Below are 72,089 nucleotides of genomic sequence, written 5' to 3' on the forward strand. Positions count from 1 at the left end.
TGAGAAGTTATGAAGACTTCTGGTTTGCTCGTCTCAGAGGGAGATATACCTTGGAAGAAAAGCCCTTTGTGGATGAATTGGAAGAAGTAAGACTTGTTGTTGCAATGGAAGCTAACCCTTGCAGGAAAATTGTGGTCTGGAGACCTCAATATCCTGTTCTGCTCGGAGACTTCAAGACTCTCTTTGACTTTCTGAGGGAAAACCCTTCTAAGAAAGACCCAAGCTTGGTCATTCCAGAAGTTGTTGACCCACCAGAAGTTGAAGGTCCTTTTGCCCCTAGGAATCTAGCTGCCATTCTTCAGGCACTTGAGAATGGAGATTCTGAGATTCCGGCTGCAGAATATGAAGATGCTTCTATGCAAGAAGCAGATGTAGAAGATCATGTTGCTGAAACAGTTCCTGTTGAGGAAAACCCTGCAAATGATCTATCAATGGAAGCTACAGATCACAATGCCATCCCTGTGGATAGAAGCTGTGAAGCTTCTTCTGATGAACCTTCCCGTCTTGCAAGGACTCTGGAAGTTATTCAGAAGAACCAGGATGAGCAAAGCTCAGTCAATGCTGAGTTTAGAGCTTTCATGGAGAGGCAGAATGAGCACAACAATGTGGTTCAAGATATGCTGGCCAAGATCTTGTCGAAGCTAGGGTCATCTTAGATTGAGTCTTAGTTGTTTTGTTTTCTCTGTTTTTAGCTTTGCTGCATCTGTTTTGTGCATCTTCTCTTGCTTATCCTCTTGTACTTCTGTACTTATGTCTTCTTGAGCCTAAATGAAAGTTATCTTTTTCTTACATCTATTTCCTTTTGTTTTTCATCTGAATCTTTTATGTTTTTGATGTTATGACAAAAAGGGGGAGAAAATGTGATAAATGATCTGATTAATATTATCAGTTACCGGGTAAAAAGGCCCCGCATTGCTAACAGAACTTGCAAAGTTTTATGCTTTAAGTTTTGTTGACTTGCAGGAATTGAAGATCCTCTTTAAAGCTCAACATGAGAAGCAAAATCATGAGGAGAAGCAATTCTAAAGAATCAAGCTCTTGGATTCTTGAAGCAAGCTGAGTGCTATGAAGCTTCAGAATCAGAAGCAAGAAGGAAGAATGTTCAGATATTCTGATGATAGAATATGCTCTGAAACATTATGTTTATTTGTTCTGATACATATTATGTGGCTCTGATACATATTATGTGTTCTGACTCATTCATGCTGACTTTTGTCGTTTAGCTTTGTTCTGTAACATTTCAGGATGTAGAGATGCTCTGATGATGCACTGGTACATTCAACAATGTTCTGATACAATCTAGCATGAAGTGATGTAAGAAGAAATTCAAGCTCTGAAGCTGTCCTGATGGAAGCAAGAATCAGAAGCTGTGAATGTTCTGAAGATCAAAGAAATTCAAGTTCTGAAGCTGTCTGATGGAAGCAAGAATCAGAAGCTGTGAATGTTCTGAAGATCAAAGAAATTCAAGTTCTGAAGCTGTCCGATGGAAGCAGGAATCAGAAGCTGTGAATGTTCTGAAGATCAAAGAAATTCAAGTTCTGAAGCTGTCCGATGGAAGCAAGAATCAGAAGTCATGAATGTTCTGAAGATCAAGCATATGTGAACGTCTCTACTGAAATACTCAGGGAAGTATTTTATTATTAAAATTCTTCTAGTATTTATTTCAGGGGGAGATTATCTATCTCAGGGGGAGATTATAAATCTCAGGGGGAGACATATTCACATGCTTATGCTTTAGCTGTGTAATTGTCTTTAGCCGTCTGCTCTTTCTGATCGCAAATTCATATCATTTATATATGTTTTTGTCATCATCAAAAAGGGGGAGATTGTTAGAACAAGATTTGTTCTGATCAATATTCTTAGTTTTGATGATAACAAGGATATGAATTTTGGATGAGATAATGTGGTACTCTAATACACTGCAATTTCCCTTTCAGGAAATATATAAAGAGTATGCACAAATCAGCGCTCAGAAGCTTTGACTCAGAAGATTCAGCATGCAACATCAGAACATGGTTTGGCAAGACATCAGAAGATGGTCAAAGCAGAATCAGAACATGGGTCTATGGAAGCATCAGAAGAACTTGAGATCAGAAGCAGAAGCACTGAAGTTCTCATGGTATCACGCTCAGAAGCACTTCAAGGTCAGAAGACAAGAAGATGCTCTGCACCAAGCTGTTTGACTCTAATGATATTCAAACGTTGTATACACAAACATCAGATCAGAAGCAAGTACAAGATGGCAGGCTACGCTGACTGACAAAAGGAACGTTAGAAGCTATTAAAGGCAACGTCAGTAGACACAGCGTAAACAAGGCTCGAGGTAGTTGACAAAAGAGTGAAACATTAAATGCAATGCTGTACGGAATACGCAAAGCATTAAATGCTCCCAACGGTCATCTTCTCAAGTGCCTATAAATATGAAGTTCTGATGAGAAGCAAGGTTACCGATTCTGACGAATTCTGTGAATACTAACTTGCTGAAACGCTGTTCAAATCAAAGCTCACAAACTTCATCTTCATCAAAGCTCACTACATTGTTGTTGTAATATATTAGTGAGATTAAGCTTAAACTTTAAGAGAAATATCACTGTTGTGATTATAGCTTTTCAGAAGCATTGTAATACTCTTAGAATTTGATTACATTAATTTGTAAGTAACTAGAGTGATCAAGTGTGATCAGGATACTCTAGGAAGTCTTAGCTTGTGTCTAAGCAGTTGTAACTAGAGTGATCACGTGGTGGTCAGGATACTCTAGAAAGTCTTAGCTTGTGTCTAAGCAATTGTTCCTGGAGTGATCAGGTTGTGATCAGGATACTCTAGAAGACTTAGTCGCGGGCTAAGTGGAAAACCATTGTAATCTGTTGAGATTAGTGGATTAAAACCTCAGGTGAGGTAAATCACTCCAAGGGGGTGGACTGGAGTAGTCTAGTTAACAACGAACCAGGATAAAAATAACTGTGCAATTTGTTTTTATCGTTCAAGTTTTTAGACTACACTTATTCAAACCCCCCATTTCTAAGTGTTTTTCTATCCTTCACTTTTGCCACTCGATGTATTCCCTACTGCCACCCATGGGGGTAGTGTCATTGAATTTTGATCCAATATCGTTTTGCCACTCCATAATAAAAATTGTGTAATCGGATTTCTGCTTGTTCTTCCTTCCATTTTTTAGGGTTTTCTTTCCTTATACCAATTCATTTATATACACATGTTTCTAACAGTATCCATCATTATTATTATGGTATCATGAATTATGGGATTTGTAGCATGAAATCATGATAATCAAGATTTTTTATTTAAAAGGTAAATCTACATTTAAACCTTGATTAGAATTAATTAAATAAGATTTTTATACCCCTAATTATCATTTTACATCCTTAATTATTCCTATTAACTCATTACCATATTTATCATGTAGATTTTTATTATATTAACTTTAACTTTATACAACTTTTTATTACACTTTTAGAATTTTAATTGTGTCTATTGTGGACAACTAAATGGAAAATATAAACAATCATAAATTGTAATGGAAAACACAAATAAATAAGCATCCATAGTTTTATGTGAGATTCTTATAAAAATTAATTGATCAATTGATTTAGCTAAAAAGACAAACACAACACATCAATGTATTGTCGAGACAATTAATTATTATTATATTTTAGGTTAAATTACACTCAAGGTCCTTTAAATTATTTAATTGTAACAGTTTGGTCCTTCATGTTATTTTCGTTACAACTAGGTCCTTTATGTTATTATATGTGTGCATCATTATCCTTTTTTAACCGAGAAAATGTGCTAATTGTGGATGCAATTATAATGAGGGATGTAAAAATGATGAAGTGCTTCCAAAAACACATCAACCAACATTTCTAAATGATTAAAATGAGAGAAAAAAGAGGCAGATATCACCCAAAAGGACCAAGTTGTTACAAAAAAAACTTAAAGGACTAAACTGTTACAATTAAATAACTTAAAGGACCTTGGGAGTAATTTAACCTATATTTTACAACAGCTTTTTTTACAGTTCTACAAGTGCTAGGGATGATGTTCTATTATGTGTTTATAGTATGTATTTCTATTTCTAACCTATGATTTCATTTAAATTTAAAATAAATAACATACTTCTTCAATCTGGAATAAATCTTATTCATAAATTTTGAATAAATGGTCCCCTTTCATCAATCCTAATTATTTGTTATTTTAGATATTTATATAAAATTTAATTTTAGAAATGATTTATTGAGTAAGATATGAATCTTAATAAAAAAAATTATAGTCAATAGGAATATAAACTTTTATGAAGTTTTGTAAGTTTATAAAAATAAAAAGTAAATTAATTTTAAAATTTATTCTCTCTTCTTATAAATCAATTAAATGACAAAAAAAATCACAGAAACATAGTATTACTCATAACATTATGATACAATTCTATATACTAAAAGGGTTTTTCTAACCTATGCAATATTGCATAGGATAAAGGACAATTAATACACCACTTTTTTAATTATAAATTACCATATTGATTATTATTTATGTTGATCCATTAATTGAGTGGGAGAGAGAAAATATAAAAGATTACTTTTCATAACAAAAATAATTAATATGATAATTTTTATGGAAGGAAATAATGTATTAATTGCCCTTATCCTATGCAATGTTGCATAGGTTAGAAAAACCCATTCTAAAATTGTGTGCGTTCTATTGAATTTGTTTTTACCTGTAACAAATTGTAATTTTTTTAAAATTAAAAGAATAATAAATATAAATATATATATATATATATATATATATATATATATATATATATATATATATATATATATATATATATATATATATATATATATATATATATATATGAGGGCATATCATATGAGAATGTGAGAATGAATCTGAACCATTGGATTTTAAAATAAATGGTTGAGATTATGAGTGAATCTTTTTTTTTTCTCTCCTACATTTTGAAATAAATGAGGTAGGAGAGAGAGAAAAAGATTCACCCATAATCTCTACCATTTATTTTAAAATCCAATGATTCAGATTCATTCTCACATTCTCATGTAAATATGGCATTCTCATATGATATGCCATATATATATATATATATATATATATATATATATATATATATATATATATATATATATATATATATATATATATATATATATACACTCCATCCATATACGTTTATACACTCCATCCATTCCAAAATAAACGTATATGGATGGAGTGTATATATATACACACTCCATCCATTCCAAAATAAATGTCATAATTGACACTTTTACACAAATTAAAAGCAACCGTAAATACCAATATAGTTAATTGGTTCGGTGGTGATTGAACTCCCGCAACTACAATCGGGAGTGGGCTGGACCTAGGGGTGGCAAAACGGGCCCATCCCGCGTGGAAAACCCGTTTTACCTGCACTTTTTAGCGGGGCGGTGGAGGTTTTAGTCCCGCTCCCTTTAGTGTGCCCGCCCCACCACATTTTTTGCAGGCTTTTGCAGGCATGATTTTTTCATACAATTTTACTATTTTTAGGCCTAAAAGGTTCAATGCCCGCAGACTTTCCCCGCCCGCCCTCACTTTTTTGCGGGGCGGGGTAAGGTTTTAGACCCGCACTCTCTAATATGTTCGTCCCACCCATTTTTTTGCGGGCTTTTGCGGGGCAGACCTAAACGGAGCGGACATGCCCGTTTGCCACCCCTACCCACTTGATGCCTAACCTCCGAACCAGACTATATTTACTGAAATATTTTTTTAATAATCAAGTTTTTAAAAATTAAAAAATACCAAATATATTTACTGAAATATTTTTTTAATAATCAAGTTATTAAAAAATAAAAAATACCAAATAGACTAACATTTCAAATAACTTGCGGATTTATCTGCGAATTTACCTAAGGATTTACCTGTAGACTAACATTAAATAATTTCACAAGTAAATTCACAAGTAACACTCCTTTACGAAATTTAACCGGACCATACTAGTCCCTTTGTATATATATTTTTTTAAGTTTGTCTGGACTGCGATTTTTAAATTTGTCTGGATTGCTAATTGAACCAAGAATCTTTAAGGCTTATCATATGCTTTGACCACTAGGCTAATGTACACTGGTGATAAATTATTTCCATAATTTACAGTAATATTAATCATTTTTTAATTTAAAATAAAAATAAAAAATTTATAAGATAAAATGATATTCATTTTAGAACTACATCGATTGTTCTTAATATTTTTGATGATGAATGTCTAATTTAATAATTCAGAATAATCATTTACATATTTTAAATAATTCAAAAATATATATTTAATCATTTTTAGTAATACACAAATTTAAAAATAAAATTAATAAAATATAAATTCTAAATATAATTAATCAAAGAGAAATAAATTAAATAATATTTACTTGAAATTATTTAACATACAAATGAATATTTAATTCTTTCAAACTAATAAAAATTAAATAATATAATTAATAAATTTTATTAATAATTCAATTAATTATTAAAATATTTAATTAACTCAAATTAAATAATAAATTAATTATAAAATTATTATTTAGTTAAAATAAAATACCAATAAATTAATTTAGTTGTAATTCATGTAAATATTAATTTTATTATTTTATTAATTATATTTATCATTTATATTTTATTAATTTTATTTTTAAATTTTTGTATTATTTGAAATAAATAAATTTTTATTCTGAATTATTAAGTTAAGTATCCATAATTAGAAATATTAACAACAAAAACTTATTGGTATATTTGTAAAGTAACTATCATTTAATTTGAAGGAATTTAGGTTTGTATTTTTTATTTTAAATTTAGAAATGTTTAATATTACTACTAATCACGAAAATTACGTGTCACTAATGTATATTAGTTTAGTGGTAAAGACATAGGATCAGGGGCGGATCCAGACATGACATATTAGTGTGGCTAAACAAGTATAAAAGTATAGATTAAAATAAATTTAAAATAAGAAATAATATTGTTTAATAAAGTACATTTACAATAAAAACAATAAGAGCAAGTTAAAATGCTCACTTTGTATTTAGTTTTCAATCACCCATAAATAAATGCAGCTAGACTAAGTGAGAAAATTGGAAGAAAAAAAAAAGAAGGATTATTGCATTAACAAATATGAAAGAAACGGGGCAAGCATGAAAGATGGTGAGATTTGAGAGGAAGAGAAAAAGAAAAGTAGTGTTTAAAAATTGAACTGAATCGACCGGTCAAACCTATTGAAATGGGAACCAGATAGATCACCGGTCTGATCTGATTCATGGATCGGATAAGTTATTAAAATATAAGTAAACTTTGTTTATAATTTATTCGAAACAAATTTTATTTTACAACTAAATTTATTACATAGTGTTCTTTTATTATTAAGTTTATGTTACAATTAGACTTTATTAAAAATTTAATTGGACTTGAATTTTGCACTATTTTGTTATATAAAAGACTATGCAGTTAATCGAGTTTTATTATACAGTTAGACTAGTGACTATGCAATAATGACTATGAAAGTGAACTTATTTTGTTGGATTTTGCGTTAATCCGGTTTTATTATTGTCGCGGGGAAAAATCATCGTTTTGTGGGATGAGACACCTGATGCCTTCTTTGGGCTCGAGTGCTCAAGAAAAAGATTTTTCTTTGTTTTTTTCACGACCAAACTTTTTATTGTTTCCAAAGTAGGAAAAGGAAAAAAGCTGCAATAACCTTAAAAGTGGGGGAGAGATCTTGGGTAAGAGGGTTGGTTTTACGAAGGGAAGGTATTAGCACCCAACGTATCTATAGTACTCTATAGGCTTCTTTGTTATGTTTTTTTTTCATTCTATGTTATGGTGGAGGTTCTGTTGTGAGATAGGTGGGACCTAAGGTGTTTGTTTGATTATGCTCGCAAAGATCATCGCGATCCTCTGCATACATATCCCTTAGAGGGAATCAGAGCATATGTAGCTCGGGGTCTACGGGTGCTAAGGTTTGAGTGGTTTGAGGGAGAAGTTTTGCTCGCCAAGGATACGACCTTGTGCCTACGTATTCTCAAAGGGATGTTGAGAAAGTCAGAGCAATCGTAGTTCCCACTTATGCTAGTGGAAGCAAAGGATAAGAGACAAATGTCATCTAAATGTTCGATGTATCTAATCTATATCATCACATACATCTGTTTGATTATTGTTTGAAATCTTTTCATTATAAGCCCTAGGCTGTGCCACTTATGGAGCTTAGAATGATAAAGATGTATTTTTGTTTAGCCAGCCTTGTGGCAAAAACAAATTGATTAGCCAGCCTTGTGGCAAAAACTTTCAATGAAGTCAGCCTTGTGACAAAAAGTTTTGATTAATCAGCCAGCCTTGTGGCAAAAGTTTCGACGAAGCCAGCCTTGTGGCAAAAACTTTGATTAATCAGCCAGCCTGGTGGCAAAAGGTTTGATTGATTAGCCAGCCTTGTGGCAAAAGAGAAATTTGATTGATTGATTGTTTGTGATGATATAGATGAGATACTCCTATCATAGAGATGATAAATGTCTAATCTCCTAGGGTATTTGTTTTGGATATTGGGGATGCTTATAAGAAGCCCGTGGGTCCTTGTACGAAGCCCAAGAGGAGGCTATCTGAGGGTCCTTGCATTGTAAGCCCAAGAGGAGGCTATGGGAGGGACAATCGAGGGTCCTTGCATTGTAAGCCCAAGAGGAGGCTATGGGAGGGACAAGTCGTTTGTACAAAGCCCAAGAGGAGGCATGGTATATTTGGTTTGAGCTCTTAGAGCGATTTCACCGGGAAACCATACTCTATGTCCTAACCTAAACTAAGGGAGATTCTTTGCACGAAGCCCAATAGGAGGCTATGGGGAACCTAGTGTTGTACTAAGTTGAACAAGTATATATAACACGATCACAAATATGAACAAGTACGAACAAATATGAACAAGTACATGAACAAATATGAACAAGTATGAACAAGTATGAACAGTTATATATGACAAGGTGTGTGTATACAATGGAGTTTATGAATGAAATATACCTGTAAGGATGATCCGTTTGTATACACGGGGCTCGGGACTTATACTCGGGGAGAGGCCCATTGAGTTTATTCAAAAGCTATGTAAACAAGTATTTACAAAAGGGCTCGGGACTTATACCTACATGGAGGCCCATGGTATTTTTGGGAAGATTTAAAGAAAACCTTCATTTTTAATTAGTTATTCAAGGTTAAAAATCAAATTGATCGAGGTATGTACAGAAAGGTGTATGTACAATGAAATACCTAATTTCATGTAAGGGAATGAGACTTATACCTATGTGGAGGCCCATGTTTTATTTTATAAAACATGGTTGATTGTTTTATTAACAGCGCGAGGTTTCATCGTTTGAAAACAGTTTGAAAGAAGTTTTTAAAGAAAAACTGTACAAAGAAAAAGGAATGGGACTTATACTCTCTAATATTCGAGAGGCCCAATTGTTTTAAAAATCAATTGATCAATCCAAAAAGATTTGATCAAGAGTTTTTTTGAAAAGAAAACCAAAAAGAAATGGTTTATTGTTTTGAAAAACTTTGATCGTTTGTTTTAAAACAATTTGAATTTTGACAAAAGTCAACTTAATTAAGATAAAAAAACAAATTTTATGCTTAATTAAGACCTAAGTGATTAGGGTTTGATCACAAAATATATTTACAAGTGATTAAGTTTTGAAAAATCAAATGAAAAACAATATTTAAAGTATTTAAAAAACACTTAAAAACATGTCATTTTAAACCTATTAAAAATATACCAAATAATATATATTTTTGTGATTTTTTTGAATATTCATAAAATATATGTGTTAAATAAGAAGTGTACAAAAAATGAAGTTAAAATGATAAGTTTTGATTGGTTAAATAATTAATTGAAGTTGTGTGAAAAATCAAAGAAAACAAGTGATAAAGAAGAGGTTTTGGCCCCTAAGGGTGTTGAACCCACGACCTGGAGGTTGTTTCTCAAAAAAAAAGCCAACTGAGCCACGCTTGTGGCTTGTAACATACACGCGTTCATTTAATTATATTATCAATCAATTTTTCCAGAATTTATGAACAAAAAACGCGCCAAGAACACCATCCCAACTGAAATTTGAAAATCCCCAAAACTGTGTTGTTTTGATCAAGTAAAGGGTCTATCTCACTCGGTTTTTCATGAGGAACATGATGGTGATCTCACAATTCATTTATTTTTACTCTAAGGTGATCAATTTTGTGATGAACATGAAGAACCCTAAAACTGAAATTCAATGTGAAATCGTGTATGTGCAAGTTATGATGCAATTGATTGAGGGTTAATGATCCTCATAGGTGCAGAAACAAGATGGTATATCAATATTTTGTTTATGATGCATGTATGTATGAGTTTGAAGTTCATGAGGCTTACCTTCAAAAACGACAAAACTGGAGAGTGAATTTCGAGCTAGAGGTGTTACAGATGCTTTGTAATGATCTGGATAGCTTCAATGATGATTATGGAACATGTCTGGATGCTTGGAGTAGACTGAATTCATCTGAGCATAGCCATGGGACCCGATCTGCAGTTGCTTGGAGTGAGGATGGAATTTGATGATGGAGGTGTTTCAGATTGTTGGTAAGTGTTTGGATCATTCATATGATGTATATGGATGGTGTTTAGAAGGTTAGTCTGGGCAGAATTGGCTTGGTATGGATTTTGGCATGGTAAGGTTCACTATATGCAAACATGGAGGTTGAAGAGTGATTCTGAGTTTTAGATGTTTTTGGGGTGTGTGAGTGGATGAAACACATCCCATATGATGTTTATGAGTTGTGGGAAACATCACTTTGCTCAGAACTTCAAAGGTTTGGAGGTTGGAATTTCTCCCTCTTTGAAAAACTATGAAACTTGCATTCTAAGAAAGGAAGAGAAAACCTATAATTTGTGAGGTTTTGGTGTGATTTTGAATGAAGTTTGGACCTCTATTTATAGGCCAAGGATTCTGAATGCAAAGCTTTGCAAGTTGATCAAAGAATGGTGATTTGGCATTTGGAGATAGAATGGAATCTTTACATTAAATGCAAATGGTTAAAAGTGACTTAACCATGGTTAATCTTCCAAGCTTCTTATCCTCTTCCATTCTGATCTTCAAATCAGAAAATATCTCTCAATTATTGCATTGATGCATCATTACTTGCATTATAGGTCATATAGTATTGAAACTTAGTGAAAATGGTTTGAAATTTCAAGTGAAAATGATCACTAAATGCATAATTCAAAGCCATAGCTATGCTCCATATTTTTTCATGCTCTTGGACATTTTGGAAAGCTCATGTTATGTGATTCAAAACCCTAGTTGAAAGTTTCTTCAAGACCTTTAAGGAAATGGGTGAAAAAGATCCATGAACTTTGAAGAAAGTGAGATTTTAAGTGAAATTTTCAAAAGATACCAACTTTGAAGCTCCATATCTCTTAAATGGTTGATCTTTTGGAAAATCATTTTATGTGACAAAGTTGTTCATTGGATCAAAATCTACAACTTTCATGTTGGAAGTTTTTTTCAGTTTGTAGGTGAAATTTTGAGTTATTCCCTTCCAAAGTTTGGAAAAAACCATTGAAAAACACTTAGAATTTTTCTAAGTATGGAAAGTCAAACTTTTGACTTTTTGATTCTTGATTGATTTTCTTGATTTTCCTTGATCAAATGACTTCATATATCATATATTGATGATTTGAAACTTCAAAAGTCATGGTTGACCAAAATTTCCAAAAAGTCAATGGTGATCTTGTATAGTTGACTTTTTCAGACGAATCGCGTTTCTGGAGATTTCAAATGAACCAAACTATCCTCACCAAATGAATGGTATGAATGGATCATGTTGAGTTATTAGAGGACCTTGAGCCATGGTTTAAGTTGTGGCACCATGTTCTGATTAAAAAGTCAGTTGTTCAGGTGAATTAGGTCAAAAACCCTAATTGTCGACCTGATGAAATTGATGACTGTGGATCTTGAATTGAGATACAATTTCCATTGGATATTGTCATAGGGATTATTTGAAGATGATTAAAACCTTTGAGTGATCCCCTGGAGCTTTTTAGGGTTTCTCAAATGTAATCCCTGATTTCAGTCCCTGATAGTTCAAAAACCCTAATCTGATGATTTGAAATTTCACTGTTGATCAGTCCTTGTGTAGGGGATGTCTTGAGCCAATAGATTAGGTCAAAATGATGTACTTGGGGTCTTGAGGTCATGTCCCAAGTCATTAGGTCAAATCCTGAGCAAAAATCAGGGGTGTGCTATCTTCAGTCAAAACCCTAATCTGGTTGATTCAAAGTCTCTGAGCTTGTTTGAAATGAATCTTTGAGGACCAAATGTTGATTGTTGATGAAGATGGTTCTTTTGAGATGAAGGGAGAACAAAACCCTAATTGATTGTTGCTTGTACTGATGAGTGACTTCCTGTTTAAATCCTGCTGAGTCACAAGTAACAAACACAAGCTATGCAATTTGTTAGTGATGCAAATGATGCATATGCAGATGATATGAGGTGGTGTCTTAGGTCAAAAATTGGGGTATGACAATTATGTAGTTAGACTAGTGAGTGAGTAATTCGACCAATAAACCAGTAACTCAATAGCCTCGTAGATTTGATGATTGGTCCGATTTTTAAATCATTAGATAAAGTGAGAGGAAAACATGTTAAGAGTGAGAAAGGTTAATTGGATTTGGTGATATATTTTTCCTATTTTTAATAAACCTAATTTTTATATATATATATATATATATATATATATATATATATATATATATATAAAAATTAGGTTTATTAAAAATAGGAAAAATATATCACCAAATCCAATTAACCTTTCTCACTCTTAACATGTTTTCCTCTCACTTTATCTAATGATTTAAAAATCGGACCAATCATCAAATCTACGAGGCTATTGAGTTACTGGTTTATCTGTTTTCCTATTTTTAATAAACCTAATTTATATATATATATATATATATATATATATATATATATATAGATATATATATATATATATATATATATATATATATATATATATATATATATGGGTCAAAAAAATGGTGTGCCACACCCAGCTTCACGTAAATCCGCCTCTACATAGGATATGACTTAAAGGTCATTGGTTACATTCTTTTAGGAACACATTTTAAGTTTTTTTTTTTATGTTTTTAAATATGCATTGCTTAACAAATAAATTTGAAATTAAAAATTAAAATTAATTAAGTATTTAAAAAATGAAAAATAAAAAAAAATTAACATGGCAGTACAATTACAGTTTAAATATAGAAAAAAAAAACCAATTTAAAAAATATATTGTCCGAAATACTAATATGACCCGGTTAAATTTTGTAAGGGATTAAATCGGGTTATTTTTGTTGTCGGGGATTATTTTGAGTTTTGTAATTTTTGTAAGGGACCAAAATGGGTCTTTACTCTATAATTTATTATCCTTTTCACGCTACGAATTCCATAATTCACGATACCATAATAATAATAATAATGGATACTGTTAGGAATAAGTGTATATAATTGAATTGGTATAAGAAAATAAAACCCTAAAAAATGGAAGGAAGAACAGTCAGAAATACATCAAAGAGAAATCTGATTACACAATTTTTATTATGGAGTGGCATAACGGTACTAGATCAAAATTCAATGACACTGCCTCCTTTGGTGGCAGTAAGGGGATACAATTGTTAGACATTGTTGGGATTTGTACACGGGTGAGAAACATAAGTTAAAAAGTGTGATAAATAAATCAAATTAATGTGTCTGTCTTACAACTCATTGTTGGACATCTGTGCAAAATTTGATTTATCTTTGTTTGATTGCAGATTTCATTGATCATGATTGAAAAATCCATAAAAGAATTGCGAATCACAAAGGAAAAACCATCGGCAATTTGAAAAATATTTGGAGGAATGACTAATAGGTAATGTTTTCACCATTACGCCTGATGATGCTAGTTCCAACGATGTTGCTATCATTTACTTACAAAATACAATGAATGATTGTAATTCACATCCATTGAAAGGGGGACATATGCATGTTCACAATTGTACATATATTCTAAATATTGTGGTCCAAGATGGACTAGAAAACTATCATTCTTCAATTAGTAAGATTAGGAATGCTATTAGATATGTTCATGCATCTCCGGGTCGTATGGATAGGTTTAAAACTTGCATTAAGGAAGTTGGGTTACAAGAAAAATTGATGGTTCAGTTGGATGTTTCTGCTAGGTAGAATTCCACATATATAATGCTTGAAAGTGCATTGAAGTTGTAAAAGGTATTTAAGAGATTGACCAAGAAGTGTGGTTGATTTTGTGTTGATGAAATGTGGTATTCCTAATAATGAGGATTGGCATAATGCAAAATGTTTTGTTAATTTTCCGAAAAATATTTTTTGATATCACAAAGAAGGTGTCAGGTTCTAATTTTGTAACCTCTTATCAATATTTAAATGAACACGTTAGGATATTGACTACATTGAAGGGGTGGATTGAATTAAAAAGTTCAGAAAACTTGCTTGGAATTACGGTTGAAAATATGAAAGATAAGTATGATAAATATTGGGGTGATGTTGGAAAAATGAATATGTCAATCTTTGTTGCTGTTGTGTTTGATCCTTAACATAATATGCCGTTTGTTAGGTGGGGCTTGAACATGACATATGTAAAGGATGTTGCTGAAGCTTTGTGTAGAAAAACAGAGGAGACATTATATAAAATATTTGAGAGTTATAGGTTTTTCCTTGGTAAAGGTCAAACTAAAAATCCTACACATTCCTCTCATATAGTGGAATTGGTAGAATTTATAGCACCAAAGGATGTATTTGCTTTGGAGGTTGAGATGGAAATGAATCTTAATCATAACATACAGAAAAATGAAGTGGATTTGTATCTCATGGAGAAATTGGAGAAGAAAAGCCTTGGTTTTGATATCTTGAATTAGTGGAAGGTGAGTTCCAACAGTATCTTATTCTTGGTCGAATGGCTAGAGATTTATTGGTTATACATGTGTCTAATGTAGCTTCGGAGTCCGTTTTCTCTACCAGAGGTAGAGTGCTTACGTTATAGAAGCTCTCTTACGCCGAAAACAATTGAAGCTTTAATTTGTACACAAAATTGCTATAAATCTTCCCCGATGTTAGTAGATATTGAAGAGCTTGTGAATGCGTTAGAAACTTTGGAATTAGGTAATTTACTTATAACTTGTATTTTTTTATAAGTGTTGTTATTCTTTCATATTGGTTAATATTTATTTCTGTTTTTGTAGAAATTGCTCCAATTCCATAATTAAATGAAGGTGTATTTGATATATATTCTGATTAGCTGCTGATATCCGCATTGTGAAAGAATTGTGAATACTCTTGTGGGAAACGTGATTCTGATTATCAAGTTATAGCTATTGCAGGCTAACCAGAAAATTCGTGATTTTGATTATCAATTCTGTTGAAATTTGTTGCTACTGGAACTGTTGAATATCTATGTTTTTTATGCAAATCTTTTTAATACTTATGCTTTAATCTTGCAACTCTACTGTTTTTTTGTTAAAGCTGCTGTTTTTGTTGAAATAATTCTTAAATTATAAAATGCTTTGATACTTATATTTTGTTTTTGTTTCTGTTTAATACTTATGCTATGAAATAATTATGAAATTATGAAATTATGCAGCCGGTGATAATAGTAACAATTGTTATACTTATGCTAATAATTTGGCAGCAATGTGGAATAGTAACTGTCATACCCCAAAATTTGCCCTCCTCATTTCATCGTCAATAACTCAAGGTTCAAGGGTTTTCTCAAGTCACTCTCTCCTATTCAAAATTAGGGTTTGCACTTTATCGAAAGAGTTTGAATCTCTAAATCCTAAAATTTCAAAGATTGCTCATTCAAATGCTCAGATGATCTACAGTCGACTAGTTTCACCTAAAAGTCAACTAGGGTCAAAATACAGTCAAAACTCAAGACTTTTGGTAAAAATCAAGTATTTGAGGTTATATCCATCATTTGATCAAAGGTTGATCATGATCCATTAATAAAAACTCATAAATGAACAAAGTCAAAAGGTTCAAATTAGGGTTTTTTATAGGAAAAGTCAACTCAACTTTGACTGGTCATGACTTCCACATGGAGTATCAAAAATTTCCCAACCAAAGCCTATTCTGAAGGAAATTGGATTCTCTACAACTTTGTCTCTCACAAGCCAAGCCCAGAAATGCATCATTTTTGAAGATATGGTCAAAGAGATTATAGGTCCTCCAAAAAGTCAACAAGAACACTCTTTGGGTCAAAGCTCATAACTTGAGCATGGAAGCCTCAATTAAGATGAAACCAAAAGGGTCATTCAGAGGACTCTTTAAGATTTTCGAAAAGTCCAAGAACACCTCCATATGTTAAAAATTGAAGGAGTTATGGCTTGTGCGAGTTAGGCGATTTTTGAGAAAATACACTTAAAGCAAAGTGGAGAAATTTGATATTTTGAACTTTTTGGCTTAACTTTGGATTCCAAAACATGTCCATGGGCCTTATAATGATTCTTAAAAATATTTATTTTATTTTTACAATATTTATTTTTATTTATTTGAATTTTAATTCATTTAAATATTGATAAATCATATAAAATGGGGATAATTTGTTTTAAATGGAAGATTTGATTTTTTTAATTAGCTTCAATGATTTAATATATCAAACACATAATCCAATTTGGTTCATAAGATGATTGGGGAGATTCGGTACTAATTTAGCAAGTTTTAACCAAAATTCAATGGAGAATAAATCAAATATGAATCTTGTAAATTTCTAGGATTTAGTCCAAATATGTTAACCTAATTTAGTCTCCCATATATCAGGAAGGATTGCAGACTAAAAGGGGATGGAGGATCGTGAAAAAATCAGCACCAAGAGCCATTACGGAAGCAAAAAAAATCGTAAGAAAAAGTGGTGATGCAGTCAGAATTTTAGGACGATTCAGACCAAATAAAGGATTGATATCGACTCCTGGGTGTTTCCTGAGCGAGAATCAATCTCCATAATCAACCAAAACACTCTGGAACTTATGGCCGTTTTCACATTTTTGTCTCAAATATTTTGAATTTCAATTTGTTCATAAACGCATTGTAAATCATGTTTGAGGGTATAATTGTATTCATGATCTTGTTTGCAAACTATATGGGTTGTTTAATTTGATTTTCGTTGCAGATTGAGGAATCCACCATTGTTAGGGTTCCAAGCTTTGAATTGGGATTTTCTAAACTAAGTGGAATTGGACCATGTGAAGGGTGCCATCGCATTCGGAAGGATGGTTTAAGTCGAACCATGATATTATCTTCCATTTATTGGATCGTGTTGCAGGAAGTGGGAGTTTGGCATGGGGACGGAATTGCGTCGCGAAGAAGAAGAAAACAGGCCGCTGTTCGTGCGCCTCTGCATTTTGAAAATTATCAATTAGTTTCTCTATTTTCATTCATGATGTGCGAAGCAATAACATCAAATGCGCGCAGGCCAGTTGGCTGGGGTGGAAGCTGGCAACCGAATGGTCTCGTGTTCGAGCCCCAACATTGCAGAATATTTTTTCCTCCATTTACACGTTATGGAAATCTCAGATCCAGCGCTTCGCTTATCTGTATGACTACTATACACCCTGCCATCAAGACCTCAGGATCATCTCAAGGCTGGATCCAACGCTCCAGAACGCGCATGCTCACCATGGACATTCCCAGGCTACAACACAGAATCAAACCCCAGGTTCTTTTATATATAATTTTCTATTTTATTATTTTATTTAGATTATATATATTAATTAATATGTTTAGTTTAATAAGTTAATATAATTAGGATTAGGATTTTTATTAGGATTAGGGCTATGATCTTTAGGATTATTTTCCCGATTATCTTCCCCGATTATTCGACTTAATTATTTATTTAATTTTAATTATGAAAATCACAAAAAAACCCTAGGAAAACTTATTAATGCATTAGGGTTTGCCCAATCCCACTGGCCATTTGGCCAAAGTGTTAGGATTTAATTTATTATTCGCTTCGATTAAATCAATTGATCGCGGTGGGTAATAATCAATTAATTATTTAATTAATTAAAATAATAAAAATACATTTATTTTGCTAAATGGTTTTAACCAAATCTATTGGTTACGATGATTAGCACTTCCCTTTAAAAATTCGTTATTATTTTTAATCAAAGCTATTGATTATGAGGGATAACGATAAAGTTAAATAATTAAAATATATCCATTTGCTAAAAGTGATAATCGAATCAATCGATTAGAATTGCCAGCAACTCTCTACTAATCTATTAATTATGGTGATCAAACCTATTGATCATTGCGATTAATGGTAACATATTAAATCAGGGTTGTACGCCCAAATCTTAAAACACTCCTTCAAACTAAGGATTTTCATCTCTTCAATACTGCGATTTTCAAAACAACTACGATAAGGTAATTCAAAATACCTTGCGAACTTCGCATTTCAAAACTACGATAAGACAATTTAAAATGCCTTCATACATTCATAATCAATTCTAAGGCGTACAACCCTGTGCCCCGAACTACGTTGACTCTGATTCTCCCTAAGGAGATACGTAGGCACTTGGCAACAAGTCGAGTCCCCTTCCCCTAAATCCTAATTAGTTCAAATCTTACCGTTCACCCTTTTCATTTCCATAGCTATTGCCTTAACAATTTTAGCCATAAACCTTTGCCTCTCAATTCAAAACCTTAGGAAAGGGTTAATGGTGCCTAACACCTTCCCTCGACCTGATTATAATAATCTTACCCCGAATCTCTTAACTGCGTAAGGTTTCCTATTCGCCTTGGTAGAATAGGTGGCGACTCTCAAAGCTTAATTTTTAGGGCAGGTTGCTACAGTAACACTTGTTTGCAATTCTTCTAATCATTGTATAATTTATTTGATTTCTTAATCACAGAATTGCAAAATGCATATTTCTTAATTTTCTTTGATTCTCTCAAATCACAGCACAACATTGACATAGATATTTGGACACTTAATAGATTCCTCTCGATAAACTTTAGTGGCATATTTTTAAGTAGCAATCAAATATTCTACCTTGGTGGCGTAATTGTAATTGACATTGACATACATATTTTTTTAAATTTGTAAATAGTGTTGGTTTAAAAAACAAATCAACCGAACCGAAGTAAATCGCATAAATTGGATTGGATTAAATTGAATTTTTCTTTTTGTTATCCAAAAACCAAATCAAACCGCGTGCTCTATATATCTTTTGATCAGATGATTTTTTTCTCTAAATGATTCAAATCGAGTCGCGAACACCTCTAATTAATGAAAATGACAATTAGCAATTTGATAATAGTTGCTTAATAAGATTTATTAAGGGTTAAAAATGTAAGTTTAGTGTTAAATAAAATCCTTATATTTATATGGCCACGTATAATTTAATAATAAAAATATATTTTTAATTCATCCTTACATCTTCTTCATCTTAAAATCATCATCTATTATAATATTAAAAAAGTGATGAGAGAGAAAGTTTTTGCTTCTCCCCCTTCTCTCTAGACACTGCTTCTCTTTTGCTCATTCATGGCTTGGAACAAAGTTCAGAGAAGAGGTTTCCGCCATGTCAGACAAAAATGGGATTCATTTCCTCACGGTGGGATGCAAGTGAGGGGAGATGAGTTAATTTCCTCCTTCTATTTCTCGGAGGTACCGGAGAGGAGCAGAGCGGTGGACATTTTCAGGCTTTTTAGCTGTGTGGGAGAAACGGTTGAGGTGGTAATCCCGCCTAAACGCAATAAGTTCGGTAAACGCTTCGGCTTTGCGAGGTTCAGAGATGTGAAGGATGAAAATATTTTAGCAGTCAAACTGGATAACATTCTTATAGATGGCAAGAAGATCTACGTGAACCAACCTAGGTTTGCTAGAGGAGACAGGGAGGGTAGTAAAATGGAACAAGGCAAGGTGAAATTTTCAGGTGGTGACAGTAAGAAGGAGAATTGGGGTAGTTTCAATAGAAGAGTAGAGAAGACAATGACTTTTGTTGATGCTGTTCAGGGAAGCGATATTAGGAAGGGGAATATCCAGGAATCACCCTCGCTCAGTTTTAATTCGTCCCCAAAGCTAAAGAATAGATGGAAGAAAGCGTTTATTGGGGAAGTTTTGTGCCCGGGTGAATCTTACAACATTCAAACTCATATGGAGATTGAGGGCTTCTTCTCAATTAAAGTTCATCCGATGGGTACGAATAAATGCTTGCTGGAGGAGATGGAGGAAGGGATTCTTCAGGAACTAATAGATGAATGGGAATGGTGGTGGAAGCAATGGTTCAAAACCATTAGACCATGGCAACCAAAGGATGTGGATACAGAGAGAGTTATGTGGATACGATTGCATGGAGTTCCATGCCAAGCGTGGTGTACCAATTTCTTCGAAAAAGTCGCTAACTTTCTGGGCACGTTCATTTGTGTGGATGATAATACAAGCGCTGCCATTAACATGGATATCGCCAGAATAATGGTTAGGGTTCCTTACAATTTCACTCTTAAGGAGCAGATGACCGTTTCAATTGACGACGAAACCTTCTCTTTAATCTTGCGCGAAGATACTTATGGTCCGATTAGGTTAATGGAGAGGAAATATTCAGCTTCTGTAGGAAACTCTAATGGAGATTCTTACTCCTCGTCTGAATTTGTTATGGATTAAAACAAAGAATACAGTGATCTGGATGGAGAAGAGGCGCAAGAAGAACAGGCGATTTACCCGGCGGTTTCTGAGAGGCAAGATAGAGGTGACGTGTTGGGAGACTGGGGAAACGATAAAAAAGGCGAAGAAGAACAACTTTTACACGGCATAGGGAGTAGGTACAGTGATAATCATGGAAATCCTATGGACAATTCAAATACTGTGTTAGAACCGGTTGGAGCTGCTCAAGGATCTTCTTTCGATAAAGCTATACAGGCCATCTTAGAACTGAAAAGGCAGGAATTGGGAACAAACAACACTGGGCCCGATAATTCTTCTGAACGCACCTTTTCTGTAACACAGCAACCAAAGCTTCATAGACCTTCTAAGAGTCTAGGTGGGACCATGCTACCAGCAGCTTCTTCCGTTTCCTTGTTTAAGGAGAGAGATTTATGTGGGGCCACTATAGCAAGTGACATGGAGGGAGTGTTGGCTACTAATGTGGCTAATAATAAGCAATTTAATTTTAAATCTCTAAATGGCATGGGTGGGACCAAAGACAACACAGCACAAAGACCCAAGAAAGGATTCTTTTCTTCTGTACAGAAATGTACGCGCAAGGAATGTAACGCTTCAAAAGGTGGAAAAAACAGGTTCTATCTCTTCCAACTTCTAACAGAGATTGTCAAATCCTTTTTAGCGCTAGTGATGATATTCAATCCTTATTTTCCGCTTCTCATCCCGTGGACTCGGATATAGTTAGGTGTAATGCTAGAACCCTTTCCAATTTTGGTAGCAGTGGTAAAGATAGGATGGATATTGAAATGGAAAAGTTAGGAGTTATGCAGAAACACGGTGGGATTTCCTCAAGGCAGCAACCTGTATCTGATTTGTGTAGGAGGTTTAAGAGTAATGAAGGAAAGATAGGTGATGAAGGAAAGAAGGAGCCTCTTAATTGCTTTAAATGATAATTGGGAGCTTTAACATTAGGGGGGGTGGTAGCCTTATTAAGAGAAAAAAGGTTAAAAGCATGATTACAAAAGGAAGGGCTGATTTCTTTCTTATTCAAGAAACAAAATTGAAACATTTTGATGAATCGATGGTTAGAAGCTTATGGGGGGAGGATGGTATGGATTTTTCTTTTTCTGACTCGGAAGGATTATCGGGTGGTTTACTGACCATTTGGAGAACCGAAACGGTAAGAGTTGTGGCTAGTTTTTCAGGACAGGGGTTTCTTGGTTCGAAAGTCATGTGGAAAGGAAACATCTACTATATCTTTAATATTTATTCAACATGCACTTTATCTCTTAAACGTATTTTGTGGAAACGGTTGCTCGATTTGAAAAATAAATACCAAGATGGAGAGTGGATTATAGGGGGGATTTCAACGCGGTAAAAAAGAGGAGCGAGAGATGTGGTTTGAGTTCGAGGAGTTGCAATGTAGAATGGAGGGAATTTTCGGACTTCATTGATGAAACCGGTCTTGTTGATGTACCTTCCAAAGGAAAGAGGTTCTCTTGGTTTAGTGGGGATGGAAAATCGAAGAGCAGAATTGATAGGTTTCTTATCTCCAATAACATTATCTTGTCTTGGGGAGTGGTTGGTCAATGGATAGGCATGCGAGATGTTTCCGATCATTGCCCGGTTTGGTTGATGGTAGACAAAGAGGATTGGGGTCCAAAGCCGTTCAAGTTCAATAACGAATGGTTCAAAGACAAGACTTTCTTAGACTTTGTTAAGAAGGAATGGGAGGGATTTACCGTTCATGGGAGGGGAGATTTTGTTTTAAAGGAGAAACTTCGCCTTCTTAAAGAGAGATTGAAGTGGTGGGAAAAAATGTTTTTGGAAGGATAGACTTAGAGATAGAGGAGAATGTGAAGGTGTTGAACGAGTGGGACGATAGAGACATGTGGGAGGAAGAATTGCATCTCAAAAAAGTTAAGGCTTCTAAGAACATTTGGTTTAACCTTAAACTTAAAGAGAACATGCTAATTCAAAAAAGTAGATTGAAGTGGCTAAATGATGGGAACGTTAATAGTAGATTCTTTCATAACGTGGTAAAGGAGAGGAGGCGTAGGAACCGCATTTGCTTGGTTAATTCTAATGATGGGGCCGTTTCTACGGTCAAAGAGGTGAAGGAAAAGGTGAAGTCCCATTTTGAAAGTAAATTCAAGGAAGATTGTTTTGAAAGACCTTTGTTGGATGGTATGGCTTTCAATTCGTTGAATGAGGATCAATCTTGGTCGTTGGAGGCCCCTTTTTCGATGGAGGATATAAAAGAGGCAATTTGGAGTTGTGATGGTACTAAAAGCATGGGACCGGATGGATTTTCTCTTCTTTTCTTTAAGAATTGTTGGTCTTTCTTAAAGGAGGATGTTTTTGCTTGCTTCAATAGTTTTTTCTCCGGAGCAATCTTGTCCAAATGTATTACTTCTTCTTTCATTGCTTTAATTACAAAGAATATCAACCCTTTGGATTTAGACGATTACCGGCCTATTTGCCTTGTGGGAAGTATTTACAAAATAGTGTCCAAAGTTTTGGCTAGTAGGATCAAGAAAGTTCTACCTCTCATCATATCTAATTGCTAAAGTGCGTTTGTCCTAGGAAGACAAATGATGGATGGAGTGTTAGTAGCTAACGAGTTAGTTGATTTTGCTAGTAAGGAGGGAAAGGAGTGCCTTCTTTTCAAAGTTGATTTTGAAAAGGCATACGACAAAGTGAGTTGGAACTTTCTTAGGTACATGTTGAAGAGATTGGGGTTCGGAAATTTGTGGATGAGGTGGATGGAGGCGCTTATTTTCTCTAGCAAAATGTCGGTGATTGTCAATGGTAGCCCATCGGAGGAATTCATGGTGGAAAGGGGGCTTCACCAAGGAGACCCCATTTCTCCCTTTCTTTTTGTCATAGTAGCGGAAGGTTTAAAGGCTTTGGTTGGTAGAGCGGTAGCTAATGAGGTTTTTGTGGGTTTTAATGTGAATGGAAAATGCTTCCTAGATATCCTACAATTTGCCGATGACACACTTTTAATTGGTGATGGGAGTTGGAAGCACCTTTGGGCTATCAAAGCGGTGTTGTGGAGTTTTGAATTGGTTTCGGGCCTAAGGATTAATTATCATAAGAGCAAATTGGTAGGGATCAATATTAATTCGCACTTTTTGGGAGTTGCTACTAATTTTCTAAATTGTAGACCGGAGGACAAGGAGTTCAAATTTCTCGGTATTCATATTGGTTCAAATCCTAGGAGAATTTCTTCTTGGAAACATCTTATAGATAATATCAAGAGGAAATTGAATTCTTTGAAAGGGCGGTGGCTTAGTTTCGGAGGGAGGATCACGCTTATAAAATCTATTTTAAGTAGCTTGGCCATATTCACTCTTTCTTTCTACAAAGCTCCAAAGAAGGTGATAGCGGAGATTAATAAATTGCAAAGTAAGTTTTTATGGGGAGGGATGGAAGAACGAAGGAAGTTGCATTGGGTTAGGTGGAACGACTTGTGCCTACCGGTGGAAAAAGGAGGCCTTGGTTTTAGAAGATTGGATCAATTTAATAAGGCGCTTCTCTTGAAGTGGCATTGGAGGATTTTTGGAGCATCCAAAGAATTATGGTATAGCATGCTAAAAGCTCGTTACGAGGATGTGAATATTAGTTTGTGTTGTGCCAGTTCGAGAATTAAGAAGGATAGGAAGAAGTCGGTGTGGTGGGCGGATTTAATCTCTTTGGGGAAGGATCTTCCGGAAAATTTTTTCACTAACAATTTTCTTTTTCAGGTTGGAGACGAGCACACAACTTCATTTTGGCATTCCCATTGGTTGGATGGAGGCCCTTTAAAAGATCGTTTCGCGAATCTTTTTAATTGTTCTATGTTGCAAGATGTATCTATTGGAGCCATGGGAGGGTGGGTGGAGGGGGAGTGGTTTTGGGGAGATTTTGTAATTCCCGCAACGCATGCCGGCGAGACTGCAGCTGGTCCGAATGATGGCATGGTTACAGCTACTGTTTCCGGGCTGAATATGGCCGCTGTTTCGGCCCATGTTGCTGCGGTGGGAGCTGCTGCCCACGAACAAACTTTACACAGCTTTTATGCGGTTCTGTCCGGGGTTGAACTGTCGGAATCGAAGCCGGATGCGGCTGTTTGGAAGTTTGAAACGGATGGTACATTTAAAGTTGCTTCTTGCTATCATTACCTCTGTCACTTTTTGGTTCCTTTCGGTCCGGTTAATAGATTTGATTTGGCGTTCAATGAAATTTGGAAGGTGGAAGTCCCTTTGAAAGTGAAGTCTTTTGGTTGGAGGTGTTTTATCAACAAAATCCCAACTAAGGATTCTCTTTGGAATAAAGGTATTCTTTCTAATACATCGAATCTTAAGTGTGTCTTTTGCGATAATTGCAACGAATCTCTTCTTCACTCTTTCTTATCTTGCCGGAATGCCGGAATTGTTTGGAGGGAAATGGCCGAATGGATTGGATTACCCTTTAAAATCGGTATAGATTTTAAAGAAAATTATTTATTATGAAGTTCCTTTAGCCGGTCGAAGAAAGTCAAAAACGGAAAAGTTGGTACCGTTTGGCTTGCTATTTTATGGAGCCTTTGGTTGCGTAGGAATGACATGGTTTTTAACAACGAATCATGGAATTCGCGGGATGTTGTTTGGAGTTGCAAAGCGCTCGTTTGGAGGTGGTCGTACATCGGGAAAATTACACATTCCAATTATAACTTCTTTGAGTTTAGCAATAACTCATTGTTTTACTTAAGCTAGGTTTCAATCGGTCTGTAATTTTCTTCTCTCGTTTTTGTTGGGTGTAATTTCGACTCTTTGTTGCATTAATATATTTCTTGATTTCAAAAAAAAAAATCTTAAAATCATCTTCATCTTTTTTTTTTTACACAAACATCTTCTTCATCTTTTCTAGCTTAATGTTTTTAGTCCAACAAACTAAAGTTGAAGCTTATCATCATCAACACCATTGAAAACCCTAAACCCACATCATAGATTAAATCCTTATTCATCATCAACACGATTGAAGACTCACGTCAAAACTCAAACCCATATTTCATCATCAACACCATTGAAGAACCACATCAAAACTCATCTTTTTTTCTCTCTCAAACTCCCATTCATCATAAACATTATCCAAAACCCACCACCTAAATAGTATTGCAAGACACGTCCTGTTATCGTACATAGGTTCAACACAAACCTTGTAGCTGATAACATTTTTCCAAGTTCAAATCCTCTAGAGCACGTCAAGCGACGCGAGGTGCATATTTCTCAAAACAGGAAAAAATGATTCATTGAACATATCAGATAGAGAAGGCTATTATCCAAAATGATTAATGATAGTGACAATGTATGCAAAGATTGAAACCCGTTTTGCATAATCGACGACGGAGGCAAACCAAAACCCGATTTCAATTTCAAAACTTGTAAAGATTCACTACCAATAATACATCTAGGAAAGTTGAAAAATCATCTGTTTCAAATTCTGTCTCAGCTTAAATACGAAGTTCTATAACATAATGCTTAATGGCATTACGAATCAAGCTATTTAAACAAGAAAAACCCAATCGGCCGTGGAAACAAATAACCCTTATGTCTTTTTGAAAGTTAAAAGCTTTTTTACGATTTGATCGACACACATTTGATTGGAAGCAAGAGCTAACTTTCCCTGATTTGATCTGTCGATGGTATGATTTGATCTGTCGATGGTATTTTTCTGTTTTTGTATATGAGCTAACTTTTTGCGTTTGGAAAATCTTGTTTCCATTGCATGAAACTACATGATATCTAGGGATGTCAATTGCATCTGTTAATGGGGATCCCTGTGGGGAACATCTGTGCGGAGATCCGAAGTTGGGGATTTTTTTCCCCGTGGGGATAGGGATGGAGGGAAAAGTTCCCCCGATAACACTTTTGGGCGGGGATTGGAAAAGTATCCTCCGTCTCCGTGGATTCCCCGACTCCGACGATATATTTTAATTTATATTTTATATATTATATAATTATATAATTTTACATGAAAAATATTAATGTATTAGAAAATGAAGAGTCATTAGAAGTTATAGATTTGTCACACATAATCAACCACTTGCGTTGGACGACATCGGTATTGTTGTAGTAAATTAGTAGAAGCACAGTAGCAAGTTATGTTACTATTTATTTATTTATTTTTACATAAAAAATATTAGCAACATCAAGTTCTTTTGCTTTTTTTATTTATTATTGATGCAAGATGTATTTTTATTTTTTTTATAAAATAAAGATGCAAATATATGCGTTTTAAAAAATACGGAAAAAAATAACAAAATACTAGTGTCATATTTTTTATTAAAAAGTGTAGAAATTTTCTTAAGATTCGATCTCCGTGGATATCCGTGGGGATCTGTGGGGATGGGGATGGGGATGGGGGAAAATATTCCCCCGTGGCGGGGATTGGGGATGGGGACTAAATTTGGGGGCGGGGCGGGGAGCGGAGAAGCATCCTCCGAACAATATCTGCCCCGTTGACATCCCTAATGATATCGCAATATGCTTTTCATTGGTTAATTATTATGATGTTGTGAATCGGAACATTTGGATTTTTTTTTCGTGTTTCTACTTTAACTGCTGATGTGATTTTGAACTATTAAAAAATAAACACAATTAATTAGGAGAGTTTGATGTATCTATAAAATAAGAAAACACAAGTACCTGGTTAAGACTCATATGCCCTTTGTTTAAAAAACTCCACCTATTTATTTTAGGGTCAAAATGTGTCCAAATAATACTTTTTGTGACTAAATTCTGACTTTGGCTTCAATCTAACTAATTGTCTCTTCTGTTCCTCTCTCTATTGGCCAACTTATGTACTATTTGTCCTTTTAATTCTAATCTAACTGAACCGAGTAAGTCAATGTCCTCCTCCAAAGACAATCTGTACCCATTTACACTTTTTCCTTACTCCCAATGTTGCTTTCCAATCACAATCCCATATGCATTCTATCGTTTTTCTCCCTCTTCCTCTACCGTCACTCACCATTCTTTCAACATATTCCTTTCAAAACCTTGCTAACCATTCAACCCTTTTTTGACAATACAACTTCCTATTCCACCGAAGCTGTAGCCATAGTTTAAACCCTGACTTTAGGCAAGAAAATGGCACGACCGTTGGAAAAAATCTCTGATGTTAACGATGAAAAGGAACTTTGGAAAGTTGCTGTTAAAATACATCACAAATGGAGTGTCATCTCTAACAACAAGGAACATTTTGAAATGGTTGTTTATGATTCTGAGGTTAGTTTCAACATTGAAGGTTAAACATGAGTTAACATTTTTTTACGAGCAACCATTATTTATGTTGTTTTCGTTGAATCTGTTCGTTTTGTTACAATAACCATCATTTATTATATTTTGTGATTTTCTATATTTTCATACAGTATGTTTTGGTTTTGAAAGGTTAATATTTGGTTGTAGGGAGGTGTTAAAGAGGAAGATTTTCTATTGATTTTTTATATTTAATTACAGTATGTTTTTCTTTTTAATGGTTAATATTTGGTTGTAGGGAGGTGTTAAAGAGGATGATTTTGTATTGATTTTTTATATTTTCATACAGTATGTTTTGGTTTTGAAAGGTTAATATTTGGTTGTTGTGAGGTGTTAATGAGGAAGATTTTGTATTGATATTTTATTTTTTCATACATTATGTTTTGGTTTTGATAGGTTAATATTTGGTTGTAGGGAGGTGTTAAAGAGAATATTTTTTGATTTTTTATCATTGCCTGTAGGCTATATTATGTGGTTTATTTGATATTGATGGATTTTGTTTGTATTACCTCTGTAGGGAAGTGATATCCATGTTATCGTACCTCCCGTGTATAGGCAGAGTTTTGATTCGCTCTTTGTTGTTAATGATACTTACACTATTGCAAACTTCCAAGTTCAGCTGAATGATCTGCTGTTCAAACTTTCTGCTCACAAGTACCTCCTTAAATTTACTGGTGGGACCAAAGTTGGGGATAGAAACGTGCATCAGATTCAGGAAAAGGCTTGCAGACTCACTCCTTTTCTTGATATTTTAACTGGGAAATGGAATAAAGATTAACTTTTAGGTAAAACTCTATATACTTTTTGGGACAATCTCAACTTCTATGTAGCACTCTACATCTGATCTTTCATTCAACCTGATGCACGTTTTCCCACTGTCTTTTACAGATGTTATCGGAGTGGTTGATGAAATTGGGTACACACAGGCCCAGGTTGGAAGTAAAAAGCAACATGTCAACTTTGTCATTCGCGACTTGAGGTTGAAAGTTTGTTTGTTACCTTTTATACATCTTAATGGTAGCCCTTTATAGCTTATATTTTGTCTGATTTCTTAGTTTAAATGTGCATTTTGTAGCAACAACACTATAACGGTTACGTTATGGGAGGCGTACGCGGTGTAGTTTATCAACTACGTTGAACAGCATATCGATACTGCCATTCCGGTTGTGATTCTGATTCAATATGCAAAAGTCAAAGAAGCTTTTGGTATATATTACTCCCATACTGATTCCTACGGTTCATAAAGTGTGTTTTATGTTTTCAAGTCGATATTGTTATTAACTTATTTTGTGTTTGCAGGCAAATATCCACTATCTGTTACCAACACTTACAATGTCACCAAAGTGGCTATTAATGAAGACATGGAGACAATCAAACAATTCGCCAAAATGTACTCACTTGGTTTATTGCAAAACCCTGCACTTGGTATCATCCATCATAATTAACACTGACTATGTTTTTTTGGTATTCCGGCTTACACAGGATACTATAATGGCTGTCTCAGGCCTTCGCAGTCAGCAGTCTCAGGGCAGGTCGCAAAACTCATACACTTCTCGCCAATCACCTTCCCAAAAATTGTTGTCTAATGTTGTTCTTCTTCCTCTTGAGCAAATTGTTAAACTCAAAGAGGTAGTAATCTTGCATTTATTGTTTAAGCAAATTTAGTCAAACTCATATACTATATTTGATTTTCTGTTAACCACCCTTTTGTAAAATCAGACAACTTTTTGTGCCACGGTTGCAACAATTACGAAAATCTTTGCGTCAAGATATGGCTGGTACTACTAGGCATGCCATGAATGCCCAAATAAAGTCATTGGTGATAAACCTCCCTACAAGTGTACAAAGGGACATGAAACGAAAACCGCCATATTCAGGTATAAACGCCAATTACATTACATGCATCCAAAAGTTACATGCCAAAACATTTAAAATACAGACAAATAATAAATATCTAACTAACAAATAATATGTCTATCTTTTACCTTTGTTTGGAAATGGAGGTTGGTCTTTCCTGAATTTTTATGCTCTTCTTTCGCTTATGACATTCTACCCCATCCTTCTCTTCCCTGCAACAAGAAGAAGAATACTAAACTATAGTTTATAAACATTTTAACTATTATCACATAACTTATATTATTATGTATTACCTACTTAGTATCACCTCTATCTTACATGCATCCAAACATTACCAGACATAACATTTCTAATAACAGACAAGCCAACCCATCAATATCTAAGTAACATATATCATGTCTACGTTTTACCTTTCTGAATCTGAAGATAATACAATAACACGACGTTGTGCTTCTCTTCTGGACATTATTCTCCTTTACCCGGCACCAAGAATAACCTGTTCTTCTGCCTTCCCTTCAGTATTTCCAGAACGATTACCGCCCACACTGGATTTGAATGATTGCCATGCTGCCTTCCATTCTATTGAAGTTCGTCGTTTCTCAATAGCCCCCATTATCACCCTAAAATGAATTTCGCGTTTCCAAAGGCATCCCTTCCACTTTCTGCGGTTGGATCTTTCCCAAACTTTCCGCCATTCACCTACAACACTAAACAGCTCCATCACTCGCCGAATCTCAACCTCCCTCTTCAGTCTTTCCCAGTTGTTCTCCGTTGCAAGTTGCTCTTCCGTTCTAATATTGCAACGATAAAAAAATACTTATAAACCACAACAATGAACATGCAACTCATAAAAAACATATCTTTTACATATGTTAACATTTCAACAACGTCTACATATCCAATAAACGATCAAAACATGCAACTCACCGATCGGGAATGTTGAAGGGCGAAGAGTACGTCATTGCACCGGGAAAGTCTTGCTTGAGCCGTCGAACAACTGCTCCTAACCAGCACGAAACCCTAACGTCGTTTTTGGAAGTAATGTTTGTTCAGTTAGGATCCCAACATTAATACCTACTTCTTTTACATGTATCTCTCTTGGGCCCATCTCTTCTATATTTATCCTAAGTCTTTGTCTTGGGCCCATTTTCTTTACTACTTTTCTTTTGTCCTTTTTAAAAAAAACATAGTCTGGCCCCAACTAATTTATCAAATGCATTACTAAGTTAGGAAATTTCACTTTTGGTTTGTACTTTTTTTTGTCAAGTCAATTTATTGTCATCTCTATATAATTTTATGTTTTTGGCCTATTCTAATTTCTTTTTTGGTCACGTTTTGACTATTGTGTTGTACTTATTTACACTATATATAGATTATAAATATTTCATATCTCATTTTTCCTATTTATAACATAATATTTACACATTCATCATATTATATGTATTTCTACACATTTGAACTACCCAACTATGTTCTTTCAATTGTTTTTTTAACAGAAAACTCGCATTTTAAAATTTTGTTTATTACCGCTCTGTATAAAAAAAAACTTTTTAAGCGATTGTTTTTTTTATGGATTCTCATATTTTTTACATATTCTATTCTTATTCATAACGTAAAACCAACCGACACCAGAACCCGTGCGGACGCACGGGTTTCCAACTAGTTGTATAGTGAGTCACATAACTAACCTATTGTAAGACTCAGACATAAACTTTGGAAATAAAAAATAAAAATAACAAGTAATAATTGTGGACTAAAAACTCAGTCACATCAAAATTATATATGAAAAACAATAAAACTCAAATCCCATTTACAAATGTTTATAAAAGCAAATATAACATTTCCCTCAACCTAATCAATTCACTCAAATTCAAAATTTATATACAAAACTATATCATACATCTAAGCAAAAGTATTTAGAAAGTATTTAAAGTTGTAAAATATTTACAAGTGCATTCTTCAATCATAAAACTTCATGATTTCAACCAGGGCTTGCAAGGATTTGATTAAGAAATGGAGAAACATTTTGGAAAAAAGTTTTACTTTTCCAAAATTAACCTCAGAATAACCTCAGAATTGGGCTCCTCTTCGTGAGATGAACCTCCATAAACGGCTTTATTAGATGTGGAGTCGGGTTCCATTCCATTGAATAGGATAAAAAGAGCATTTTTCTTCCCAATCTTCCAACGCTAGATAACCTATATACAGATTCCAAGACAAAGAAAAAAATATGATCACAAAATAAAAGACATCATAAAAATAATACCAGAAACTAAATTAACCAAAGATAAAAATAAAATCTAATACTAAATAAACCAAAAATTACACTAAGAACTACACATAGTTGAATGAAACATAAACATGCATAGCAATGAAAATAAACCAACACAAGAAACGTAGTTCTAAACTACAGAAAATCACAAGTAGAAAATCACAAGAAGTAGATCTTAAAAACAATTATAGATAAACGTAGATCTAACACATAAAATCATATAATAAAATCGAAGATAATGTTTACAAAACACAAACCGTTCTAAAAAAAACACAAATCGTTCTAAATCTATGATAATAAACAAACATTAAAAACGTAGATCTAAACTAAAGAAAATCACAAGAAGTAGATCTTGAAAAGAATTATAGATAAACGTAGATCTAACACAGAAAATCATATAATAAAATCGAAGATAATGTTTACAAAACACAAACCGTTCTAAAAAATCACAAATCGTTCTAAATCTATGATAATAAACAAACACAAAAAACGTAGATCTAAACTACAGAAAATCCCAAGAAGTAGATCTTAAAAATAATTATAGATAAACGTAGATCTAACACAGGAAATCATATAATAAAATCAAAGATAATGTTTAGAAAACACAAATCGTTCTAAAAAAACACAAATCCTTATAAAAAACACAAATCGTTCTACATTTATGATAATAAACAAACAAAAAAAACGTAGATCTAAACTACAGAAAATCACAAGTAGATCTTGAAAAGAATTATAGATAAACATAGATCTAACACAGAAAATCTTATAATAAAATCGAAGATAATGTTAACAAAACACAAACCGTTCTAAAAAAACACAAATCATTCTAAATCTATGATAATAAACAAACACAAAAAACGTAGATCTAAACTACAGAAAATCACAAGAAGTAGATCTTAAAAATAATTATAGATAAACGTAGATCTAACACAAAAAATCATATAATAAAATCGAAGATAATGTTTAGAAAACACAAATCGTTCTAAAAAAACACAAATCGTTTTAAAAAAACACAAATCGTTCTAAATCTATGATAATAAACAAACATAAAAAACGTAGATCTAAACTACAAAAAATCACAAGAAGTAGATCTTGAAAAGAATTATAGATAAACGTAGATCTAACACAGAAAATCATATAATAAAATCGAAGATAATGTTTACAAAACACAAACCGTTCTTAAAAAAAACACAAATTGTTATAAATCTATGATAATAAACAAACACAAAAAACGTAGATCTAAACTACATAAAATCACAAGAAGTAGATCTTAAAAAGAATTATAGATAAACGTAGATCTAACACAAAAAATCATATAATAAAATCGAAGATAATGTTTAGAAAACACAAATCGTTCTAAAAAAACACAAATCGTTATAAAAAAACACAAATCGTTCTAAATCTATGATAATAAACCACCACAAAAAACGTAGATCTAAACTACAGAAAATCCCAAAAAGTAGATCTTAAAAATAATTATAGATAAACGTAGATCTAACACAGGAAATCATATAATAAAATCGAAGATAATGTTTAGAAAACACAAATCGTTCTAAAAAAACACAAATCGTTCTAAATTTATGATAATAAACAAACAAAAAAAACGTAGATCTAAACTACAGAAAATCACAAGTTGATCTTGAAAAGAATTATAGATAAACATAGATCTAACACAGAAAATCTTATAATAAAATCGAAGATAAAGTTAACAAAACACAAACCGTTCTAAAAAAACACAAATCATTCTAAATCTATGATAATAAACAAACACAAAAAACGTAGATCTAAACTACAGAAAATCACAAGAAGTAGATCTTAAAAATAATTATAGATAAACGTAGATCTAACACAAAAAATCATATAATAAAATCGAAGATAATGTTTAGAAAACACAAATCGTTCTAAAAAAACACAAATCGTTTTAAAAATACACAAATCGTTCTAAATCTATGATAATAAACAAACATAAAAAACGTAGATCTAAACTACAAAAAATCACAAGAAGTAGATCTTGAAAAGAATTATAGATAAACGTAGATCTAACACAGAAAATCATATAATAAAATCGAAGATAATGTTTACAAAACACAAACCGTTCTTAAAAAAAAACACAAATTGTTCTAAATCTATGATAATAAACAAATACAAAAAACGTAGATCTAAACTACATAAAATCACAAGAAGTAGATCTTAAAAAGAATTATAGATAAACGTAGATCTAACACAAAAAATCATATAATAAAATCGAAGATAATGTTTAGAAAACACAAATCGTTCTAAAAAAACACAAATCGTTATAAAAAAACACAAATCGTTCTAAATATATGATAATAAACAAACACAAAAAACGTAGATCTAAACTACAGAAAATCACAAGAAGTGGATCTTGAAAAGAATTATAGTTAAACATAGATCTAACACAGAAAATCATATAATAAAATCGAAGATAATGTTTACAAAACACAAACCGTTCTAAAAAAAAACACAAATCGTTCTAAATCTATGATAATAAACAAACACAAAAAACGTAGATCTAAACTATAGAAAATCACAAGAAGTAGATCTTAAAAAGAATTATAGATAAACGTAGATCTAACACAGAAAATCATATAATAAAAACGAAGATAATGTTTAGAAAACACAAATCGTTCTAAAAAAACACAAATCGTTCTAAAAAAACATAAATCGTTCTAAATCTATGATAATAAACAAACATATAAAACGTAGATCTAAACTACAGAAAATCACAAGAAGTGGATCTTGAAAAGAATTATAAATAAACGTAGATCTAACACAGAAAATCAATAATAAAATCGAAGATAATGTTTACAAAACACAAACCGTTCTAATAAAAACACAAATCGTTCTAAATCTATGATAATAAACAAACACAAAAAACGTAGATCTAAACTACAAAAAATCACAAGAAGTAGATCTTAAAAAGAATTATAGATAAACGTAGATCTAACCTAGAAAATCATAAAATAAAATCGAAGATAATGTTTAAAAAACACAAATCGTTCTAAAAAAACACAAATCGTTTTAAATCTATAATAATAAACAAACACAAAAAACGTAGATCTAAACTACAGAAAATCACAAGAAGTGGATCTTAAAAAGAATTATATTTAAACGTAGATCTAACACAGAAAATCATATAATAAAATCGAAGATAATGTTTAGAAAACACAAATCGTTCTAAAAAACATAAATCGTTCTAAATCTATAATAATAAACAAACACAAAAAACGTAGATCTGAAAAAGTACACTAAAAAGTAGTGATAGATTTGGAAGAAAAAGAGATCGAAAGTTACCTTCGAAAACCGCCATTTCTGGAACCGTCTTTCTGTTTGAGTCTCTGGATGATTCGCCGGTTGAGTTTCTGGTTCTGATTAAATAGATTCATCTTCTCTTTTATATTATAGAAGAAAACAGAGATCTCCATCCTGGCGCTTCGTTTTCTATACTTTGTTTCTCTATTTGAGTATTTTTTGTGAAGAAAATTGTGAGGTTCTTAGTTGTTTTTTTCACGCTGTTTCACTTTTGGTTTGGAAAAAAACTGAACAAAACTAATACATAAGAAGCTACTAAGAAAAATACAAAGAAGAACTAATTGAGGCATAAGAGACTACTTGGAAAAATACGAAGAAGAACAAAATTAAGAAGAGGAGACGACTGCGGTTTCATGTTGGAAAAATACGAAGAAGAATAAAAATTAGTAAGATGAGACAGCTGTAGTTTCATAGTTAGGGTTTCTTCTAAAAATAAGTATTGGGTTTTTTTCAACCCGAATTTTATTGGGCCGAATGGAAAAAATGCCTTCTTATTTATTCAAGAAAAATTTTACTTTGTACCCCTACATTTGCCCTTGTACCCCTACAGTAAAAAATTTTGGACGAAATTACCCTCATATAAATACGTAATTTTATTTATATTTTCACCTTTTCACCATTTGCAAACGAAAACACTCTAAAAACTTTCCAAAGCACAAACCGGAGCAATTCGTGGAAGGCATCCGGTTCGCATTTCGTACACACTGGAACAGTTGAGGTAAGAGTTCCGGTTTATAGAAAACACACCGGAACACATTATAAAAGTGTTCCGATTCACACACAACACACACTGGAACCCTTTAGAAAAGTCTTCTGGTTCGCTTACATCATACCGGAACGCTTTTGTGATCTGTTCTGGTTTAGCAATACCCATACCGGAACGCTTTTGTGAACTGTTCTGGTTCACAATAATAACACACCGGAACACATTTTTGAAGTATTTCGATTTTGATTTTTTCTGTTTTGTTTAGATCAGAAACATGTGCACACTCGGACCAGACGGGAGGCCTACAAGCAGACCCCGCCGCATAGCAGATGAAGCTGGTCCCTCTGTACCAGTTCCGCCACCCCAGGAACCACCACAGCCAGCTAGGTTTCCTGAAGGACCTTCGGATAGATCATTACTTGTTCGATACGAGGATCACGTTGCTCGTCGTATATGGTTCGGGGAGGTCCTATTTTATTCTATTTTTAATAAATTTTAAAATTTATTTATTTTTATATTTTATAATGTGTATTTTTTGTATTTTCAGGAAAGAGGTCCTAAAAAGGAGCTCAAAGTCGCATGTCATGGGACGAAGCTTCAGGATCGAGTGCCTCAGATGCTCCCACCAGAGATGGAGGCTTTCGTGTGTACCTCAGGTCTTACTAGTCTTCAGAGAACTAGCCTGACCAAGATAGATATTAACCTTGTATCAGCATTTGTGTAGCGGTGGCATATTGAGACATCGTCATTTCACATGCCATTTGGTGAGATGACGATTAATTTGGATGATGTTGCCAGTCTGCTGCACTTGCCGATTGGAGGTTTGTTCTGGTATCCCGAGGAGAATGTCACCGAGGAGATGGCTGTTGAGCTCGGCATCCAGTATTTAGGAGTGGAGAGGGGTGTGATGGCCAAACATGTGCGTGATTGTAAAGGAGCTTATTATTCACTACAGTAGTTATATGATAGATTCATGGAGTATCGTGCTTCCAGTAGTTGGATTTTTGTGACCAGGGCATATCTTTTGATGTTGGTGGGTTCTACGATTTTTGCCGACAAGACTTTCACTCTTGTCGAGGCCCGATATTTATTGTTGTTTAGAGACCTAGGTAGACTTTATGCTTACATTTGGGCATCTGCTGCATTGGCCACTCTGTATAGACATCTTGGAGATGCATCTATGTTTAGTTGCAATCAGTTAGGTGGATATCTTACCCTTCTACACGTATTTATGTTATTTTAATTTGTAATCCTTTGATTAATTGTGTGTTAATTCATATATATTTATTTATATTCTTAAATATATGTATAGTAATTTATATGTTATATTTTCATGTGATAACAGTGTTGGATTCATGAGTATTTTCCTACACTTGGAAGGAAAGGAGAGAATTGCCGTCCATATGAAAATCTTGGGCTTCCTCGAGCGATGAGATGGTCCTACAGGCAAGGAGCCATGAAGGTGGATCAGTTGAGACCAGTTTTGGACCAGTTGACACCTACAGACGTCATATGGCGCCCATTCGAGGATCACAGATGTCACCTTCCTTTTGACGAGTTATCTCTGTACAAAGGTTTTCTTGTCTGGGGTGACATACATGTGCCATACTTACCTGACAGGTGTCTTCGTCAATTTGGTCTTCGTCAGTATATTCCTCCTCCACCTCCTGCTGATACGTTGAGTGATGATGACATTGCTGTGGAGTGGATTGGCTATAACCAGAGAGTGGTCGATGTGGTTAGAGACACCACACCAGTGGCATACCCCTATGAGACAGTTGATGGATATTTACGGTGGTATTACCGTGTGTCGCATCCTCAGTTGGTGCCGCCCCCACCTAGTGCACGTAGAGAGGTTTCAGTTCCTGTCTTTGATGGAGGACCCGCCGATATGGATTGGGCTCGTGCTTCCTCATTGGTTCACCTCTATCTCTGAAAGGTAGAGGCAGAGGAGGATGATATAGCGTTTGCTTATTTGTTCGAGGTTTTACGCATTGCTCGTGAGCATTGATTATTGTTGTATATTATGGATTATTTTAGTTTTATTTGTTACCCTTTGAGATATTATGGATTATTTTATGTTTTATTTTGTACTTTATTTTGGGTTTTATTTGAATGGATAAGATTGCACAAATACATTTCGTGGATAAGATTGCACTGATAGTGGATAAGATTGCACTGATAGTGGATTGCTTGGATAAGATTGCACTGATAGTGGATAAGATTGCACTGATAAAGGATTGCTTGGATAAGATTGCACTGACAGTGGATTGCATGGATAAGATGGCCTATAAATAGGGGTTAATGGTTTTGAGAAAAAAATATCATATTTTCAAAATGTCTCTTTATAATTTTATGGTTGACACAATTGTTTATTTTTCTGGAACTAAGGTTCCCATGAAGTTTCCCATACCTGACGGATGTGGGACTCTAGAGGCGTTGACAAGTTAGTTGAATGAAAAATTGCCTAAAACTGATAACAGACTGGTGAGTAAAATTTCGTACCGTGAGAACTGGAGCATGGACGTTGATGGGAGGGTAAGTTATAGCGTTGTGGAGTTGAAGTGCGATGCTGATATGAAAGACATGTGGAAATCACACCGGCGTAAGATAACTAAGGGGCCGATCGAGTTTGAGGTGAACCTAACAAGGTTTGCTGACGATGTCCTGAAGATGCTGGTGCGTCCAGAATCGTCTGCAAGAGTCTAAGTTTTAATGTTGTATTTTCTATGTTTTACTGTTAATGTTTTATGTTCTATGTTCTATGTTTTAATGTTCTAAGTTCTATGTACTCGAAAAAAAAGTAAAATAAAAACTTCTTTCAAGATGTTCTTAGTTAAAATAATACATGTAATAAACGTCACCTACTCTAAAACAACATTTGATGGTAACATAGGCGAAAGATGTAGCCAATGTTGAAGACGTCCTGCAAATCCTAACATCCAAGATGTCGCCGCTTGATAACGAAACTCCTTCCAATCTAACGTGACTGATGGCAGTGGGAAGCCTTCTTTCATATTAACCTGATTACATAACATAAAAATAAATGATTAAATATATATATATATATATATATATATATATATATATATATATATATATATAAAGGTTACCCGAATCCAATGATTCTTGCTGACAAGGCCAATGCAATATGTTGGAGCACTTGGAGAAAATTTTGTTGTCATGGGAAAAAAAGTCAAGTACGGGTTACCTAAATGCACAAGAATGACGTTATACCGGTTCACTATCAAATAGCCCATCTCTGGTAGTGACAACCATTTCTCTTGGTTCTTTGATTGTGAGTGCATCTTTGACTGTGATTGCTTCTTGGAAGTTTGTGATGCTTGCGATTGTATTTGTGAAGATTGAGACGCCTGATCAGCATACTCAAAACCTGAAGTATCCCTATAAACATCATATCCAACTGGTTTCTTCCCTTTCCTCTTCACTCCTTCTTTAGTTTTTATTTTCTCAGGTGGTGGACACAATGAAGTTGTTGTGAGGTATGCAATTTCACAAACCCTACTTTTCAATGCTCTTTTTCCAACAACATCTAGTGATTTAAACCTTCTCCACAATTCATCAATTGCATTACTCATATCCACCTCTGAACCAGCTTCCTCATCTAAAGGCAACTCATCTTCCATAGATAGTATCCTCCATTGAAGATGAACACTTTCTATTGGTAATGGGATTCCAACAACAATCAATTTTCTCATCTCACAAGCACAAGGGAACCCATAACTTGTTCTCATAGTACAACCACATTGTTCCCTACTATTTAACACATAATCAAGTCTCAATAACTCTTCAGCAATGCGTCTCAAAGCCGATCTCGATACCGAACCACGCAAATTACCATAAAATGGACTAATGTGTGTGTGCTCAACCTCATAAAAACTTTTTTGAAATGAAGCTCGAATGTTACCTATTTGTATTTTTAGGTTAGAATTCATAGCTTCCCAAACTTTTACCATGTCACAAAGACTGTTCCCTATCATCTGCTTTAGCTTCCAATGTGCAGACTCAACCCTAAAAAAAATTAAGTTTAAAAAAAATTAAGTTTAAAAAAAACAACACTTTAAAAATTAATACGTACTAAAAAGACTAAGAATTATGACATACCGATTAGTCGTGGTGTTACCAAAATGAAGCACGCGATCAATCCATGCGCCTACAAATCTTTGCTTATGTGGGATCAACCAAGTGTTTTTTCATGTAATCGAGGAAGTCACTACAAGCAAAGCATGCTTGCTCAAGATATTGCAACCTTACACCATACTCAACCTCATTACTAGCCCATACAACATCTTTTCACAATGTGTTTATCGTCTCTTGCATGTATTTCATCACATATTCCTTGCATTTCATCCCAACATTTTTGTTAATGTGAAAACGACATAGCAAGTTATGTGTTGTAGGAAACAAAACTTCAATTGCTTTCATCAAAGCAAGATCTCTATCCGTCAAAATCACTTATGGACCCACATCATTTTTCACAAACAAGTGCTTCAGCTTATCCAAGACCCAATAATAACTCTCTGTCTGCTCACACTCCATATAAGCAAATGAAACCGCAAATGATAACTCGGTCGATGTCATGCCAACTATTTCAAAAAGAGGTTGTCTATATTTGTTAGTCTTATATGTGGCGTCCATAATCAAGACAATGGGAAAAAGATTCAACAACTTTACCGAATCTGGATGAGCCCAAAAAATATCTCTCACAACTTCCGAATCATCCATTTTCCTACTCCAATAAACATAGTTCGCCTCCTCTATAAGCTTAAGCAAATGTTGTATCTCACTTCTTGGACCTCTTATCTCTGCTTCTATCACACTCTTATGCTTGTATATTTGGGTGATCCGAGTGACATTTTCAGGATCTCGCTCTTGCAAGGAAATCAATATGTGTCTAGGCGGAACATGTCTCTTTGTCAAATCAGCAACATGTTGTTTCTCATCTATTGTCAACCTACCAACAAAAGAATGACCTTCCAATCTATCTGGTAAACCATGATTATGAACTCCACATTTTACATCAACCTTCCATCCAGACCCATCTTTTGCCGGTGTCGACCTAATTTTGAATGGACATCCACGTCTCTTAGTAGCACTTTGAGTCTCACTTTTATCCTTATATTTCCCCCCTTTATTGCACCCAAATATCACTTTGTTGCTTCTTCTTCTTTTGCCTGTTTCGGCGTCCGAACGGGTGATAATAACGGTCACTTTATTATTGATTCCAGTCTCTTTAACCCATCGGATAACCTCTTCCCGTGTGACAAATCTTTGTGAAGTACTGAAAGCATCGGTGGTTTCTACAGTTATCTCGTTTTTTTTTGACAAATATGGAGCGGAATTTCCATACCTGAAAAAAATATAAAATATTCAAAAAATGAAAAAATAACATAAAATATTCAAAAAATGGAAAAAAGCATTCCGGAAGACTTTAATAAAAGAGTTCCGAAAAAGTACACCGGATAACATTGCCCAAGTCTTCCGGTTTGATAAAATGCATACCGGAACACTTTGATAATGTGTTCCGGTTTGGTTTTCATATTTCCGGAACAGTTTAAAAAAGACTTCCGGTAGTCTTTTTCTATGAACCCGAAGACTTGGAGAAAGAGTTCCGATTTGTAAATTTGCATACCGGAATACTTACATAAAGTGTTCCGAAAAAGACGCTCGTAGGGGTGCAGTTTCCAGATTTGTTTGACTTTTTGACTTAATGATAAAAGTAAAATGGTAAAATAGTTAATATCTTTTGAGGATAAAATTGACATTTTTTAAAAATTGTAAGGGTACATGGACAAGTGTAGGTGTACAAAATAAAATTTTCTTATTCAAGTTTTATTTTTAAGGGTTAAATATATAAAATCCCCCTGTAATATTAGCGAGATTCGGTTTAGGCCCCTGTAAAAAATTTTTTTTTAAAAACCCCCTCGTAATTTCCAGATTCCGTCAAATAAGTCCTCGATTGCCAGATTCCATGAAAGAATCTTTTATTTTGCCTACGTGGCAGTCCACCGTGGCATTATTAAATTTTTAATTAATTTTTTACATCTATGTGGAATTTTTTTTAAATTTTTAATTACATATTATTTTTTTTCTTACAATTAATATTTTTTAAGAATTACTATTTTAATTTTATTAATATTTTTTATGATAATTTATGAATTATTATCAAAATTTTAAATTGGATCCAAAGCCCAATTAGACTTACATAGTAGCCCAACACCTAAACATTTAAAATATATTGTGAAAATGAAGTTTATATACACTTTCATTTTATCTTAAACTTTCGATGTGGGACTGTTTCAGCAAATATATAACTCATCAATGCCATCGTTATCACCCAAGCCCCACACATGGCTTCTCCATGTTCATCATCATGGCTTGAATAGGTAGTTGTCGAAGGAATTTACATTCCAGAAATGGCTACTGCAATAGCTTTGTGAACCAAGTATCTTATATTACATTAACACTTATCTTACCACATTAAAAAAGCTTAAGGAGTCCCACCTTGAATTTCTCATACATGCATATTTTGTGTATGCATATTCTGTGTATGCATATTCTATATTCCATTAACCATATATGTACAAACAAGTAACTCATTGAGATCTGAAAGCTTGAAAGCACGGTTTCAGCACCTTGAAAGCTTCATAGCTACAATATGACAATTCCCTATGCATATCCATCCTTCTCCTCCTAATATTTGCACATTCATGGGATCAGAAATGAAAACAATGTTCATGTTTGTTAGCCACGATGTTTCGAAAATGAAAGTTTCTCCATTTTGTTTTAGTTTTGAGTTTATATAATCATAGATATTTGATATGTTGTATAAGAGACCAGGTAGCATTTCTATCACAGGCCACTTTGCTATAAGTGTGTTTATGTTTAGCTTCCAATAGTGGATTGTAGTGAAAAGAATAATCGCCAAAATAATTTCTACAGCACCAAACAAAGCCATTATGCTTGCTGTAGTTTATTAAACAAACAGAAGAAAAAATATTGAAAATGGATGAAACGACGGTGATGGCATGACAAGGTATGGTGGCTGTGAGTAAATGAGTTCCAAAGTTTCATGGATCATCACCAACAAATTGTCAAATATGTTCCTACAACCTCTGCTATAACTGTATCATCACCAACAAATAAACATAGACAGTTGGGCACCAAAAGTTCATGAAGGGACAAAATAGTTTCTCATGGTGTGTGGATAAGAGAGTGACTCATCTTGACATGTATATATTCTCATCATAATTTAATATTCTACTCTTTTATCTTTTATGTAATCATAACTATTTAATTAATGTCATGATACCAACTCAATAATTTGCCACACACACCTACCCTTCTATCTCTCTGGCTTTTTAGTATATACACTTCACGTTCTTTATCAAATCACTCATGTACAAACAGTAGAGAACTGATTGAGTTGTTAGCAGGAGTTAGTTTTGGACTAGCAAAGATGATTAATGGTGTAATTGAATGGAAGATGATATTCTGGGAGTCCCACATCGACATTTTGAAAAAAAATTCAAGAGTTTATAAATGAGTGTATCACTACAAATTTTAATTCAATGTAAATTGGGCTGCTAGTTAAAATAACATGGTTCCAGGCCCAATTGTATAATTTTAATAATTAATATATAAATTTAAAAAAATTATTTAACGAAATAATAAAAATAAATATTAACGAAATAAAAAGTTACATAATTAAAAAAAACACGTGGATTTTTATAATTAATTAAAAAATATAAAAAATTCCACCTAGACTGCCACGTCACAAATAAAATGGAATCTAAAGTCAAATAGTGTGCACGGGGGCTATATTGAGAGAATCTGAATATTACAAGGAATTTCTTACAAAAAAAACTTTACCAGGGGCTAAAATCAAATTTCATTACAGGGGGTTTGTATATTTAACCCTATTTTTAAACTTAGTTATTTTAATGTCTTTTATTATATCTTTTAATTATTTTCTTTATTTATTTATTTCCGTTGGATTGTCACATCACATTCCACCTTGGAAAAACTCACAAATGACCATTAAATTTCCAACTTTTTCTATGTTAGGACTTTGCAGCTATTTAGTTCTTCAATCTTATTTATAATTTTATAATTCTTTTAGTAATTGATAATAGATTGGATTATAATATTAATTATTCCGAAATCAAATATTGTTCACTAATTAATTAACTAATAATTTAATTTAACATTTTAGATTAAATATGGATTTTTCTTTTAAATACAACTTTTATTTTTAGTTCATTTCAAATTTTCTATAAATAATAGTCTATAAAACTTTTATTTTAAATTCATTTTAAAATTTCTTTTAAATTTTAGTCAGTATAAATTTTCTGCTAATAATTTTAGTTACGGTTTAATAATTTAATTTTTATTAATTTATCTATAACTTCAATTTAAGATTAAATTGTTAAATAAAAATTAAGTAATTAAATAGAAAAGGTTAAATTATAGATTAAATAGATATATCAATGATATTATTTTCAATCCATCTATACCATATTTAACAGTAATGATTATATTTGTTAAAAATTGAAAGCAGAAAAGCTATCTAGCTTGTTTTTAAATAATACAATATATATAGGACATTTAACTTCATCATTTTTTACTAAATAAATGTTTGATTTCGGCTAGTATCTAACACTAACACTAAAATGTGTCATTACATTCTATTTTATTATTTTATTAAAATACTGATAAAAAAAAAACTTATATGTCTACACAAATAAGTTCATTTCATATCTTAGAATTATTTGAGAAGTCTTGGTTGTTTTGATATATAATTGTGATTATAAACTCACTAATAACTATAAGTATGTAAAAATAACTATTTATCAAATCACCAACATAATAAATTCAATACGACTAATAACTATAAATATTTATAAATATTATTTTAAATATTTACTGATAATAAAAAATTAAGCATGATCATTTTAACAAAATAGATATTGTGGTGATAATGACCCGTGAAATAAGAAAGTTCATATCATTTTTCTCTTACTGTATTCGGCAAACCCGTTACAAAATCCATAAAAATGCTATCTCATTTCCATTCCGGAACTTCCAACAGCTGCATTAATCCAGCAGGCTTCTGATGTTCAACTTTCGATTTCTGACAAGTCAAACATGCATACACAAACTGAGCTATGTCACGCTTCATTCCAGACCACCAAAACAAATTCTTCAAATCTTGATACATCTTTGTAGCTCCTGGATGAACACTCAAATTGCTCCTATGACCTTCCTCAAGAATAGCTCTCTTCAAATCCACATCATCCGGAATGCAAATCCGATTACAAAATCTCAACACACCATACGCATCCAACTTGAAATCACTATTCTCAACTTGATCGATTCCCATCATCGAATCTACCAATTTCACATCCAACTTTTGAGCTTCCTTGATACTATCCAGAGAATCATTGTCAATCTTCAACATACCCAATCAATCACTCTTAGGCGTCACTTCGCATATCAAACTCATATCTCTTAATTGCTCAATCAATTCCAACTCCTTAACCATCATGGTCGACATATGCAAAGTATTTCGGCTTAAAGCATCAACCACAACATTAGCTTTTCCTGGATGATAATTCAAACCAAAGTCATAGTCTTTCAATAACTCTAACCACCTTCGTTGCCTCATATTCAATTCCTTCTGGTCAAACAAATACTTCAAGCTCTTATGATCACTAAATACTTCAAATCTAGAACCATAAAAATAATGCCTCCAAATATTCAATACAAACACGACAGCAGCAAGTTCCAAATCATGCGCAGGATAGTTCTTCTCTTGAACTCTCAATTGCCTCGACGCATAAGAAACAACCTTGTAATTTTGCATGAGCAGACCTCCTAAACTCATCTTAGAAGCATCACAATAAACCACAAATGATTCTTCCCGATTAGGCAATATCAAAATATGTACCGACGTCAACCTCTTCTTCAACTCGGTAAAACTCACTTCACAAGAAACGTCCCACACAAAAGATTTACCTGACAAGTCAACTTAGTCAACGGAAGGGCCAACTTAGAAAATCCTTCAATGAACCTTTTATAATAACCAGCTAACCCCAAAAAGCTTCGATTCTCGGTAGCCGATTTAGGAGTTTCCCATCTCAATACGGCATCTACTTTAGACGGGTCTACATTAATGCCATCACCAGAAATAACATGACCAAGAAAGCTAACTTCTTTCAAGCAGAATTCACACTTAGACAATTTAGCATAGAACTTCTTCTCTCTCAAGACTTGCAATACCAACTTCAAATGCTCAACATGATCTGATTCTGATTTAGACTTATTTAACTGAGGATAATCAATACAAAGTCTCATACTTCCATCTTTCTTCTTGACCAACAACACTGGAGCTCACCACGGCGACACACTAGGTCTCACAAACTTCTTCTCAAGCAACTCTTCCAATTGCTTCATCAATTCAGATAACTCAGATGCAGACATCATGTACGGTGCCATAAACACAGTACTAGTACCAGGTACAAGATCAATAGAGAACTCAACTTCTCTCTCAGGCGGCACATCAAGAATTTCATCAGGGAAAACTTTAGGAAATTCACACACCACCTTCAACTCTTCAATGACCTCTTGGTTCTCAACGGACATTGATGCAACCAAAGCAAACACTTGCATTTCTTCCTTCATCAACATACGCATCTGTCTAGCCGACAACAACTCAACACCTTCTTCTTCAGGAGAAGAAAACCTCACCGACTTATCATAGCAATTGATGTGAACATGGTTATGCTCTAACCAGTTCATACCCAAGATCACATCCAATCCTCTCAACGGGAAGCAAACAAAATCAACAAGAAAGTCTTTGTCGAAAATCGACACGGGACACTTTAAACACACAAGAGAAGTAGTCACCGATCCCTTAGCTGGAGTATTGATAACCATCTCTCCATTCATAGCAGACAACACAAGACCCAATCTTTCAACACAATCAGCAGAGATAAAGCAATGAGTAGCACCGGTATCAATAATAGTAATTAAAGGAATGCTATTAATGAAATAAGTACCTCTGATGAGTTCATCCTCACTAGTAGTCTGAGTTCTCAACAAGGTGAACACCTTTCCACTAGATCGCTCCTTCTTGGGTTTCTGACACTTGCTTTCAATATGTCCTTCTTCACCAGAGTTGAAACACACCATATCCTTATGCATGCATTCAGACGATGCATGTCCAAACTTCCCACAACGGTAGCATCTCTTAGCTTCAACATTACACGTCGTGCTCTTGTGGCCAACCTTGCCATACTTGAAGCACACAATACCAACAAGAGCGTCTCCCCCAATAGTTCTCCTGCCATCAGTAACTTTCTGCTTACCCTTTCCACTCGGGGCTTCATAAGGCTTACCACGACCTTGTTGACTCTTGCCCCTCTTCTCATTAATAACACAATAATTAGCATTGTTGTCCTCCTCATAAATCCGACAACTATCAACCAAATCAGCAAAGACACGAATCTTCTAGTAACTAACCGCCTTCTTGATTTTTGGGCGCAAACCATTCTCAAACTTGATGCACTTGGAAAACTCACCATTCTCCTCATCATAGTGTTGGTAAAACTTAGCCAACTCACCAAACTTAGCAGCATACTCCACTATAGACTTGTTCCCTTGTTTTAGCTCAAGGAATTCAATCTCCTTCTTGCCAAGGACATCATCAGGTAAGTAATTCCTTAAGAACTCCAAGTGGAATATAACCCAAGTGATCTCCTCACCACTCGCTTCTATCCTCCTACGAGTCTCTAGCCACCAGTCATCAGCCTTGACTGCTAGCATATGAGTCCTATACCGAACCTTCTGATCTGGAGTGCAATCCATCACACGGAAGATTTTCTCAATCTCCTTTAGCCATGTCAATGCGCCTTCAGGATCATGAGTTCCCTTGAAAACAAGAGGATTCTCCCTTTGGAAGGTAGCCAAATTGCGAGATGCATCATTCTCACCAACATTCGGCTAATGCTCCAAAGCTTGGGCCATCGCCTCCAAGGCAGCAGCAATCGCAGGATCATTCCTTCCAGCCATCTCAACTCTTCACTACAACACAGAAACAATCAGCACAAAATAACAATACAAGATTGTTATACCACACTACAACACGACACTTGGCCGGAGATACCGACCTACTCTGATACCACTAATGTAACACCCAAAATCTACCCCGCAAATATACAAGAAAATCATAGTGTAAAATTCTCAAAACATACATCACATTTGAGGCGTCAGAATTACATCGTAAAACAAATCATACACATGCTCACATATATATAGATGCATAGCAAGTAATACGGAGGAAACTCACATCCATTAAACGTCAATACTCAAATAGTCATAATATCGCAGCGGAACAACATCGACAACAATATTCAAGTCATGCATGCCAAACATGGGCAACTAAAAATCCAACATAACTTTGTAGGGTATAACAACAGAATCCAATAAGAGATAACAACATCCAAATATAATAACAAAACGACAAGACAACATAACTTAGTCAAAACAAGCTAGACGTCCCCCGAGTGCTACGTATCAGAGCATAGACCCACCGACACGAGCTAAAGGTAAACGGCTACTCGACGTCGTTACCTGCACGTTACCAACAGAGGGTAACATTCAAACAGAAGGGGTGAGATATAATTCATTATAAAGAAACATACGATAATATTCAAAGCAAGAGAAAAGATCATACATTGGTCACCACTTCTCAATATATATCATATACCACAATTCACATCACTTAAAGTTAAACAACTTGCAAACGGTAAATAACGTCAATAATTCATTTATGACAAATATAGTCAATTACCACACATGTCCGATAACGCAGCTGTCATACCCCAAAATTTGCCCTCATATGTTTATAAATGTAATTTTGTTTCGAATAAGTGACATAGCCCAATTGGTAAGAATTTGAGCGTAAAAGGTATAAGGGCGAGGAAGTCCCCGAGTTCGAATCTCATCTCTCACTTTGTTGTCACTTTTTCTTTTTTATTTATTTCTAACTGTACTTTAAATTTTTTTTTTTTTGTAAGATAAAAAATAATAAGTTATTTTTAGTTAAAAATAGATGTTTTTTTATATTATAACCCAAAGTTAATTTAGGTGATCCAAGCCCATTTATTTTAACCTAACCTATTCTATAAATACTAATGTATTTTTTTTACACGGAAAGGGGGGACCCCTGATACTCTTCCAACGCTGTACATCCCAATAATCCACCGATTTTTCTAACCCTTCTCCACCTCTCTCACGAAAACACACATTACCAATCCTAATTTCATACACTCTCTCCACTCACATTCAAAAGTTATCAACCCAATTTCTAACTTCTCTCCAACATCTAACAATTTTCCATTCCACAAACTTTGACTCATTCACGTTATTACACGCTTTGTACATACTTCTAACCAAATATCATCATCTACATGACAAAGAACCTGTAACATTCATCAACCATAACAATTTCACATAACCACCATCATCACCACCATCCAAACTATGGAATTTCACTACATCCATCCAACACCATGTAACCTGTGAATTGAACATATCACATCAAAACAAAAACTCACAAAGAACTACTAACAATATCAATATATTTTGAGTTTTGTTTTTACAGGTGGAGAAAAGAAGAACAGAATCGGAAATCGACGTTGTACCAAACACCTTCAGCCGCCGAACCAACAACAGCGTTCACGCTCATCGCACCAAACTGCAACATTGACGTCAACCTTTCCAAACCCCACCTTCGATCGCATCTTCATCAGCAACGTGGGGCCTCCGCCGTGAATCTTCCTAACGAGCCTCCCTCTTCGTGTTTCCGATCTGACGGCAAGCTCCGACCGTCGTGATCAGCATGGATGTCACCACCTCTTCAAAACCGCCGCGGATCCACTGTGAAATCAACAACACCCATCGCAACTCCGAATCTGCAAACAACGCAACAACATCATCATGACTCAACAGCGAATCGACATCAATGAATCGCCGCAGTAAATTCCTAGAAACACTTTCAACAACCGACGATCTCACCAGACACCACACTCGCGCCAGATGCCAACACCGGACGATGACTCCGAGCGCAACAACGTGTCACAGATCCAGTTCACGTCACCTGCGACCTTACGGAACGACGCACCGATTCGTCAACACCATAGCTTCATCAACGAACAACGGTTATCAAAAAGAAATAACAAGTAATAATCGGGGAAAAAGAAGAAGAAGAGGGGTGCTTCGCCAAAGAATCATCACATCCACCGAGAAATCATGGTCGGTAATCTCCTTCTACTTTGATCTCCATGTATTTTTTAGATTAAATTGAAAGCCTGAGAAATGTTAATTTTATGTGATTGATTTGCTTTGGTATACCATTGTTTTGGTTTGCTGTTCGTCGCATGAAGAAAGAACAGAGAGGTTGTGCATCTGCTTAAAAAAAAAAGAGGAGAGATCTAAGTAATTGGTTTCTCTCTAATATGTTATGTTTATTCATTTTTTTTTATTACTTTAATTAAATTGCCACATGTCATCATTTAAGTGGTTCCCTTTTTTTTAGAATAAGTGAAATGTGTTGGTACCGATTTCTCACGTACAACACTTATTAGATACTGTTCTTTTCATTTAAACTTGCTTTTTAGTATTAATAAGTTTTCCTTAAAATTCTAATCATAAAAAACAAATATATACCAAAATATTATGCTTTTAATTGTACATGGTTATTTCTTTTCTTTTATAAATTTCCTTATCAATATTTGTTATTGTTTTGGTCATTTTCTCATTCATATTTTTATGTTTTATTACTACTATTTTTTTTACTCTTTGCGAGCTACATTCGAGTTGTTTATCTATTCCGTGGATATTCGCAAATTCATCCTCAATCTCCTCCACTGGATCCCGCTAATTCCATATCTAAAGGACTGGAACGCGCTGCTCCACCATAGACCTCCACTACACTAAATCAGTGTTAGCCAACCGCCAACCCTATCAGATCAAATGCAAAGCTAAGTTGCTTTTTTATTGATTTATTTAAATCCTTTTCCTTTTTGCTTTCTTTAGGGTTAACTGTGTTTTCCTTCGAACCGATAATGCACTCACCCCTTTCTGTTTATTCTTTCTTTTCCAATTTTCAGGGTTTGTCGACTGCCAAAGCTACGAGTACTGGTAACCCTAAACCCTGATATCTCTTGCCTTTTATTACTTATGCCAAACCCTATTAGGGATCCGCTGGTTTCATTGTCCCCTTCCCCATATTGCTATTATTACTGTTAATATTAACTGTTGTGGTTAGTAATTTAGGGAGTGCAACTCTGAATCAATTAGAATCACTAATTATAAGATAAATATTATCTGAATATAATCACGTGAATGTTGCACACACGCACCCTTTTGGGGTAACCTCTTTGTTGCCTTGTTGCCTGTTGCCTGTTGCCTTTGTGTTTTTTTGCAGAATAAGCCACGTCCCTCGAATATGAGGATACCTCAGCCATGTTGCCTCGATAAAAAGGTCACGACCCTAAATGATGCTGCCTTCGGTACACAAATGACCTCGACCCTCGGAAGTTGCCTACGAAAAAAGGCTGAGGTATCTTCTGGCTGCCTACGAAATGGCTTATTCTGATCCTTGCCTTAGACTACCTGCCCCTCTATGGCATGGGACAGTCTTATGGCAAAGGATGCTTCGACGACCCTTCAACCTCCAAACGAAAGGCTTCCTGCCCTCTTATGGCAAGGATAGACCCTTTCATTCTGAAAGGCTAAAAAGAGACCTATCATCTGAGTTTAAGGTAATTGCCCCTAATTGCCTTGCAATGCTCAAACCTTTTTATTATATTCTTTCTCATAATTTTTCAAAAGGGCAACGCTCATTTACGAGCTAAAGTCCCTATCTCTTTCATCTACTTTTTCTAAAGACAAACGAGCAAGCAAAGCAATTAAGAGCCCATGGAAAACCATGGATGCAAAGGGTGCCTGACACCTTCCCTTTGCATAAATTACCCCCCGAACTCAGATTTCTTTAAAAGGTTTTTTTCTGTTTCTTTTAGCCTTTCTAACTTGTTTGGATAAAATAAAAGTCGGTGGCGACTCATGCTTAACCGTACATTTTCGATTATAAAAAGTCAGTTCACCGTATTACAGAACTGGCGACTCTGCTGGGGATTTTTCGATAAAAAGAGGGGTTACCTTAAAAGTTTAGGATCACTTAATTGTATTCTACTGTTTGCTTTGCTTGCTTTATTTTTCAGGGCTGTTTTGGGAATTAACTGAAGGACGAATCCTACACCCGGATTCAAGTACATCTAAGATAGGAAGTGGCATAGTCATGGCGACCCCCTTCATGTATGTGGAGGATTGGTCAATATGAGAGTTCACGCTTAAGTTAGGCCTCTATGGGTGTTTGCATGCTTCTTTTGTATGAGGGAGGTTCGTGCGGATGTCCGTGGGTGAGTCGGAGCTTAAGGACCTTTAGTTACCTTTAACCCATCTTGACTTTTAGGAACGTAGTGGGGGGATTACTCTTGATGTATGTTGAGAGCATAGTCGCTACCCGATACTACAACTCAGATAGGTTCTTTCTCAAAGTATCATTGCATGGTATGTATGTATCATGTTCGAGGGTGCTTTAGGAGGGCTGACAATTTTGGGTAACTCGGTAGAACCCGTTGCTGATATCATCCTTATCCATAGAAATACCCTTGGGAAGGACACCTGATCAGACTCCATGCAAGCCTTAAGCCAAAAATTGTGTGACTTGTGTGACTTGTTTGTGTTTGCTGCTAACCTTCGTTTCTTTGCAGGTTTTGTTAAAAGGACTTGTTCGTCCTTACTATCTCCCACTATGCCTAATGAACTGCATTCACATAACATCATGACATCATAAGCATAACATGATTTAACTAACCCTTTTAAGGATCTTAGGAATTTAGGGCGCAAAATTCCCGGTGCCCTTATCAAAGGACTAAATTCTCATCAAGGGGCAAGAGGATTTATTTTCCTCTGTCCGTATGTCTTCCAATTCAGATGATCTATACCTATCAAGGGGCAAGAGGATTTATTTTCCTCTGGCCACATACCTTCCAATTCAAAGGCTCAGTACCTATCAAGGGGCAAGAGGATTTATTTTCTTCTAGCCATGTACCTTCAAATTCAGAGATATCCTGAATCAGAGGCGATGACCCACTCGATATGGTGAGCTTGATTCTCAAAGAGGAACGTTCAAAGACGAAAGTCAGAATTCTTCAGACAAAGACGCGACCAAATCACTTTCTAATGTTGCTAACTAAATGCCTAAAGATCCTTGAAAATATTGCATTTGCATTCATAACATCGCATAACAGGTTTCTCACAACAGGTATCTCATCCTCTCTTGTTGTTTACTTCATCATAAATGGATTTCGAGCAGTCAGTCAAACACCTCCAAGCTCGGAGTACCCGATCCCAGACTTTGATTCTGAACTCACCCAAGGGGCAAGAAAAATTGAAGGCACTCCTATTCTTGGGGTACAATTACAATGCGAGATGCGCTTATTATTCGATCAATCCTGGTCATGGTGTAAAGGATGGTAGACCATTGAAGCGTGCGATTAAAGATTTAATCGTGACACTCAAATCAGAAAAGACCACGACAATGAAGTCACGACAACTGAGTCACGACAACAAAGTCACGACAACTGGGTCACGATAATGGAATCACGACAACTGAGTCACGATAATGGAATCATGACAATTGAGTCACGACAACAAAGTCACGACAACTGAGTCACGATAATGGAATCACGACAACTGAGTCACGATAATGGAATCACGACAACTGAGTCACGATAATGGAATCACGACAACTGAGTCACGATAACAAAGTCACGACAACTGATTCACGATAATGGAATCACGACAACTGAGTCACGATAATGGAATCATGACAACTGAGTCACGATAATGGAATCACGACAACTGAGTCACAACAATCAATTCACTCATATGATCCAGACGCTCAGGGAAATCGAGCCAACAAATTCTAACACCTACATTCCTGACTATAAACCCAATGCGAGGTGCGCGTACCATTCCAACATTCCTAGTCATTTCACAAACAATTGCTGGACATTGAAGAATAAGATTCAAGATCTGAACGATGAAGGGGAGGTCAAATTCAACCCTCCTGAAAACTCCTGTGGTGATCACCGTTCCTATGCCTACTCATGGCAAGACTGATTGACGTCTAGACGGACAAACTTTTGGATCATTAGATCTACTTTCGTTTGCAAGTCTCCTTTCTGTTTGTTTAAACATTTGACTCATGATAGACATTATCTGTCTTAATAATCATCATCAGTGCATTGCATATATTTGTCTTGAATAAATTATTTCGCTACCACTCATTTTAAATTATGTCTCTACTTTGCATATGTTTTGTGATATTCAACTCCTGTTAAAGCTGTATGCCTTTCGAGGGAGGATGACGAAAACGATACCGCAACCTCATACAATATGCTTTTGAGCGGACTATGTTGACGATGTACAGGCATTGTTTCAAATCCTAAACAGTGGAGATATAAGGATGTTAATCCCTCGTCAACCCCTTTGAGCCTAAGAAGTAGAAGTTTCTTTCTCGTACTAATTAAAACCCTTAATCATAACCTGGGGCAAGGTAGCGCTCAGTTAATTTGGCTGTGCATTATATTGTAAGAGAATCATTCAGTACACCTTTCAACAAAGGTTTCAATCACAAGGGTTCATCCACACACATCAAAGAAGTGTTGAAGATGTCAATCAAAAGCCAATGATGGTTCATCAATCATTAAGTAAGGCAGTCAATATCTTTCAAAAAAAAAAATGATGAATAAGTCATCCCGCTGACTGTAATCTCAAAAAACAGTTCAGGCAAAAGTTAGGGATATCAAAAAGATGAAAATAGAGAAGTCAATAAATTCCTGAACAACACAATGTTGTGACTACCAAAAGGAAGAGGTGACTGCCATCTCAAAAGTTCTCTTTGCTTGTGAACTATCATCATTATCAAAGGTGCAAATCCAAAAGTCTCTTGGAACAGGAACGCATAAGTTGAATTAACTGAGCTTAGGACTGAAGATCATCACGAAGAGGGGTGGGTACAATCAAATTTTGAGCCTTTATCCTTTGTTTCTTAAACCGTGAACCAAGCCACGTTACAACCCTTGAAAGTCCTAACTGAAGCATGGCTAGTTCGAAAGCATACTGTCATCAAAAGGGTATCCTGACTCCTTAAGGTTTACTAAAATGCTGAGTCGATATTTCGCTTCTGCAAAAATAGCATGTTTTTACAAAATATCACGCTTTTACATCTCTGGTTTTAACGTTTTTTTTCAAAAAAAAAAAAAAAAAAAAAAAAAAAACTCAAGACAAACGTATGCATTGCATCTCATGAATTCATTATTAAACATATTCTGCTACATAATTTAAAATGTTATCATCAGAAAAAACTTGCACAGGGTACAACTAATGACTGAAAGTCATCCCGACAGACAAGATTACTCCAAGAAGCAATGTCTCCTAATTATACAAGGGGCATGACACGTTTTTCCCAATCAATCTGGGGCAATTAAGTCAAGATTCCACGAATCTCCCAAAAGTCAAACAGTCAAAGGCATACGCCCCAAGTGGGTTTCAAACTATTTTCCGATTGACCTGGGACAATTAAGTCAAGATTCAGAGAATCTCTCAAGGGCGCCAAAACAATCAGGGGCATGCATCCAAATAGATCTGAAGCTACTTCCCAACTAACATGGGATATTGTCCTTGGCTTATGATTACTAGGGGCAGGTCGCCCAGAGTGCACATCTCATAAAGTCCTCGCGAGGCGAATTTTTCCAAAGTTCCTACTAAATGGGGTAAGTCTATGCAAGTCCAATTTGACATCGTGATCAATCTTCAGTGGCGTGTCTTAATTAAATTCAGGAATGGTAGTGTTGCACCCCAAAATTTGCCCATCTAATTATTCTACTTCTAACTGGCTTATTGCTTCCACATTCATGCATTCATTAGGTCATTAACACTCATACATTCACTAATCAATAATCTGGCTGAGGATCAAGGATCTTGAAATATCGGGATTTTAATTGTCCATTGCTTAAGCTTATTGAGTTTAATCGATTAAAGATGAGATTAAGGTCCCATATCTTCAAGTTTCATCACCAAGGAAATTTCTTAAGGGGAATTATTTATGTATCAAGATTATCTGCCATAATTGGTGGATCCCTTGTGATTAATGCAAGTTCGGGTGAATCGGTAAATTGATTTAAGCTAAGAGTTTCTTTGAAGAGGCAAAATAATTAGGAAATTATTTTCACCGATGTTCGAAGTGGATCCGAGATAAAAAGTGATCAGTCATTTAGAGTTCTCAATATTGCAACATGGAGAGATATTGGAGAATTTAAATAGATGCACATTGAAGGGAAAAGAAGATTTCAAATTGCATAGGAAGTCAACCAAGCCAGCATACAAGTTTCTAACTAAAGTCAATTACAAGTCAAAGTTCTACATCACATACAAGTGCAAGAGGTCATTATGAAATACAAGGAATAAACATTATATTGAAAATTATACAAAAAAAAGCTAACTATAGATCAAAGTCAACACCCTATCCCTATCTTTGTTTCCAAGTCAGATTCAATTTGCTTCCATCAAACCATTTCACTTCGCCTTCATGACTATACTCCCATATGCTGCGGTCTTTAGGCCATGTCCATATTCAAGGTGTGACTCCAGAAGTACCATATGCCAACCTACACGAAACAAATCTCCAAACCTGCAGCATGCACAAAACACAGTTAAACCTACCCTAAAACCAATCCAATTCAGTTCATCCAAAATAAAACAGATTTGCAACAGCATAAACCATACCACACAAACAGGTCCCTGTCGCAACTTTTCAAACAAGTTCTAGCCCTTTTTTTTTAACAAACCAGCATACATTACATTCAGCCATTCAAAATCCAGAAACCAACCCCTAACTACCATTCTTTAACTACCTTTAGACCATTACATAACCACAAAAAACAGGATTCGCAACTCTGTAAAATAGAATTTATAATTAAAATCCTCACTAATCCCTAAGTTTGTAACCGCCTCTAACAACTTATAACAGAAATACTAACAGTTAACTAACTACCCTAACTATTTCCTAACAACCTAGGCAAATCTCTAACTACCTCCTAACAAAGCTAACAGAATCAGTTAACTAACAGAAATAACAGAAGAAGAGGAGGGAATTACCTTGCACTGCTATAAAGTCAGAGTTACCACAGTTCAGAAGTCCTCTCGATTCATTCTCCTCCAGAACCATTTCCTTCACCTCATCTTCAACTCTCCACCATTTCCTTCACCTCATCTTCAATTCTCCACCATTTTCTCCACAATTCACTTCTCAACCATTCTTCACGCACCATCCACCACTTCTCCACCATTTTTTGCTCACCTTCATCCTCATCACTCTCCACCACCTTCTTCACACTCTTCAATCTCTCCACCAATCACCATCTTCTCTCCATCACTGCTAACTCTGCCCCATTCATCAATCAGCTTCGCTGCTCAGCAAGCCATTCTCAATTCCCCATCATTCATCAAGAACAACAACTCCACGCAAACCAATCTTGAGTTCAACCTTCAACTCCTCTCCATTCAATTCACCAGATAATCAATTTCACACCGCCAATCTTCGATCATCGTCGGCATCATCGTATACCATCAATCTGTACGTCAACCGCAACAACACGGACACAATCACGGAGCAAAAATCAAAAGCAAAGAAGAAGAGAAGAGGAGAACGGGGAACATGAGAAATTGAAGAATCAAGAATCACCTGAAGAATTCGTCAAGCTCCTCAACTGCGTTTATTTCGCAAACTGAAAAGCTTCTGATTCTCTCCTCCGCTTTTCCTCAACGATTCGCCATCTCCGTCATCCAGGTAAGTCTTCGAATCGCCCTTTCAACCGTTCATCTTCCTTTACGATGTTGTTGATGCCATACCGAAGATCATTTTCCTCTGATTACTTCTCCCTTGACCGTGTTCCACGATTGGCAATTATTGGCGTCTAATTTCGTTTTTCTTTAGACTTAGGGTTTACCCCTCGCATCGATTAAGAAGGAATGTGTTGGATTTGGTTGAAACTAGTTTGAATTAGGAAGAGAGGGAGTGGAGAAGAGTATTTTGGTACGTTCAATTTTGGGTTTGAGTGAGCTCCGCCGCCTCCGGCACGGCGGAGCGATTTCCGGTGATGTATGAGTACGAAGAGAGATTACGAGAGTGAGAAAGCTGCGTCTGAAGAGAGTTGAACCGTCACATTAAAGATCCCTAATTTCCTCTTTATTCCCCTTTTAATTAACATTAGTTTCATTTGATCTTAAGTGTGATTATCTGCCATTAGTGTGAATACAATTGGAGTTAATTAAATCTGATTAATATTAACCTCATCTTAATTGATCAAAAATCTGAATAATCAGCATGGATCCAAACACATATTCATTGGGCCCAGCGAATTGCTAGCACACCACCCCTTGGCCCGGTGCACCATTTTTTGACTGAAACTGTGACAAAAAAACCCCTTTGGGCTGGGCCCTACGCATTGATCACTATTTGCACCATAAAATCAATTAACACCCCCCTGTTTACTTTTGTTTTAATTAATAGATTTAGGTTTAATTAGATTTTTCTCCTATTTCTTTTAAGCAATAACATGCCAATTTTTTCTCCTATATTTTTAGACTTCAACACTAATTTTTCACATAAAAATAATCACTAAAAATAGTAGTTTTAGGCTATTTTGTTTTAGTCTTTTACATGACTTGTAACTCAATTTCTCTCATAAAATTCAATATAAAAAATAGTAGTATTTTTAATTCATTTTGTACTATGTTTTTGACTTGTTACTATATGCTTGTATGCCAATTTTTGCACCATTGTGTTACTCACTATTGACTTATAATCGTGACTTTACTTTCATGTTCCTTTATTCCTAACCTTTAGGTAGAAACCATGACAACATTAGGACTTAGAAATTCCCTTCATACTTAGGCTAGTTTCTTTTCCTTTTCAACTTTAAATCATCTAACAAATACTTGAATAAAATCCCTTTAAAAAATACAAAGAAAACACTTAATAAAGCACTAATAAAAAAAGTGAAAATTCTTAAAAAGGGAATGGAAGCTTGAACGTCCCTTGCTTTAGGGAACGTTCGAGTGCTTGGATCTCCCTTGCTTTAGGGTTCCATTCAGGCGTAAGTTCCCAACTTCTAAAAAACACAAACCAAAGAGCAACTCGAGTCTCCCTTGCTTTAGGGTTCCACTCGAAACGTTCAAAATCTCTTCTTCATCTCGCCTCCGAGGCATTCTTTAATCGGACACGTTATTTCCGCTCCATTCCCAGCTTAAGACTCCAGAGGTCGAGCAGCGGAGTGCGAATGTAACTTCGTCCACTAAAAAACACAAAAACAAACAAAAACTAAAGAGCCGAACTACGGCGCTCTGATTCCTGAAAAGGATACGTAGGCATTAGGTCGCGGGGCCTAAGCGAGCACAACTATTTATAAACCTTATTTTCCCCGTGTTTCTTTTGTATTCATTTGCATGCATTCCCTTAGTAATTAAGCTTTAGATTTATACACCCTTTAGATAGCAACAAATATAGGTGGATACCATCGAGTACGATGGGCGTGAGGGGTGCTAGTACCTTCCCCTTGCGTAACCGACTCCCGTACCCTATCTCTGGTCGAAAGACCTTGTTCTTATTCATCTTAGGTTTTCTGATATTCCTTTCCCTCTTTGGGATAAATATATTGGTGGCGACTCTGTTCATTTTCGCGAGCGTGCGACAGCTGGCGACTCTGCTGGGGATGTTGCTAGACCTATTGCGGGTCCATTCTTAGCAAGTCGATCCTAGCCTGCGTTTGTCTGTTTATTTACTGGGTGTTTACTTGTTTTATGTATATACCTTGTATATATGTTTGCATGCTTATTCTTTGCCTGCATATCATGTTTATTTCTGTTTGCACGCCATGCATATGGATTATATTTTGTGTTCCTTGGGGTCTTCTGTTCTGTTTTGCAGGTGGGGGTTTTGTGAGGTAAAAGGCCCACTACCCAGGCCAGTGACACATAGGATTAGCGTGGATGCTCATGTTGACTCCCGTGGCCCTTGCTACGATCGAGTTCAACATGGGGTACCACAACTGGGCGAGGTTCTTTCATGGAACACTGTGTCTGGCACCCTTGCTGCCTCAAACACTTTGTACCCCATGGGAACTGTAGACCCTAGTGACCATTAGGGACCACTTGTCCGTGTCTAGACTACATACCCGTGAGATTGGGGTGGGACAGGAAACTTGACCTCCATCATACCCGGATTTCTGCTATTCAATAAAAGACGTCGAACCTTTGATCCTGGGACATTTAACTTATACAGAAGTTCTACATCAGTTATCTATCAGAATCAACGTCGAACCTCTGAATCTGGAGGGTTCGACCATCTTTGACTTATGCACAAGCTATTTATCCAGAGAGCAACGTCGAACCTCTGAATCTGGAGGATTCGACCATATTTTATTGACCATGAGAAGTTGTTATCCAAGAGGCCTTGATCCTTGATCCTGATTTATGATACATTTGCATCTTCATTAACATTTTTGCATTCATGCATGTGCATCCATGGTTACCAAGACTCTTACCACTCTTCCTCTCCATCAGATCAGTCAAGACGATTCCTCCACACCGATATCTGACAAGAGCTCACAGAAGAAGAATCATGGAGAATTACGAACAAGATCAAGCTGCCATTAGAGAAGAGATGGATCAAATGAAGACTAAGGTTGATGCTATTTTGGAAGCCCTCCAAGCTTTGAGGAATGAAAAGATTCCTGTTGCACAAGAGGTTCCCATTGATGCTAATCAAGCTGCTGCTAGTCAACCTGATGTCATTCCACCTTCTACTAATCCACCTGAGTTCCAACCAAGGACTAATGCTACTCTTGGAATGCCATTTAGCTTCATGACTACTGATACTCTTGGAGCTTCAAACCAAGGAGGGTCCATGCCCTTAACCTCTGGAGTGCCAACTATGAATGGGCCTGTTTTCCCATTTCCTACTCCACCTCCTCATTCAGAAGTTCCTCATCCTGCTTTTTGTGGTCCTCAATTTGCTAATCCAGAAATGCATCCAATACCAACTGCTGAAAGAGCTCAACCTGTTGAAAGATCTGCTGAGAAGTATAAGATTCTTGAGGAAAGGATCCGAGCTATCGAAGGTTTTAGTGCCTATGGGATGAACGCTGAAGAAATGTGCTTGGTTCCTAATCTGGTTATTCCTCCCAAGTTCAAGACTCCCGACTTTCAAAAGTACAAGGGTTTAAGCTGTCCGAAGAGCCACATTATCATGTACTGTCGTAAGATGGCTTCTCACATTCACAATGAACCATTGCTCATCCATTGCTTTCAAGATAGCTTGTCTGGGGCATCTCTGAACTGGTATATGAATCTGGAGCGTAATAGGATCCGATCTTGGAAGGATTTGTATGATGCCTTTCTCAAGCAATACCAATACAACATCGACATGGCACCGACTAGGTTGCAACTTCAGAATCAAGCACAAAAGACCAATGAGACATTCAAAGAATATGCCCAAAGGTGGAGAGAAATGGCTGCTCAAGTTAATCCACCACTTTCTGAATCCGAGCTGGTTGATATGTTCATGAACACTCTTCAAGGACATTACTATGAAAGGATGGTGGGTAGTGTTTCTTCTGGCTTCTCCGATCTAGTTAGAATTGGTGAAAGAATTGAGAATGGCTTGAAAATTGGTAAGATCCAGAATCCCGCCAATGCTACTGCTGCTAATCCATATGGGTACAAAAAACCTCAAGGTAATTTCATCAAAAAGAAAGAAGGTGAGACTAGTGCTGCTTCTGCTCAAGATCAAGCTCCCTACTATCAAGTGAACGCCGCCGCTCCTCAAGCTTATGTGGCACCTGTTGGTCAACAACCTTGGGTTCCGTATCAGCAATATGTTCAACAACAACAAGGTTATCAACAGAGACAAGGTCAACAGAGACAGAATAGGCCAAAAAGGGTGTATGATCGTGTACCAATGACCTATAGCCAACTTCTCGCCGCCTTGCTTGATCAAAAGCTGATTCAATTAGCTGAAGCGAGGCCTCCTCCTGATCCTCTCCCTCCAAATTACAAGATTAATGCCAAGTGTGAATTCCACTCTGGAGGATCTGGTCACACCACTGAAGAGTGCAGAGTTCTCAAAGACAAGGTTCAGGATCTGCTTGATGCAAAGGAGATTACATTCACACCTGCGACACCTAATGTGGTCAACAATCCCATGCCACCTCACAATGGAGCTTCCACCAGTGGACCATGAAGACTTTATGTCTGTCAGAGAACATTTCATTTGCATTAGAATAAGGCCAAGCTTGCCATTGTATAGATTTCTTTAGTATTTTCAATTGTATTACTTTTGTTGTTATCAAGTACTTCTCATTGTAAGAAACTCATTCTGTTTGAATAAATAAAAATAATGTAATATACATGTTTTTCTCAAATCATTTCATCTTTGTCATTATGTTCATTGATATTCAACTCATTTGTCTTAAGCAATTAAAAAAGGAGAATGATGAAAAATCAAAAACACATGAATCACTAATTGTATGCTTTTGGAACAAGATCCTGCTGAGGATGTACAGGCATTGTTTCAATTCCTAAACACCGGAGTTATAAGGGAGTGAAACCTTCGTAAACCCCTTCGAGCCTATGGAGTAGTAGTTTCTTTTCAAATATATAAAACCCTCAATCTTAACCAGGGGCAGGGTAGTCTTCAGTTAGTGCGACCGAGCGTTCAACTTTCAGGTATTCCACCAGAGGATCAACCATATCTCATATCTCACAAAAGAGGAAGATCACTATCCACAATGGATGTCTCCCATTCACTAAGAAGAAGGCAGTCACAACCTTTTCGTCAAGTCAATCACCAAAGTCATACAACTTGTTCCCGAACGAGACAAAAAGAATAAAAGAAAGTTATGAATCATCATAAAAAAAAAGAAAGAAACAATAGCCCGCTAAGTCAAAAAAAAAAAAAAAGGAAAAGATTTGAAGCAAATGACTTAGGCAAAATTTAGGGCATATCCCGCTGGACAACGGAAACCAAAATCAAGAGAAACTTTTTGTCCAGGCAAAAGTTAAGGAAAGCAAAAGACAAAGAAAAAGAAAAATACTCCAAGGGACAAGTTGTTGTGACCATCAACAAAAGAACCAAAGGGTGACTGCCACCTCCATCAAAGCCATAAAGGATCCTCATCCATCACAATCCTTCCTGAAAGGTGAACACTCGTGTCAAACTAACTGAACGTAGGACTGGAGAACATCACGAAGAAGGGGTGGGTTAAGTAGAATTTGAGCCTTTATCCTTTGTTTCTCAAACCGTGAACCCGGCCACGTTACAACCCTCAAAAGTCCTAATTGAAGTAGGGTTTGTTCCGAAAGCATACAAACTGTAAAATCATGTCAAACTGACTCCTAATGTTGCTGTGTCACTTGTGTTAGTATCAATACAACATTTTGACAAATAAAACTTTTCTTTGAGATTAACATGTGCATTGCATTCTCATTATCTTTTTCAAAACAGAATTGTCTCTAACTTGAAAGTAAGTACTTGATACCAAGGAAAATTCAACATTGAAATTCCAATCGAGTAATCTTACAAGGGCAAAGGTTGGTCATCCACAAAGCAAGTCTCTGAAGCACCCATCTGGTGGAAGAGTTCCTTCCAATCTGGGGCATTCATCCCTTCATCCACACTGGGGCAGACCATTACACATCTCCATGATTCAAGCATGTCAAAATTCTATCTCAAGAGATCATACAAGCTGGGGCAAGCTAGTAATAATTTATCTCTTCATCTTCAATCAAGTGTCAGATATCGATACAAGTGTCGAGGAGTCAAGCCCAACACCTCCACAAGTTCTATCCTTCAAGAAACAACCTTTCCGCAAGGGCATCCTCCATCAACTCCTTGTATATTGGAAACAAATCATCCCATTCATAGTCATGCATGTATCATGCATATCATTGCATTTTCATTATCATCTCTCCCACAATAATCCAATCATCAATAAAGCAGGGGCATCCACCCTATATTGAATTAAGCAGAGTTCAGAACTCCACCTAATCTATTCCCCACAAAGCAGAAACCCTAATCAATCAGTATACTGCATATAGAATTCATTGCATTGCATCTCCAGAAGTACATAAAACAAATCAAATATTGCATGTGAAGCATAAGCCAAGTTATTCATCAGATGGGTTCCCTACACAACATTCCACTGGATCACTCAGAGTTACCATTGTGGTGTCATTTCCCATAGTCAATCATGTTCATCTTTTTCAACCCAGAGTTGATGTTTTTGTGTTCAACCCGGAGTTGACTTTCCTCTCATCTTTTAACCCCGAGTTAATTATCTCTTTCCCACTCAACCCAGAGTTGACGGTTTTCTTTTGTTTTTTCCACTCAACCCAGAGTTGATGGTTATCTTTTATTCAACCCAGAGTTGATCCTTTTCCCACTCAACCCAGAGTTGACGGTTATCTGTTCTCTTTCCCACTCAACCCAGAGTTGACGGTTTTCTTTTGTTTTTTCCACTCAACCCAGAGTTGATGGTTATCTTTTATTCAACCCAGAGTTGATCCTTTTCCCACTCAACCCAGAGTTGACGATTACCCTTTTATTCAATCCAGAATTGACTCTTCCTTTCCCACTCAACCCAGAGTTGATGGTTATCCCTTATTCAATCCAGAATTGATTCCTTTCCCTCTCAACCCAGAGTTGATGGTTATCCCTTATTCAATCCAGAATTGATTCCTTTCCCTCTCAACCCAGAGTTGATGGTTGTCCCTAGTTCAATCCAGAATTGACTCCTCCTTTCCCGCTCAACCCAGGGTTGACGGTTGTCTCTTGTCTTCTCCCTCTCAACCCAGAGTTGATGGTTGTCCCTAGTTCAATCCAGAATTGACTCCTCCTTTCCCGCTCAACCCAGAGTTGACGGTTGTCTCTTGTCTTCTCCCTCTCAATCAAGAATTGGCGGATATTTCTTTCTTTGTCAACCCAAAGTTGACGCCTATGTCCCTTCCCTTTATTCTTCGACCCAGAGTCGACCCACTATTCTTCTTCAACCCAGAGTTGAGTTCTATTTCATTTCTAACCCAAAGTTAATTTGTTCAATCCAGAATTGATACACTTTTCCTTAGTGGAGTTGACACTATTTCTTCCCCAGTGGATCTTATCTCTCATCAGGAAAATTTTTCAGGTTCTCTTGATATTTAATCTTCTTCTACCTTGAATGTTCGAAAGGCTAGCGCCAATCTCACTTTCAGGTTTAAGACGATTAAATAGGGGCAGCTGTTGCACCCCAAAATTTGCCCATCTAATTATTCTACTTCTAACTGGCTTATTGCTTCCACATTCATGCATTCATTAGGTCATTAACACTCATACATTCACTAATCAATAATCTGGCTGAGGATCAAGGATCTTGAAATATCGGGATTTTAATTGTCCATTGCTTAAGCTTATTGAGTTTAATCGATTAAAGATGAGATTAAGGTCCCATATCTTCAAGTTTCATCACCAAGGAAATTTCTTAAGGGGAATTATTTATGTATCAAGATTATCTGCCATAATTGGTGGATCCCTTGTGATTAATGCAAGTTCGGGTGAATCGGTAAATTGATTTAAGCTAAGAGTTTCTTTGAAGAGGCAAAATAATTAGGAAATTATTTTCACCGATGTTCGAAGTGGATCCGAGATAAAAAGTGATCAGTCATTTAGAGTTCTCAATATTGCAACATGGAGAGATATTGGAGAATTTAAATAGATGCACATTGAAGGGAAAAGAAGATTTCAAATTGCATAGGAAGTCAACCAAGCCAGCATACAAGTTTCTAACTAAAGTCAATTACAAGTCAAAGTTCTACATCACATACAAGTGCAAGAGGTCATTATGAAATACAAGGAATAAACATTATATTGAAAATTATACAAAAAAAAGCTAACTATAGATCAAAGTCAACACCCTATCCCTATCTTTGTTTCCAAGTCAGATTCAATTTGCTTCCATCAAACCATTTCACTTCGCCTTCATGACTATACTCCCATATGCTGCGGTCTTTAGGCCATGTCCATATTCAAGGTGTGACTCCAGAAGTACCATATGCCAACCTACACGAAACAAATCTCCAAACCTGCAGCATGCACAAAACACAGTTAAACCTACCCTAAAACCAATCCAATTCAGTTCATCCAAAATAAAACAGATTTGCAACAGCATAAACCATACCACACAAACAGGTCCCTGTCGCAACTTTTCAAACAAGTTCTAGCCCTTTTTTTTTAACAAACCAGCATACATTACATTCAGCCATTCAAAATCCAGAAACCAACCCCTAACTACCATTCTTTAACTACCTTTAGACCATTACATAACCACAAAAAACAGGATTCGCAACTCTGTAAAATAGAATTTATAATTAAAATCCTCACTAATCCCTAAGTTTGTAACCGCCTCTAACAACTTATAACAGAAATACTAACAGTTAACTAACTACCCTAACTATTTCCTAACAACCTAGGCAAATCTCTAACTACCTCCTAACAAAGCTAACAGAATCAGTTAACTAACAGAAATAACAGAAGAAGAGGAGGGAATTACCTTGCACTGCTATAAAGTCAGAGTTACCACAGTTCAGAAGTCCTCTCGATTCATTCTCCTCCAGAACCATTTCCTTCACCTCATCTTCAACTCTCCACCATTTCCTTCACCTCATCTTCAATTCTCCACCATTTTCTCCACAATTCACTTCTCAACCATTCTTCACGCACCATCCACCACTTCTCCACCATTTTTTGCTCACCTTCATCCTCATCACTCTCCACCACCTTCTTCACACTCTTCAATCTCTCCACCAATCACCATCTTCTCTCCATCACTGCTAACTCTGCCCCATTCATCAATCAGCTTCGCTGCTCAGCAAGCCATTCTCAATTCCCCATCATTCATCAAGAACAACAACTCCACGCAAACCAATCTTGAGTTCAACCTTCAACTCCTCTCCATTCAATTCACCAGATAATCAATTTCACACCGCCAATCTTCGATCATCGTCGGCATCATCGTATACCATCAATCTGTACGTCAACCGCAACAACACGGACACAATCACGGAGCAAAAATCAAAAGCAAAGAAGAAGAGAAGAGGAGAACGGGGAACATGAGAAATTGAAGAATCAAGAATCACCTGAAGAATTCGTCAAGCTCCTCAACTGCGTTTATTTCGCAAACTGAAAAGCTTCTGATTCTCTCCTCCGCTTTTCCTCAACGATTCGCCATCTCCGTCATCCAGGTAAGTCTTCGAATCGCCCTTTCAACCGTTCATCTTCCTTTACGATGTTGTTGATGCCATACCGAAGATCATTTTCCTCTGATTACTTCTCCCTTGACCGTGTTCCACGATTGGCAATTATTGGCGTCTAATTTCGTTTTTCTTTAGACTTAGGGTTTACCCCTCGCATCGATTAAGAAGGAATGTGTTGGATTTGGTTGAAACTAGTTTGAATTAGGAAGAGAGGGAGTGGAGAAGAGTATTTTGGTACGTTCAATTTTGGGTTTGAGTGAGCTCCGCCGCCTCCGGCACGGCGGAGCGATTTCCGGTGATGTATGAGTACGAAGAGAGATTACGAGAGTGAGAAAGCTGCGTCTGAAGAGAGTTGAACCGTCACATTAAAGATCCCTAATTTCCTCTTTATTCCCCTTTTAATTAACATTAGTTTCATTTGATCTTAAGTGTGATTATCTGCCATTAGTGTGAATAAAATTGGAGTTAATTAAATCTGATTAATATTAACCTCATCTTAATTGATCAAAAATCTGAATAATCAGCATGGATCCAAACACATATTCATTGGGCCCAGCGAATTGCTAGCACACCACCCCTTGGCCCGGTGCACCATTTTTTGACTGAAACTGTGACAAAAAAACCCCTTTGGGCTGGGCCCTACGCATTGATCACTATTTGCACCATAAAATCAATTAACACCCCCCTGTTTACTTTTGTTTTAATTAATAGATTTAGGTTTAATTAGATTTTTCTCCTATTTCTTTTAAGCAATAACATGCCAATTTTTTCTCCTATATTTTTAGACTTCAACACTAATTTTTCACATAAAAATAATCACTAAAAATAGTAGTTTTAGGCTATTTTGTTTTAGTCTTTTACATGACTTGTAACTCAATTTCTCTCATAAAATTCAATATAAAAAATAGTAGTATTTTTAATTCATTTTGTACTATGTTTTTGACTTGTTACTATATGCTTGTATGCCAATTTTTGCACCATTGTGTTACTCACTATTGACTTATAATCGTGACTTTACTTTCATGTTCCTTTATTCCTAACCTTTAGGTAGAAACCATGACAACATTAGGACTTAGAAATTCCCTTCATACTTAGGCTAGTTTCTTTTCCTTTTCGACTTTAAATCATCTAACAAATACTTGAATAAAATCCCTTTAAAAAATACAAAGAAAACACTTAATAAAGCACTAATAAAAAAAGTGAAAATTCTTAAAAAGGGAATGGAAGCTTGAACGTCCCTTGCTTTAGGGAACGTTCGAGTGCTTGGATCTCCCTTGCTTTAGGGTTCCATTCAGGCGTAAGTTCCCAACTTCTAAAAAACACAAACCAAAGAGCAACTCGAGTCTCCCTTGCTTTAGGGTTCCACTCGAAACGTTCAAAATCTCTTCTTCATCTCGCCTCCGAGGCATTCTTTAATCGGACACGTTATTTCCGCTCCATTCCCAGCTTAAGACTCCAGAGGTCGAGCAGCGGAGTGCGAATGTAACTTCGTCCACTAAAAAACACAAAAACAAACAAAAACTAAAGAGCCGAACTACGGCGCTCTGATTCCTGAAAAGGATACGTAGGCATTAGGTCGCGGGGCCTAAGCGAGCACAACTATTTATAAACCTTATTTTCCCCGTGTTTCTTTTGTATTCATTTGCATGCATTCCCTTAGTAATTAAGCTTTAGATTTATACACCCTTTAGATAGCAACAAATATAGGTGGATACCATCGAGTACGATGGGCGTGAGGGGTGCTAGTACCTTCCCCTTGCGTAACCGACTCCCGTACCCTATCTCTGGTCGAAAGACCTTGTTCTTATTCATCTTAGGTTTTCTGATATTCCTTTCCCTCTTTGGGATAAATATATTGGTGGCGACTCTGTTCATTTTCGCGAGCGTGCGACAGGTAGTTACTATAATACTGGGGGCAACTTTCAAGACACCCATGTCGCCCCACAGAGCCGGACTCACAAGATCATACTCCCCACAAAGTAATCACTAAGAAGACATCCTCAAATACTCTCATAGATCCCCAACAGAGATTATATCTTCAACACTGTCATTTCTCCAACACTTTGCTCTTCTCCAAACGTGGTTTATTAATATCTCTCATCCTCAGTCAGAGTACATTAAGTTACTGATCATCCCCAAGCAGAAATTATAAATCCCCAGCTGAGCATCTTCAAGACGAAATCAGACATCAAAATCACGAAGACATGGAGATTTATTTTTTCGACTAAAACAACATGGATCATGATCACATACCATATGACACAAACATATTCATGCATTGCATACATAACTTCATAATAAATTCATGCATGACATACAAAATTTCTCATTTATTTTGAGAGACTCATTACATAACACATGCATCATGACATAAGAAAACTAACCTTTACTTTTCAGGATATTACTGTCTCTACTTTCAAGAATTAAGTCGACACCTTTGACGGTTCCTTAAATAATCTACCTTCATATCTGAGTCGATACCTTTGACGGTGCCTCAGTGATATGCTTCGAATTTAAGTCGATACCTTTGACGGTTCCTTAAATAATCCACCTTCATATCTGAGTCGATACCTTTGACGGTGCCTCAGTGATATGCTTCGAATTTAAGTCGATACCTTTGACGGTTCCTTAAATAATCTACCTTCATATCTGAGTCGATACCTTTGACGGTGCCTCAGTGATATGCTTCAAATTTAAGTCGATACCTTTGACGGTTCCTTAAATAATCTACCTTCATATCTGAGTCGATACCTTTGACGGTGCCTCAGTGATATGCTTCGAATTTAAGTCGATACCTTTGACGGTTCCTTAAATAATCTACCTTCATATCTGAGTCGATACCTTTGACGGTGCCTCAGTGATATGCTTCGAACTTAAGTCGATACCTTTAACGGTTCCTTAAATAATCCAATTCAGACTTGAGTCGATACCTCAGACGGTTCCTCAACATTCAAAGACTAAAAACAGAAACCTCGCAACAATCAATACTCCAACAACTACCAGATGGCATCTACAAGCCCATCTCCGACAAAAGTCCCTACTTCAGCTAGGGCAAATTCTCGGGTATTCTAGTGTTCAATCATCTTCCACCTTCAGATACCGACTGTCATACAAACCACTCTACATCTTCAGGTTTAAGAAGATTGAACAAGGGCAGCTGTCATACCCCAAAATTTGCCCTCATATGTTTATAAATGTAATTTTGTTTCGAATAAGTGACATAGCCCAATTGGTAAGAATTTGAGCGTAAAAGGTATAAGGGCGAGGAAGTCCCCGAGTTCGAATCTCATCTCTCACTTTGTTGTCACTTTTTCTTTTTTATTTATTTCTAACTGTACTTTAAATTTTTTTTTTTTTTGTAAGATAAAAAATAATAAGTTATTTTTAGTTAAAAATAGATGTTTTTTTATATTATAACCCAAAGTTAATTTAGGTGATCCAAGCCCATTTATTTTAACCTAACCTATTCTATAAATACTAATGTATTTTTTTTACACGGAAAGGGGGGACCCCTGATACTCTTCCAACGCTGTACATCCCAATAATCCACCGATTTTTCTAACCCTTCTCCACCTCTCTCACGAAAACACACATTACCAATCCTAATTTCATACACTCTCTCCACTCACATTCAAAAGTTATCAACCCAATTTCTAACTTCTCTCCAACATCTAACAATTTTCCATTCCACAAACTTTGACTCATTCACGTTATTACACGCTTTGTACATACTTCTAACCAAATATCATCATCTACATGACAAAGAACCTGTAACATTCATCAACCATAACAATTTCACATAACCACCATCATCACCACCATCCAAACTATGGAATTTCACTACATCCATCCAACACCATGTAACCTGTGAATTGAACATATCACATCAAAACAAAAACTCACAAAGAACTACTAACAATATCAATATATTTTGAGTTTTGTTTTTACAGGTGGAGAAAAGAAGAACAGAATCGGAAATCGACGTTGTACCAAACACCTTCAGCCGCCGAACCAACAACAGCGTTCACGCTCATCGCACCAAACTGCAACATTGACGTCAACCTTTCCAAACCCCACCTTCGATCGCATCTTCATCAGCAACGTGGGGCCTCCGCCGTGAATCTTCCTAACGAGCCTCCCTCTTCGTGTTTCCGATCTGACGGCAAGCTCCGACCGTCGTGATCAGCATGGATGTCACCACCTCTTCAAAACCGCCGCGGATCCACTGTGAAATCAACAACACCCATCGCAACTCCGAATCTGCAAACAACGCAACAACATCATCATGACTCAACAGCGAATCGACATCAATGAATCGCCGCAGTAAATTCCTAGAAACACTTTCAACAACCGACGATCTCACCAGACACCACACTCGCGCCAGATGCCAACACCGGACGATGAC

General features: G+C 35.7%; 2 protein-coding genes and 1 long non-coding RNA gene across 3 annotated transcripts; all 3 read left to right on the forward strand.

Annotated features, from left to right (window-relative positions):
- Positions 1-21,745: 21,745 nt before the first annotated feature.
- Positions 21,746-22,569, forward strand: LOC131639469 (uncharacterized). The gene is made up of 2 exons (XM_058909967.1): positions 21,746-21,945; positions 22,074-22,569. Exons 1-2 carry the CDS (start codon positions 21,746-21,748, stop codon positions 22,567-22,569), a joined length of 696 nt encoding a protein of 231 aa, XP_058765950.1.
- A 5,963-nt stretch (positions 22,570-28,532) lies between these two features.
- LOC131639478 (uncharacterized) lies at positions 28,533-30,967 on the forward strand. Its single transcript, XR_009294971.1, has 6 exons — positions 28,533-28,801; positions 28,905-28,995; positions 29,092-29,222; positions 29,316-29,406; positions 29,499-29,645; positions 29,736-30,967. It is a non-coding gene; the product is annotated as an uncharacterized LOC131639478 (long non-coding RNA).
- A 5,491-nt stretch (positions 30,968-36,458) lies between these two features.
- Positions 36,459-37,142, forward strand: LOC131639471 (protein MAIN-LIKE 1-like). The gene is made up of 3 exons (XM_058909968.1): positions 36,459-36,650; positions 36,732-36,827; positions 36,909-37,142. Exons 1-3 carry the CDS (start codon positions 36,459-36,461, stop codon positions 37,140-37,142), a joined length of 522 nt encoding a protein of 173 aa, XP_058765951.1.
- Positions 37,143-72,089: the final 34,947 nt, after the last annotated feature.

Source organism: Vicia villosa, unplaced genomic scaffold (genome assembly GCF_029867415.1).
Source record: "Vicia villosa cultivar HV-30 ecotype Madison, WI unplaced genomic scaffold, Vvil1.0 ctg.002649F_1_1, whole genome shotgun sequence".
NCBI lineage: Eukaryota > Viridiplantae > Streptophyta > Magnoliopsida > Fabales > Fabaceae > Vicia > Vicia villosa.

What these genes read in the sequence shown, in the direction of transcription:
- LOC131639469 (XM_058909967.1), top strand. Translation starts at nt 21,746, where the DNA reads ATGATTACAAAAGGAAGGGCTGATTTCTTTCTTATTCAAGAAACAAAA. An exon ending in GCTAGTTTTTCAGGACAGGG is followed by an intron (nt 21,946 to 22,073) that starts GTTTCTTGGTTC and finishes ATAAATACCAAG; the next exon opens with ATGGAGAGTGGATTATAGGG.
- LOC131639471 (XM_058909968.1), top strand. Translation starts at nt 36,459, where the DNA reads ATGTGCACACTCGGACCAGACGGGAGGCCTACAAGCAGACCCCGCCGC. An exon ending in GTCGTATATGGTTCGGGGAG is followed by an intron (nt 36,651 to 36,731) that starts GTCCTATTTTAT and finishes TTGTATTTTCAG; the next exon opens with GAAAGAGGTCCTAAAAAGGA. An exon ending in CACCAGAGATGGAGGCTTTC is followed by an intron (nt 36,828 to 36,908) that starts GTGTGTACCTCA and finishes GCATTTGTGTAG; the next exon opens with CGGTGGCATATTGAGACATC.